This window comes from Lactuca sativa, chromosome 4 (assembly GCF_002870075.4).
Source record: "Lactuca sativa cultivar Salinas chromosome 4, Lsat_Salinas_v11, whole genome shotgun sequence".
NCBI lineage: Eukaryota > Viridiplantae > Streptophyta > Magnoliopsida > Asterales > Asteraceae > Lactuca > Lactuca sativa.
In genome coordinates, this window is record NC_056626.2 from 123,059,966 (window position 1) to 123,132,054 (window position 72,089).

A 72,089-nucleotide genomic window follows, 5' to 3' on the forward strand; every position below is an offset into this window, starting at 1 on the left:
CTTCCACAATATCCGGATATACTCCAAGCAAACTATTTACCTAAAAAAAATAAAATTTTCTTTAATTTATTAAATTAAATCTAAGGATACCACACAAAAAGTCATCTAGAAGTTTTATGGATACACAAACAACGAATGCAAATATCTAGCAATAAAGCAGGAAGCAGATACTAGAAACAAAAAAGAATAAATCTTTAAATAATGTGTATTGTGTATATAATTTTAACCTTGATTGCAATTGTGGCCGAGTAATACTCTTTGTGCAATACTCTGCAATGCACTTCAAAAATGACTGGTAATCATCTGAGTTGCTCAATCTTTCCTTCACCTTCTCACGAAGACAAAGCATTTGAGCATGTACATCTTCCAACATACAAAGGGTCAATAAGGACATGAAATCAATTGTTCAAAAGAATGCAATACCTTTATAACAACAGCCAGATGGGACTAGTAGATACCTTGATGAAAGAGTTCAGCTACAGAGTCTTCAAGAGTACGTGGGGGTTTATTTTGGGAAAAATGATGTGTCACATCACAATATTTATCATCTTGATCATGTTCTCTTTGTTTTGTGTCTTCTGATGTGTCTTTTTCTTTCTCACCATGTTCCTTAATCTCTTTATCAGGTATAGTACATGCTTTTTCATGATTTGGATCAGGCTGGTCAATGTTGACTTTGCATTCAGTGTGAGCTGTTGGGAGTGGGTTTTTCTGGGATTTTGTTGTTGTTACAGGGACACGGTAAGGGAACATATCATCAGGTAACCGGATCATTTGAACGAATAGCAATGCTAATCAAGTTAGGGCTCAGCTTGGGTGCAGACATACCTCCATCCATTGACAGTGAAGATGAACATGAAATTGGACTACAATGAATAAAGATGATGTATTGAGAAAAAGTGCAACAACCATAGAAAAGAACAATTGCAAAATATGGGGCTTAGATGCTTGATATAGTTTCACTGTAAGTTTGTTTAACTTTAAACAACAAAAGGTAAATGATAATCATTCATTAATATACTTCTGATCATCTTCATCTAAAAAATTCATTCCAAGATTAATTGGCTGCTAACTTTTCCAACCTTGAATTGAACTAGATTTGTCAAATATTCTTGAACGTCATATATGATTAGGATGCAATACCAAGTAAATCAGATTGAAAAAGAAAAATAAAAAAAACATTATGTTCTTCGGATTATAACTAAATCAGATTACTATAATATAAGCAAATTATAGCAAAAGCTAAAAAAACAAAAAACACATTATGCCCAAATCATACAGAGGCGATACCAGCAAACAAGAAATAAGAAACACTTAAACTATATCATTTTATCAAATAAAAGCTACCCTTTAACCCACCTTGTCAGTTTTGCAATCTGTTCTTCTGGAACATTGAATTTAATAAGCACCTCTCTTGCAGCATCCATGCTTAATCTACGAAGATCAGCACCAGTTAATATATTGGTTCCATAAATATAAAACAAAGTAAAGTTAATATATTGGTATTATGGGTAACAAAGTAAATTAATGAGTAAAATTTCACCTGAAAACCACAGAATAAATTTAAGATGTCTCAAAGTTGGTTGTTGCAAAGAAGAAATTGTTTCAGAAACAAAAAATAACAATTTTATATTAATACTTTTAAGAGTCACCAGCAAGAATTACCTGTCTTGATGAAAGAGTTGACAGGATAACTTTGACATGAGTATGAACTGTAACAGCTTGCTGTGTGCTTATCTCTGGAATAAAGGACTTATAAGGTTACTTACTCAAGAAGTGTTGTTGTTTCTTGCTGTGTGCTTATCTCTGTAATGACAGACTGTAGAAAACAAACAACTAAGTAAGTGCACATAACAACAACAGGAAATTAAATATATTTTATGAATTATATAATTGAATTAACAAACCTTGCAGCATGAAAAGAATATACATCCAGGGTGAAGTTCAAGACCAAGAACAGCAACTATTTCATTGATGAGGCGACCTACTCCTTGCTGAAGCACAACCTATCCATTCTCTCCAGACAAAAGAATATCCATAGCAAGGCCAAGTGTTGCCTAAAAAAGAATGACAGATCATATAATAACTATTATCTCCTAGTCTAGATCGTTTTAATTACATGCCAGCTCCTGTTAATTTTTATTCTTACATTAGAGAGAAAGGTGGGAATTGTATACATACAAAAGGATATGTGATGTACCTGAACTTGTGAAACATAAGACAAGTCTGTAGCTTCTATTCTTAGAAGAAGTCCATGCAAAGCCCATACTTGTAAGTTAGCTATTGAACTCTTAGCTAGTGAAGAGATAGAATGCACAGTGGATGGAACTAAACTTAATAATGCCATTCCTCCTGCGCTGCATACAACATGAGAATGATAAATCTTTTGCTTTCAGAAAATAAAATAAATAAATTATGAGAAAACAAGTAACTTCACTAAAAAAGATACAACATAAAAAGAAAAATACCTGCGTTGGATGCAACCAAGAGCTAGAGCAATTGATCCAACATAATGCTCTGGTGCGCCAGTTACATCATTAAGCAGTGATCGAGTCTAGTCAAAACAAATTACGGATCATGAGATTTTTAACACATTCTAAAATGAAATAAATAACAATATCAAAATTTTACCAATCTGGCAGTAAACATATCATTTCCAAGGCGAGCTAGAAGCCCTAACCCCTCTGATGATGCTCTTCGTTGTGATTCACAGGTTGGCCCTTTCCCATGCATTTCACTAATCACAACCCATAAACTGCCATACAGATTCCACCATGATTCATCCAACTTTTCAATTTGATAAGATACAGATTGCTTGTGAGTCAAAAAAAAGTTACCTAATTGAGGGCAATAGACTTCCGTAGAAGAATCAGCTTAGCTCTATATCTTCACTGTGGCATTTTGTCGAACACCTTCTGTGCAGTAACAAAATGAAAATCTTGCCATCAAAAATTCCATGTATGGTTTTAAACCAGTCAAAATCCCGAAAAGAAAGAACAAAAATCAGATAATGAAAAATAGCTTCGCAAGAAAAGTTACCTTGTCTCAGTGTAGGAACCACCGCCACCCTCCTCTGTTAAAATTAAAAAGATAAGAACATGTTCAAAGGTGAAACAATGACAATATCTAGAATAACTGAAAGTGTTGAAGAGAGAAGAGATGGTTGCTGATTATCCGACGGTGGTCACTTAGTGAAAATGGTGAGAGAAAGAAAAACCAAAGATAAGCCACGTAACAATTTCCCAAATTGAACAATTTTACCGTGTGGGAGAAAGGAGAATCCTCTGCTAGGCGTGAATATTGACTGCTAGGCATGAATATCTACTGCTGGGTGCGAGAATCCTCAATTTATGCCGACTGGTGCGGGAAAAAGGAGAAATGGTACGTGGTTCTCCAGTTAAGGGTTTTTTCATATTTACTAAGAGAAGTAGTGTGAGGACAGAGAGTGGGTTAAGAAATTGGTCGGAGACATTTTCTTGTGGAAGATCGGAGATTTGCTGATATTGCGATTTTATTGTAGGAGAAAAGAGGATTGGCGATGATATTAGGGTTTTTTGGGGTATTAGAGTGTGGGAGATTGAGATATAGAAAAGAACGATGGTAATAAGGTAGAGGATAACATGGCGGCCTTTCAAACTTTTTGGATTTTCGTTTCCCCCCAGCTGCAAAAGAAGGGAACGCGCGTTTCATTAAAAATATAAAGCGACATCTCTACACGACACCCGTCTTTAAATAAGTGCCCTCCGTGTTTTTAATTTTTTTTTGTTGGACACTAATTTTAGGGCACGCGAAAATACGTGTCCTCTATCCTTCAAATTTTGGAAAACTGACATTAACTTTTTGGGCACGCGAAAATGCGCGTCCTCTATCAGTGTGTGTCATTAATTGCGCGTCGTAAAAGGCTATTCTTCTAGTAGTGAGATCTATTGAAGTTGTCAACCATCATTTCTTTCTGTTTCATAACAGAAGTCATTAAATAATCTGTCATGCTTATCTTACTCTCAAGGTCTTCTCTTCTTTCTGTTTCATAACATAAGTCATTAGATAATTTAGACATATACTGAACCACAAAGCCATCAAGTGAAAATAAAAATAAAGATAAAATCACATAAATATCCCTAAAACAAGGAAGATAATGTCTAATTTTGAGGCTTATAAACGATGATCATAAAAGAAATAAAAAAAACAAAGTTAAGAGCATTTACTTTTTGAAATAGCCTATGAATAAGAAGAATACAATAGAACATGTATATAACTTGTTCAACAATCTTCAACTCAACCATGCTACCCCCACCCCCTTTCTGTTGATAATAAGAAAACAATAGTATTGCATTTTTCTACATTCCTTTCCTTCCCATGAAAAATTATTCTCCTCATATCATAGCTTACATATATAATCAATCCCCATTTAGACCCTTGATTTGGTATCCACATATTAAACTACAAAACTGGGGAATCTTTCCTTCCATCAAGAGACTCAATCGCAATTGATATTTCGGCTCACAAACAGATTCGACCCCAAATACCCAACGGCTCCTGCAAATATCATCAACCAAGATTCAGTAACACTTGATAGATAAATACATCAAGTCATAAGTTATAATTTTTAACTACTCACCACAGAGGATTCCTAAAACGAGACAGAACATGGTCGTGTATCCAAAGTAAAAGCTGGTTTGAGAGCATAACAAACTAAAAATGTTGTCACAATTACTCGCTCCTCTCCTAATAACAAAAAAACAAAATTTACACTTACAACATGACAATTTTCATCATTATCACCACACTTTATCAGGATTAAGGCAAGCAAGTCTTTGTTTTCTAAAATGGAAAAAAACAAGTAATAGAATTGTACTTTCATTTATCTGTGTAGTGCAACATTTTACTTCTGTTTGTTTCAATTACAGAATTGCACTTATATTTCTTTTCTAATTAAGGCCTTGTACTTTGAAATATCTACCCAGTTATAGCATTGAAGTTAGATTTCTTTTCTCTTGTTATGGACGACATTATTATGCTTTGAAAGATATATCCGATTATAGTAGCGAAAATTACTTTGAATAAAAATGATATTGCTATAATCGGATAGATTTTTAAAACAACACAATGTTGTAATAGTACGAGTGAAAGTGCTTGTAACATTTTGCTCTTATTAAGCATTATACTTTAAAAGATCTAAACAATTATAGCATTGTGCTTTAATTTTTTTTCTAATTTGAGAAATCTATCTATCCATTTGTGTAAGGGAAAAAGGTTATGTATTTAAATGACCTATAATTGGATAGAATTTCATAGTAGAATGTCATAATAGACATAAATGAAAGTTTGTTGCTATTTCTAGCATTTAACACTTTCTGAAATAAATGTATTCAAGTGTGGAAATCTGATTACAAGCTTTTTAGGGCCATTTTCAACAGTGATGATGAAGAGGGTATTCATGTATTTTGCATAGAAAAGGGATCAAGAGTGTTTCAAAAGGGGAAACCAATTTCAATTTTTGTCCCATTAAGACATCAATCCCAGTTCAAAGTGAAACGCATCATAACCTGTTATGTTATATCATGTGATGCATAAAAATAATGTACCTAATATATACTGTTGCAACAATTGCAAAAAAGATAACAAGAAGAATCAATAGTGTCAATTGAGCACCAGTTCCAACAACTGTTGACAACAAAACCAAATTGCGAGGTGTCCTGAAAACATCTCCATGCAGAAGCTTCCAACCAGATTCCTCACTTACATCTCTTTCCTGAAAACTAAACACTTCAATAGCCCGTATATAACTTCATTGAAATAACTTACCAAATTCAATATTACACATTACTAGACTCTCCAGGTCATCATCTTCCCGAGCATACTTTGCATAGTCATTTCTAAGAGTCCGCATCAGAATCGTGGAAACCAATCCAGTCAGGAAGATAACCATCATGAATCAATTGAATATGGAAAACCAATGAATCTGCAGTGACGCAAAAAGACAGTTATAGCCCCGTGAGTGGAACTTAAAACGTGAGTTATAGACTTATAGTGTTCACCTGATGCTCAAAAAAGTGGTAATCCAGGTAAACATCAAATCGGCGTGCAAATATGATGTTGGTTTCTGTCCATTTGACTGAGTAAGTCATGTCTAGAGTTTTCCCAACATCCAAGGGTTTTGGGTTCTCTTGAGTGAGGTTGACATGAATGATCTGCAATAACAAGAAATCATGATGTAAAAATATAAAAACGGTGTGACTATGAGAACCTTTTATACTGTAAAAGTTCATATATGATTAAAATTGGAGACCTGGTCTTTGTTGTATTGTAGAGTGATATTCTTATGTATGAATATCATATGCTTGTTATCACTGTTCTTATCAGAATGTAGCTCACCAACAAATCCTACAGGGCCAATAATAGTTCCACGATAACAAAATAAAAATGGCATTAAAATACTAGTTATAAAATGAAGTGAAGATACAAAAAGGGTTTGGTAGATGCATACCCCATAATGGAAGATCATCTAAATTTGTGTTCCAATGCAGCAGAGACCAAAGAAATTGAAATCGCAAAGAAAATGTGGGAGAAATAAGAATGTGGGGGAAGAAAAGTGTGATTCAAGGACAAAAGAAAGAAGAAAAGACTAGAAGGTGTACCCATGAAAAACTCAAACCAATAGTTATCGTCAATAGCTTCCTTAAAGTGCTTAACATTTGCTTCATTGAATTTAAGCTCACAAATTGTAGTCTTCTCCACATTCTCTGCCAAATGCCAAATCATATACTATATATGTCATGTGCCATTTGATTTCATAAAGCTATAATTTACAAGAAACAGTGACAACATACTTTGGAACTTGATTTCAAATTGGTTGTCATAAGAAACACCTCAACAGCTGTAATTATACATCTAATCTGCTCAAGAATAATATTATCAAAAAGCATAAATGTGTGTATGTATATATGTGTGTGTGAAAAGAATTATACCTGTGTTTTAGCAAAAATTGTTGCTTTTTGACAACCTATAACGAGTTTTTCTCATTGATCCAATCGACTAAATATAACTGCAGAAAGATAGAAAAGTTAAGAAAATTATAAATATAGAAGATGAGAAGTGAGTATAAGAATATAAGGATACTCCCCAGGGAAAAGGGTATAAATGGAAATAGTATGACTGCAAGCCAAAATCAGAAGATACTGAAATCAAAAGGAGAAGTAAATATACAAAAATAGAATTTCCAGGGACAAGGGTATAAATGGAAACAACAGTACCTGTACCACCGAGTTCTGTTGAAGAAGATTTTATTGGGGTCTTAAAATCATCGAAGCATTGTTAATGTTTTATGATAAGAGATAAGCGAAATAGAACTTACTGTGACAGGATTAATGGAGTATACACCATGATTGGCTCGATTATCTGACCTAGAACCAGAATCCCACCACCACCACTGTTTCCGATGAGAAAATGAGAGAAAGCATTTGTAGCGATCCCTTGTGAAGAAAGTTGCGCGATTACAGAGAGCCCTTGTTGACCGAATCGAAAGATTCTGTCAATGGCTCTATCGGGTTTGGTTAAATCCCCAGTTTGGGATGTGCTACATCTGGTTCATGAACTTGCCAAGTCAATTAGGGTTTTTTAAATGAAAAATGAAAGGGGTTAATGGATTGGGATGAATTCCCCGAAAACGATAGATGCTGAAGCGTTTGATGGTTTTGAATCGCTGATGATTGTATAATGTAGAAATGTATCAGAATGGGATGCACAAGTAGAAAAGTAGGGGAGAATGATGTCGTACCTGAGAAAACAAAGAAAAAGAAGGATAAAAGGGGAGAAAAAACGGATCCTACCTAAGATGCGTAAAGAGTAGAGAAGTAGGGATCGAGTATGGAGGAGGAAATCACAATTGAAACTCGTATGATTTTTCCGGTTAGGATTTTATAGAGGAGAAGATAAGAAGTTTCAAAATCAAAATTAGAGGTAAGAATAGAGGAGAAAGAGGAACCTGGATCATGTATTTGACATTCTTGATGGAATCATTGTTCTCGGCCTAGAGAATGATGGTTTTTACGGATAGGGTTTTATCATACGAACGTGAAGCATGAGCACCCGTGACATGAATGATTTGATCTCAATTGATAGAAATACAAACATTAGCATATCATAATGGGGGTTTTCTTATCGGTGTAGTGCGACAGGAAAGAATGGTTGGAGAAGATGGTCGGAGACACATAGCGGTGCGAGATCGGATGTTGGGTGGTGGTGCGATGCTGCTATGAAGAAGAAGGCCCTAGGGCTTTTCTTGGTAAATGGAAGAGAGGGGGTTGATTTTTGGGATCAAACAGGAGGGTGAAATCCCGCCTTAAAAAACGTGTGTTTCATTAAAAAATTATAAAGCGACACACTTAGACGACACACATTTTATGAAAGGCGCCCTCCGCATTTCCTTTTTTTTCTTTTTCTGACACTGATTTTAGGGCACGCACAAATGCATGCCCTCTATCCTTCAAATTTTGAGAAACTAACATTATTTTTTAGGGCACGTACAAATACGCGTCCTCTATTAGCGAGTGTCATTGTTTGCGCGTCATTAAAGGGTTGTTTTCTAGTAGTGGGCCTTCTTCATCTCCTCATCCGCGACATACTGCGGTACAAGAAGAGCCCTCTCCCTGAACTTGGCGTTTATCTCCGCCACAGTCTCAGTGGTCTGCGTCAAATCCTGAAACTCCTGTGCTAACTGTTACACCTCAATAATTGGCGAAAACTCCTCCATGAACCTGGCCGAGAAATCGCTCCAAGTCATCGCGTCCAACGTGGCATCATCCCCCAGAGCATGACCAATCTCTTCCCACCAATCCCTCGCTATGTCCTTCAAAAGACAGGAAGCGAGTCTGACCTTGTCCTCCTCACACCAGCTCGTACGGAACGTGTTGGCAACATCAGCCAACCATCTGCTGCTAGCGATGGGGTCCCTAGCCCCACGATAATCTGGTGCCCCGCAAGCCCTGAACTCTCGAAATGTCAAGGTACGCGCTCTCATCAAAGCCATCATCTCGGTACGGAAGGCTCCCAGCCTCTCATCCAAAATCTCCAATATACCCTCCTTGACTGTGCCAAAGATCACAAGAGTCTGATGTAGAATAATGCGCGTAACCTCGGCAGATATCAACTCCCTTATTCGCTCCTTGAGCTGCTCGGCCTCTGAACCCGAGCCTGATCCCTCTCCGACGCCTGATCGGCCCGCTGGTCTCTCTCGCAACGTCACCATGCTGAAAATATACCACAACCACTATCAGAATACTGATCACTGATGCGAGACCAAACACACCCCACCAGGTTCCCGGTCTTGTCTCGGCCTTTCCCGAATCGAGTACGGATCCTCTACTTTCAGTAGTACGGGCCCATACTACCTTCCACATCTATCCGAACTTTCCTCAGGAATTGCTTCGACTCCACCAGGTCCCTTATCCACTACTACTCCTCCCAGCACTATCTCATCCTAGGCTTACCCTAAGGAAACCTCTAACTCAACTCAACCAGTCCTCAGCTACTGAAGGTCTCCTTGTGATGCCAATTAGCCATTACCTGGATATCATCACATGTGACGAGCTCAGATGATCCTTCGAGTAAGAGACTCGTCCCTACAACGGTTAGACTCAAACGAGAGCTGCGCAATAAGGCCAAATCCAGCACTCTGAGATTATTCAACCCTGATCACATGTGACGTGACGTATTCACCTAATGGCTAACTCCCATCACTCAGAATCCCACAATGCACAAAGCAAGTAGCATTCAGAAAAGGGAAAATCTAACCACAACATACTCAAGCAATCATATCCACATAGCAAGAAACTGAACTAGCATGCAACACAAACTCATAGACTCACACAAACTCATAAACTCATGCATAACCTAAACAGGCTATCCTACTACTGTCTAATCAACACTATCATGCAGCTCAAAGCACATATAACAGGCACATAAGGCATCATCCTTAGATCCTTAGTCCTAATCTAGCATGCTATTCTATTAACTGATAATTATAACATAAACTTGTATGGGTATTTTGGGGTACTTACTTGAGCTCGGCTGATTGCTTGCACCACACCCTTGTCTCTTATCAAAATTCTTTTCTTTCTGAATTCTTTTCGCTTTTCAAAAACTGTTTCATTTCTAAAACTCTTTTTACAAAACTTGTCTTTTCATTTTGAAAACTTTTATTCCATTCCATTAGTTTGAGTTCAGACACACCCGAGGGTATGTCCGAATCCCTCAAACCAAGGCTCTGATACCAACTTGTAACGTCCCAAAATTCAAGACTAAAAAAATTTCTTTTAATAAAACATTGCTTTAAGCAAAGTCATCAATCCAAAACATAAACAGAGAATTAATTTCCAAAACACATGTTCGTTATCAGAGTAAACATTCCCAGGCTGTCTGATCTATGGTATGTGCCATGCGATCACCCCGAGCTCTTCCCTCCCCTACCGGAAGTACCTGAAACCAAAACTGAAAACCGTAAGCACGAAGCTTAGTGAGTTCCCCACCCTACCACATACCATGCATAACCACATACTGCACATACTGAGCCACGCCCGCTATCCTGGGCCTCGCCCCCTACCTCGGGCCTCACCCGCTACAACGGCCCCGCCGCTCCAGGCCCCGCCTAGCTTCGAGCCCCGCTCGAATACAGATCTATTTCACTTAGGCCTCGCCTACCACAGGGCCTCGCCCGCCAACAAATAATAACACATAAACATATCACAACACATAAGCTAAACACATACGAACTGATCATGTCTTAAGGCCTCGCCCATGCCCTGCTACTGATGAGTCATGGAACCCCGTCCATGCTCCTACTGATTATGAGATACGGGCCCAACCCACACTCACTCTTTTCCTAACTCGGGCCTCACCCCTGATCTGCTGCTAATGAGATGTGGACTACCATCCACACTCTGCTATTGGTGAGGTACGGGACCTCGCCCACACTCACCTCCTTACCAGGCACATACAAGCATCACACAAACAACAAGTATAAACTATCACACAAACCATTCCTTGGGCACCCGCCCACTACCACTGGACCTCGTCCTGAATATCATACTAGCATACTGTGCCTAGGGCTAACCCCCGGGTCTTCTACTCATAACTACATGGGCCGGCATTGTGGCCTTAGACCCATTCACACAAAGGGAAACTCACCTGCACTGGCTGAACTTGCTAATGATCCCACTAACCGTTGCCCGACAACTCTCTGAAATCCTGCTCCACTCGCTCCCCGAGCTACCAATATCAACGCAACATTAAGTCTAACTGACCCCCAAAAGACAACCAAGTCAACTCTGGTCAAAGTCGAAGTCCTGGTCAAAGTCAACCTTCCAGGTCAACCCTACTCGCCGAGTCACCCTACTGACTCGTCGAGTTCATATGTTCAGAGTCCTTCCATTCGCGACTCGACTCGCCGAGTCAGTCCATGACTCGCCGAGTCTACCGATTTCCGAGTCATGACCTGTCCAACTCACCGAGTCTCTACTCGTCTCACTGATTCGAGTCTCAACTCGAAGGGTTTGGGGTTTCGCGACCTGACTCGCCGAGTCCAAGACAATCTTCAACAGACTCGCCGAGTTGTTCTCCCAACTCGCCGAGTTCCTGCCCAACTCCATCTGACTCGACGAGTTGTTCATCCCACTCGTCGAGTTCCTCCAAATCTTCATGCGACTCGCCGAGTCTACTCAAAGGACTCGCCGAGTCTATTCAGATCTTCATACATGTTGAGGACTTTTGAGTCATGCATGGACTCCAAACTGTAGATCTACCTTTCCCAAGCCTATTCCTCACGTAAAGTTGCAAACTTTACGTGTAGAGAAGGAGATCTAGGCAAAATACACCATAAACTAGGGTTTAAGTCAAAGAGGCTCCATAATCAACTCAAGGACAGATACTTTATGCTTCTCAAGACCATAATATGCTTAGATCCGAAGTAGCAACTTCAGATCTGGCTTCTAACTCAAATGGATAGCTAATCATGGCTAAAAAGCCCCCAAAACTCACAACCATAATAGATCTAAAGGAGGGAAACGACTTAATACCTTCAATAACTCAGAAGATTTCCCCAATCTTCAGATCTAAGGCCAATCCTTGAAGCTTCAATGATTCCCCTTCTTCTTCTTCCTTCAAATCACTCAAAAATGGCTTGGAAGCTTGAATGAGCAACAATGGGGCTTAGGGTTCGATGTTCTGGGTGAAAGAGGCAGTAAAGGAACCCTAGGGGAGAGAATGAGACATTTAAATAGGCTCCAAGTCCTGAATTTAGGGTTTTCCTCGCACAGACCAGACTCGCCGAGTCTCCTTGGCCAGCTCGCCGAGTCGGTCGCTTACTCCTCGACCCAGATCCCGCTCGAACTCGCCGAGTTCCTCCTTGGACTCGCCGATTCGTCCCTTAAAATTAGGGTTTCCTTTCCTTTCTTGGCCTTCCTGACTTTGGGTGTTACAGCCCCCATATCCAGATCGTGGGTGGGATACCTCGACTCATGAGGCTTCAGTTGCCTCGATGCATATGCTATCACATGCCCCCTCTGCATAAGCACTGCTCCCAAATCGGATATCGATGCATCGAAGTACACCACAAAATCCTCCATCCTTTCTGGGAGTGCGAGCACCGGGGGTTCGCACAACTTCTGGCGAAGTGTCTCAAATGAGGTCTGCTGCTCCGGACCCAAGGAAAAAGCGACACCCTTCCGGGTCATCTTGGTAAGTGGCACAACGATCTTGGAGAAATCCTTAATAAATCTCTGATAATAGCCAATCAATCCCAGAAAGCTCCTAATCTCGGTGGGTGATCTCGGCACCTCCCACCTCATGACTGCCTCAATCTTGGCCGGATCGACCAATATCCCATTCTGGTTGACGAGATGTCCCAAGAACTGAACCTCTTGTAACTAGAACTCACATTTGGAGAAGTTGACATAAAGCCTCTCCGATCTCAGAACTCCAAGGATCTCTCTCAAATGCTCCTCGTTTTGTTCTCTAGACCTCGAATACACCAAAATATCATCAATGAATACGATCACCGACCGATCTAGCATCGGCTTGCACACCGTGTTCATGAGATCCATGAATGCAGCTGGTGCATTGGTAAGCCCAAAAGGCATCACCACGAACTCGTAATGCCCATAACGAGTTATGAACGTTGTCTTCTTGATATCTTCATCTCGAACCCTCATCTGATGATAACCCGACCTCAAGTCTATCTTGGAGAACCAAGACGCCCCCTGCAACTGATTGAACAGATCATCGATCCTCGACAACGGATAACGATTCTTGACCGTCAACTTGTTCAACTCCCGGTAATCAATACACATCCGGTGTGAACCATCCTTCTTCTTGACAAAAAGGATCGGCGCTCCCCAAGGTGAGCTACTCGGTCGAATAAACCCCTTCCCCAACAGCTCCTGAAGCTGCAAGGATATCTCCTGCATCTCTGGCGGCGCGAGGCGATAAGGCGCTGCTCCCGGAACCAAATCGATATGGAACTCCACTTGCCTCTCGGGAGGCACACCCAGTAGTTCCTCGGGAAAAACATCCGGAAACTCGCACACTATCGAAACCTCATCAATCGAACTTGGCCTCCCAGCGGCCACTCATGTGTCCGTCACATAGGCTACGAATCCACTGCAGCCTTGCTGCAAACTCTGCCTCGCCCTGGCAGCCGAACAAAACGCTGACCCACATCGGGTTCCCTCACTGAACACCGTAAGTACTCCCCCACTAGGGTCTCGTATCGTCACCAACTGACGCTCGCAGTCTATAACAGCTCCATATCGGCTCAACCAATCCATGCCCACTATAACACATACATCCCCCATCACAATCGGGACTAGATCTATCAGGAACTCCACACCGAAGATCTCAAGTATACATCCTCGAATCACATCCGTAGCATACACTGCTCGCTCATCAGCTATGGAAACTCGCAGAGGTCGACCCAACGCCTCTCGACGCATACTAATGTGCTGACTAAACGCCATGGAAACAAACGACCGACTCGCACCCGAGTCAAATAATACTAAAGCAGGCACAAAACTCACAAGAAAATTACCTACGCATATCATCATATAAGCACGATAACTCAACTCAAATAAAAGATAATTACAAAATACATACCAGCCACAACATTGGGCGCCACGCGGACCTCCTCTGCAGTCAACTGGAAAGCTCTCCCACGAGCCTTCGGTGCCTCGGCCTTCACTGGCCGAACCTCAGTAGGCCTAGCAGCAAGCGCAGATCCCTACGTTGATCCCTGAAGTAGCTTAGGGCACTCGGCCTTCCGATGGCCGGTCTGGTTGCAATGAAAGCAAACCGAAAATCCCTTGGGGCAATCCCTCGCGATATGCCCCTCCTTCCCGCACTTGTAGCATACTCCAGCCCTGCACGACCCCTCGTGACTCTTGCCACACTTCCCACAAGTGCAGACCTTCGCGCCTCCAGATCTCGAATCAGCGGGTCTGGCCCGCTAGGCTGCCGGCTGAGACTGAGCCGGCCGCCGATCCACCATATGTGACCCGGCCTCCTCCCTGGCCTGAGTCTCCAACTCGATCTCACTCTTCCGGGCATTTGCCTGGAGCTCAGCAAATGTCCGGTAAGTCGAGTTCGCTACGAACTCCCGAATATCTCTCCTCAGAACACTCAGATACCGGCTCATGCGAGCCTGCTCAGAAGACACCTGCTCAGGGCAAAACATCACCCTCTCATGAAACTTCCTGGTAATCACTGCAACAGAATCAGTACCCCGCTTGAGGGTCAAGAACTCCTGAATCTACCGTTCCCTCTTCACCGGGGGAACATACTCGTCTCTGAACATAACGGTGAACCTCTCCCAGGTCACCTCAGAAATATCCGCCAGAGTGAAGCTTGCCGTCACGAACTTCCACCAATCCTTCGCTCCCAAGAGGAGCTGGTTCAAAGTGAACCGTACTCTCAAGTGCTCTGGACAAGAACATGTATAGAAACATCCCTTGATGTCAGAGATCCATCTCATCGCAGCAATCAGGTCATGCGTCCCATCGAACTCTGGTGGCTTAGTGTTGCTGAACTCCCGAAACAACAACGAGTCACCTCCCTGAGGTCTGGCAGCAGCAACAGCAGCAGTAGCTGCAGCAGCCACAGCCTCAGTCACTGCTGCATATCGCTCATCAAAGGTCTCAATCAATGTGGTCTTGATGTCCCCAAACATCTCTGGAATCTCAGCCTGGATGGCAGCAACCACCTCCTCATGAATCAATCGACGGATCTCCTTGTCGCTGACACCAATGCTCTCAGGTGTGTGTCGAGTCCCAACCATGATGCCTCTGAAATACAACATATAAATATCAGAGACTCGATCGAGCATACTCACACTCGATGACGCAACCCTACTCGTCCTCCGATGTCTAAAGGATTCTTACTTGGACTGCCCATTGACCCGGTGTCTTTAGTAGTACGGGCCCTATACTACTGACCACACCGCATCAGCATTCACCCCAAGTCCTCCTCCTTGGATCCCAGATCACAAGTACTCTACTCTCGCTATGAATTGGCTACCCTCCGATAGACCTCTCATGAGCTCCTAACTGCTACCTACTCGCTCTCAGGGCAACTCAGCAGCAAAAATCTCCTAGGCTAAGGCATCACAAATCAGGCCACTCTAGTCCTAATATGAATACCTAGCCTACTCTAGCATGCATAATATAACATAGCATATCTCATAACACATAATGTAAGGGTACTTTGGGGATTCACCGTTCGGGCGCTGGCTGACCGTACACACTGCTCTGTTCTGGTTGTCTCAAAACCCCTTGCTCTTTTAGAAAATTTAGTTTTTTTTTAAATCGTTGAAAATTTCTCAAATCCTCAGTTTGAGTTCAGATATGCCCAAAGGTGCATCTGAGTCCCTCAAACCAAGGCTCTGATACCAACTTGTAACAACGTAATTTTCAAAACAAATTTTTTATTTTTCAACAACCAAAATCATATAAAATATTCTCAAAAGTATCCAACAATAATTATCAAATCATAGTATATCCCAAGATCACCAAATCAAATCCTCTCTCTAGTGTGTACAGGTCACGCCGGCGCCTTTCCACGGTCCTCGCTAGTACCTGAAACACATAACACAACAATTGTAAGCATAAATGCTTAGTGAGTTCCCCAAAATACCGCATACAACTCATACGCCACTCGAGGCTATAATACGACCCTCCGGTCGATGTGTCTCAGCGGGACCCTCCAGTCCCATGGCTCGTTGGACCCTCTGGTCCGGTCATAGCTCGTTGGACCCTCCGGCCCGGTCTGTATCGTTGGACCCTCCGGTCCGGTCTATAACATCATACAACATACATATAACACATAGCACATAATCTCATACATAACACATAAAACCCTCTGGTCAACATATAATACCACTCTAGGTAACGTATAGTGAGAAGACTCACCTCGTGTAACTCAGTAACTCGGAAATCTCAAACTCAAAGAAATAAGACCTAGCCTCCGCCTAATCATATGAAATAATCACTTGTCATCAACATAATTCCCAAGGCTAGACCATTTCCTCTAATCACTCTCAGGAGAGGTAAAAGACCATTTTACCCCTTACTTGGCTCAAATACACTAAAGTTGACCAAACCCTAAAAGTCATCAAAAGTCAACCCTCCGGGTTTCGCTGCGCGTACCCGGAGCCTTCACAGAATCGGGGTACGCGGCCCCTTACGCCGCGCGTACTGGGATTATGCCCAGCGTAATACCCAGCTTCCTCATCCAACTCATTTAGGTCTTAAACGGTTAAGACTTTCATCCAAAATTCAGATCTGACCCTTCTAACATGACTTAATCCATAAAGTTGAATCCTTTAAGCCTTTGCATGGCTTTAAAGGTCACTTTGACCTCAAAACACCTTTCCTCTTTCCATAATGAGACTATAACTCATGCATGACACAAGATCTACGTCCAAGACTGGATTTTTATGAATCCTTAACACAATATACACTAGAAAAGGTTAGATCTAAACTCATGGAGACTCTTTGCACATAAAGTCTCAAACTTTGAACCAGAAACCCTAAAAATGGCCCTAAAAGCAAAACTCGTGAAGAACAAGGAAAGCTTTGAGCTTTTATCTCAGAAGTGATCTCCAACCATTGTAGAACTCGGATCTACACTTGTTCTTCAACTTCTAGCTCCAACAATGTCTCCTTCTTCTCCTTCTTTACCTTGAAAAGGTAACTTCAAGCTCAAAAACACACTCACAAGCTAAAGCACGGATCTCAGCTCTCTAAGGACTCACTCAAGGGGGTATGGTGGCTAGGCAAAGGACTACATGTTCCTTTTATAGTGCACAAGCCCGAAATTTAGGGTTTGCATCTGGGCTCACTACGCCCAGCGTAACCCCTAGGTACGCCCAGCGTAGCCGGGCGAGTCCGTGTTCAAATTAAGCGTGCGATTACGCGCGGTGTACATCTTAGTACGCCCAACGTACTCACCAATCTCACATACAACTTTAAGGGCCAAAACTGACAATTCTCCAAAATCGAAGGATCATAAAGCTTACCTGGATTCCGGGCTGTTACAGGTTGAGCTTAGCCAGATCCACAACACCATCCACGTGTCCTAACTTCAGAAGTGTGTAGCTGATGAGGCCAAAATCATTTGCTTGGATGATATCCAAGTTGATGAGAGCCTCAATTATGTGGTGAAACCAATAACGATTTTAGACCGGAAAATGAAAGCCCTACGGAATAAGGAAGTGAGGCTAGTTAAGGTGCAATGGCAGCACCGAAGAGGCTCCGAATGGACCTGGGAGCCGGAGGATGAGATGAGGAAGCATATCTACACCTTTTTGCATCAAAAGACTTCGAGGACGAAATCTAGTTCAAGTGGGGTAGATTTGTAACGCTTGTTCCATGTATTAGTCATTTCGCAACATTTTAGGGTTTTGACTGGAACTCAACGAGTTGGGGAACTCCAACTCAACGTGTAGGGATTTATTTGGATGCAAGATTAAGGAATCAACTTGAAGATTTAGGAAGCCCTAACTTGACAAGTAGACGCTGGAAAGGAAAACCCTCATTTTTAGGGTTTGCACCCTATTTAAAGGCCTTAAGCCTCATTGTTAGCCTCCCTTATCGCCCCTTTGTCCAGAGAAAACCCTAGTTTGTGCTTGTTCCCTCATTTTATGTGTGTGTGAGCTTGGAGAGTGATTTTTTGTGCTCTTTTGGAAGGAACTTGAAGCTTGAAGAGGTTTGATTGAGTGGAAGGCAGTAGATCCGAGATTTCCTCCAGTATTGTAGCTACATTGAGGTATAAAGTCGATACCTTGATCATTCATTTGCTAGATCTCCCCATTAGAGGGTTTAGTGTCATTTTTAGCTTATCCTTGGGTCATTCTTGGATTTGAGCATGTCTTGAAGCTATAACTTCATATTTATACACCTTAGGGCCTCCATGGACTTAAAGTTGCCATCTTTATTAAGTCTTTGCCCTCCTTCATGATCTAAATCTCTTAATAAGCTATGTTTGAGTGTTTTGTCCCCCTTAATGCCATGCATGGACGTAAAGTTAGCTACTTTACGTGGTATCTTCACCCTAGGGGATCAGATTCATAATTTGGGGCTTTGGAATCGCTGGAAAAGTGGTTGAATGTGTTAAGACTGGGAAAACTCGACGAGTTGCCCTGCCAACTCGGCGAGTTGACTCGGGTTTCCTCGATCCCTGGACACTATTCGAACTCGACTAGTTGCCTTGTCAACTCGGTGAGTTGATTGGGGTTTTTCCCGGTTTTCTAAGAACTGAAGGAACTCAACGAGTCAGCAAATGCACTCGACGAGTTGGCTCAATATGGACTGTTGACCTTGACTGTTGAATTTGACTTTGACCATGGTAGACCAAGTTTGACTTTAAGGGTATATTTGGTATTTTAGGATTTTGATAAAGTTAGTCACATGGTGGTTGTAGGCAGTTGAGTTTAGAGCTGTGAGTTGGGATTTGATCATACTAGTTCTATAATACCCCATTTATTAACTAAATAAATAAACAAAGTAATGAATGAATAGTAGCCCTAAAATCAATAATAATTTTGCAAGGTGTTGGCTTCGAGGAGTTAATATTTATCAATTTTAGAATTTGGGGATTGAAAGTGTAAGTTCCGGGATTTATTTTGTAAAGATTTTTAGAAGACAGGGGGTGTTTGGTATCATTTGTACCTAACATGAAAGGATTTATGGAAGCAGGGGCTAAAGGGTAAATTATGGGTTAAGTTTGAAAGCAAACGGGAAGGGGGGGACCCTAGTCACCATTATCCAGCCACCACCCTCTCCATTTTCAACCTCCGGTCGCCATCTCCCTGCTGTTGCTTGACCAACAGGTGTCTCCTTCGCCGACGAAGATGTGGACGACGTAGCAGCTTCCGGGTGGAACCGCCAAGATCAAGGATGATGCTGCCAAACCCTAGCCGCCACCCTCGGTTAAAGACTGCCACCTTGTTCGTTTGTCACATCCACTGCCGGCTAAGAGCAAGGACCGACGGAAGGAGCATTGAGGCCGTTCGGAGAAGCCTGAAGAGATAGAGTGTCATTATTGTCATCGCAAAACCTTCCCCTCTCTGGTTTGTTGTTGCAACGCCGTTATTACCACTTTTAGCCACCTCAATGGCCGCTAAGGCTACCGCTGCCGTCACCACGCACCACCAGGCGGGTGGTTGCGTCCAGATTTCTGAGCAAGGGTTCGTGGGTGTGTGCCTGTTACAGTGAAGTGGTGTTTGGGTATTGCTTGACCGAATTCTTCAAGAAAAGCCACTACCACCACGTGTCACCGCCGGCTGCCACTAGGGTGGATATGTGTGTATTTTTATTAGTGTGTGTGTGTGTGTGTTATTTAGGGTTTTTCTTTGTAATATTGTATTCGGTGCTAGAATAATGAAAATAAACCCATAATCACCACCGTGAGGCGGTGGCTGCCGCCACCAGCCGCCGTGTTGGGTGACGGTGTGCCTTGTTTGTGTTTTGATTTGTTTGGGATGCTTGAATAAAATGGACTAGAACCATGACCACCACCGTGAGGTGGTGGCCCTGTCGTGAGCCGCCGTTGACCACCGCTATCCGAGGTGGTAGTGGTTGGGGCCCGACTAGCGAAACCCTAATGGGCCTAGTGAAACTCTAATGGGCCTAATGAAGCCCTAATGGATCTAAGGACTTAGCTTTTGGGCCTATTGGATTGAGATTGGGTTGGAAACCGTAATTAGGGTTTAGAAAACCCTAATTTTGGAATCATTGGCATGGACTTATCGGGACCCTTATTTTGGGCCATTGGAATGGAATTGTGAATTACACCCAACCACACTATATGATTTATCTAGTAGAGTGATGGACTTAATGCATTAAGTCCTTAATGGGTTAAGTAAGAAACACTTAACCCTAATCGTCATTTTATGTGAAAACCCTAATTGCACTTGGGCTTTGGTTTGGGCCTTTCTATTTGGCTTTGGTGATTGGGATATTGATGGGTCGTTCATGAACAATCATATGGACTAGAATAATTTAATGGGCTTTAGGGTAAGGCCCATGTGAGGGGTTTGGGCCCAATTTGGAAAATTAGGCCATAGATAGGCCATAATTGGACCTTTATGATTATAAGATATTGGGCCATTAGAAATTCCAAATGTTTGGACTGGACTAAATGGTTGGGCCTTAGGATAAGTAGAGGCTTGGGCCCAATTTGGAAAATTGGGCCATATTGGGCAACGCTTGCTAAAAAAGCACATCATTTTTGGTCTTATTAATAGGAATGCAATAATCTAACTTAGCCCGTCATCTATCTCTTCTCCTTCTAAATCTTCTAAGTCAATTCCAACGTCCATATAATCTTGCAAATCTTCATGAAAATCTCTTGCACGTGAATGATTGTCTTCGAGACTGAATGCTTCACCTTACTCATCATTAAGCCAATCCTGCAGATTCAAAGCAATGTGATCTATGTACACCTGAAGTACATAACATAATTTATGTTGTAGCTATTATGCTCAAGCCTTCACGAAACTCCAACTCTGGTATACAATAGTACACCTTCTCATATTTCTCCTATGTAGATCTTTCACAAAAGCCCCACATATTCTTTCTTGTCCATTCCAGCAAAATCGATCCACATCTTCAAACCAGTGTTGTATTCCATCTAAATAGTTGATTGCAGGGTACCACTTAAAAATACATTGGAAATGAAGATTTATCTTCATTTAAACAGCCATAGAAATAACCTACGAGAAAGGGTTTAAGTGAAAAAAATGGTAGAGACTTCTCACCGGCTTATAAAGAAAGAAGGGTAAGAAACACATTAGGCAAGTATTGTCAATTATGTGTCAGTTGACATTGCAACTCATTCGTGGCTCAATAAACCTGCCGGCAAGTATCACAACGAAGATCATTAATTAAAAATTCATTAACAAGTGGTTACATAAACAAATCACAATAAAGAACAACCGTAAGATCTTTCAAATTTATATATTCATAAGATATTGATATTTTAGTCAAAAGTATCTTTTATTAATTATTATAATATAATAATCAAATATGAGTTTTTTTTGTGGAAGATATGACTTATGAGGCAACGTTTCTTTCATGAAACCCGTGAGGCCGTGTGTGTATGTTGCCATATTAAAACTGGCTGCGGCCATTCCCATTATCAGTGTTGACTACGCAAAAAGCCAATTATTGACCTTTTGGTTTCACACCACTTTTTTCCGTGAATGACAAACAATGAAACAAACGAATAAGACCGTTATTGCTCTACTACCATCGGGATGATACTGTTCTATGTCTCTATATATCGCACCGTTATTTTCTTTAAATCACGTATATCTCGCACTAAAATAGGAGTAATAATTATGATGCAAAAATGACCATTTTTCAATATATATATATATATATATATATATATATATATATATATATATATATATATATATATATATATATATATATATATATATATATATATATATATATATATATATATATATATATATATATATATATATATATATATATATATATATACTTGGGGTTTAACCAAAAATACATTGAGGTTAAAAACTTTTATGACATGGATTGGAACCAAAAATACATTGAGGTTAAAAACTTTTATGATGATGGATTTGAATGGATGCATAAAATGAACATTGTTTAAAAGAAGTGGGCAAATTGACAACACAAAGAAACATTTCTTGTAAGGAATAAAGAATATCTATAATTATCAAAGTTTCGGTTACATGCTTATAGATCTCTATGCAATGAACAAGAGCCTTATATACGTACCTACATGTGGTTATAAGAGATCGTATAGCATCAAAAAAAACATAAACAACGTACTCTGTATAAGAGTATATCTATCGACTAGTTATATCACAAGTAACTGAAGCTCTCAGAAAGACCGGAGTGCAAACCCTGGCTAGCCAACCGGACGTGTTCTCTACAGCACAGAAGCCATAACAGCTCATGATCCCATACAATTTCTTCAAGTAAACTCTATGCTTCTGGGTATCTTCATTAGAACCAGAAATTGGGGTTCTACAAAGAGGGCAGTTTGGATGGTCTTTCAACCATGCTTCAACACACTGAACGTGAAACCCATGTCTGCACCTTTCAAGCATTGCCAACCTTTCTCCTGATGCCACCTCTGACAGGCACACGATGCATTCAACTGGAGAGATACCAACACCAAGCTCCTTCACCACCATGCTGGTGTTCTTGAGGTGGTCGTCGTGGGTATTTGACACCGTGTCTAACCAAGTCTTGATGGGTGACATTATGGAGTCCACGAATCCCGCTATCATAATCATCATCATCATCATCTTGACGAACAAGTTTTGGTGGAGTGTGGAGAGAAGGAGTATAGAAGGAAACCTTATTGGTTATGTGTCTGGATTCTTGGCCTAATAGGGTAATATATAGGCGCTGTTGGCTACTTGGCTGATATATATATATGGGAAAAACCTAAAGATAAGAATTAAATAGATTGGTTGTGTATCTATTTAGAAAGAAAAAGAAGGCTTTTAATAGAAATTGTGTGCTACGTCTTGTTCCAAATAAGCTTCATAAGGTAGGACAAGTTGAAGAATCATTAATTTTCCTTTAATTGTTGATGCTTATTTTCTTTCAATTTAAGCAAGTTAGTCCGTAATTACAGTCGTATACACTTTCTGACCTACCAATTAATAGTATATTTAATTTGATTTTTGAAAGTTAGTTAACAAAGATAGAATCTTGATTATTAGTGGATCAACATGTTGACAAAAGTGATCAAATTGCATCTCCGCTTTAAGCCTTTAAGGACAAATAAAGCTTGTCAATTCAAATATTAAAAAGAGTGGTCCGTTGACATATATTGTAGATTAAATCATCCATATTAAACGGGCACGATGGATTTTGCGTTTTGACATTTCTTTCATCGACGGTCCCCACATCCCTCTTCCTGTCTTCCAACTATTTATTTAGGAGGTGTTTGGCTTGGCTTTTCAGGGAGCAAAAGTCTTTTTTGGAAAAGTCAGGTTTTCCTGACTTTTCCAAAAAGTTCATTTTTCCTTGTATCTAAATCCAAAAGTAGCTTCTAAAATGCATTTGCCAAATATCTTTTGCTTTCTATCTTTTCCTAAAAAAACTTTTGGCTTCTAAAAAGCTAAGCCAAACACCCTCTTAGTGCAATGCATCTTTTTTTATCGACTATGAAATTGAAACGGACAATGGTGAACTAAATAGAATTGAGATATATTATTCTAGGAAAGATGGTCCAAATTTTGGTGATTTTAGTGGCATATGATCTCTTTTTCTTGTGCTATAAGAGTGTCAAAGAGGATCTAACTTGATCCACTGCAACTTTGATGGTGCATAATACATTCTTGTTTAAGATGCGTTGGATCTAGAAGAACAGAGTCCCCCTTTGGGTAAATGGGCACAACCCCTTGTCGATTAGTGTGGAATGAACGTATTTGAACTAGGAAAAATATGCCTTGGCCTTACCTTTACAAAAGATTGCAAAAGATATAAAATAAGTTATGCATGGAATACAAACAATCAACACAAAGAACACGAAAGTTTAAGTGGAAACCCAAAAACGAGAAAACTACAAAGGTATTAGTATAATTTCAAGATAATCGAAAAAGAAAGAAGGAATATACAAGGCTATGAAAATCGACAAAGAAAAAGGGAGAGAATTCGAGATTATTAATAAATTACAATAAGATCTTTAGATTACTTTGCATAATTAAAAAAAAAAAAAAAAAAAAAAAAAAAAAAAAAAAAAAACCCTTACAAAAAATTTAAATAATGCTCCAAAATCATAAAAACAAAGAAAATAATGGGGATCCTAGGGCGGACCGAAACACTTACCTTAGCAATCCAAACATATTACCGAGGAGATATAAACACTTGGTCTCATAAACAAATGTAAAACCCAACACCGAAGCAGATAACAAATTAAGATGTGGAAATATAATAAAATAAAAATGTCTAATAATAAGAACACATCCAAATACAATTTTTAGTAATAGGAGCTTGTTTACTTCCTATTGGTTGGGGCTTCTAGTAATCCATTTAGTGCATATAAATTCACTACCACCTCTGAGTTTCTAGCTCATCTTCCCTTAAAAATCCCTCATAGTCATTGAGACTTCCAAAAACAATTTTTATTTTCTTTTCTAACAAATCAAATATGCTAAACCCTACCAAAAAAAACTATGGATAAATATATAACAAACTCACAGGTGTCATTTACTAATAAATTATATTTTCGATGATTACACCAACAAAATCATCACTTATTATCAGCGGCAGGGCTAGATGGGGCGTTGGGATACTACAGTACCCCTCAAAAATTGTTTTATATCTATATATAAAATATGGAAAGTGATTTGTACACAACATTTTTTTGCCATACACGACAATCATGCATTATATAGTTGTACAATACAACCTTTTAAAGCACAAATTGTTGTGTATGGAGAATAATTGTTGTGTACGGATCAGCTCCCATAAAATATTATTTGTAAACATGTTTCATGTTATTGTACCCCCAGCTAAAGAGATTATACTATTTTTTTAATGTCCGATATTGAATAACTACATATAATATATTGACAATGTTTGTATCCCATATCAAAATTTGTGGTTCTGCCGTTGCTTCTTATTGAGAGAAGATGATTTTGGAAGTGTGATCTGTGAAAATGTCCTTTATCATTAGAAGATTTAAATGAAACATAAAAATTCTACATATGACAGTTACGGAATCCTAATTTCTCGGTTAGAAAATCAACAATGGCACTAATCGAAAACTAATAGAAGAGATAACTTTAACAATATTATATTTGAAACGAGATCGACATGTAGGAGTAACACTTAGATATACATATTTGATAATGATCTTGACAAGTGTTAAACATGAAGTAAAAAAGACAAAATTTAAGGCTTTTATACCTCTAAATTGTGGGATCCACCAATTTTGTAGGTGAGACTTAAAAATATGGAAATCCATCATTGAAATCACCAAAATTACACTATGAAATTTACCAAAACCATGTACTTTTGGTGATTTTGAATATGTTGCAAAGTCCTAAAATTCATACCAAAAATTTCTTTTAAAAACTCGATTAAACATTAAAAACCATTCCTTTAAAGCATATCATAATATCCAGGTTTCAAATTCATAAAGTTAACCAGAGTTAAATTATAAAATCCAATGGAAGTCTCGAAATAGCAATATAACACTTATGTTAATGTACAGTCACGTTGTGCCACTCCCTCTCACATTCGAACAACCTGAACAACATTTAACTTAACAACGTAAGCATGGGCTTAGTGAGTTCCCCCAATATACGACAAATTCTAGCATACATAGCATGCGTACAAACAAATGGCTCGCAACCTATCATTGTTCCGCCATTTTTTTAGAACGTCAGAAATTATATTAACTCAAAAAACTAGCAAGAAGTTAGAACAAAACAACAAAGACCATTACAATAAAGCTAAATTTGGGTTTTGAAGCCACAAAATCGGATGAAAATTCCCTTTAGACCTACTTGAACACCAAAAGTAGGACCGATAGATGATGTCATAAAAGATAACATCCCTTTTTGGCAGAATGTTACTAAAAATGATATTATTTTTAAACATCTAAATATCCTACCAAGAGACATAAAACAATCCTTCAAAAACATCTTTCGCCTTCATCCTCATTTTGATATTATCAAACCAAGTGGCCCAGTCATCAAAAGAGTAAAAAAGAATAAGCATCCATACCCTACCAAGCAAGAACCTTAACCATCATTGCCTTAGCCACTGAACATGTTAAAAAGAGATGGTTGATGTCTTCAACACCATAATCACAAATTGGGCAGCTAATCTTAGAAATATCTATCCCTTTCTTCGATAAAATGAATCTCATAGGTAACCTATCCGTGTACATTTTCCAACAAAAAAACATTCACTTTAATAAGCACCACCTTCACCCATCTAGTGGCCAAAGAGGAAGAAGCAAGGGAAATCAAATCAATCAAACTCATAGCTGAAGAAACTAAAACACCCGAAATGTCTAAAACCCTTAATATTCTTTCGCAACCAAAACCTTTTCCCAAGAAATCCAAGCCATCTTCTGCTCGTCCCTTTTCACACTCCGAAAGAAAACACTCTGCATGGATTCCAATTTTTGAAGAATACCAAAAGGAGCTTTGAGAAGCGACAATAAGAAGGCATAGACCCGACAACCGATTTAAGAATGGTTGGGCCACCACCAACTGAAAAAGCTTTAGTATTCCAATTATAAAGCCGAGAATTAATTATTTTAACAACTTCAGTCCAATGTTGATGACGCGAAATAGAACCACCCACCATAGCTCCTAGATCTATAAAAGGAAATTTAATAGTTGTACATATTAAAATCCATCATCTCAACTTCATTAAAAGGAACACCTACACCAAAAAGCCAGAACTTATGCACATTTTATTTCAATCGAAAAGCCAAGAAAAAACAATGCAAGATACTAACAATGTTCGAAAAGTCAGAGTCTTTCCATCCTCCAATAAAGACTCATCATTTATGTAAAAATGATGCAAGAGAGACAAAAGAATCAATAGAAAGACCCGCAAAAAGACCTTGTTCCATTGCGCAGTTAAAGGTGATGTTCAAAGATTTTGTAACCAAAATAAAAAGTAACAGAGAAAGCGGGTCTCCTTGACACAAACCTTTATAAAACCAAAATTCATCAGCAACGTAACACATGAGTCGCTAGGCATGAACCTTAACAATTGTTTCAATTAATTAAGGATTGGCCGAAAGTACAATAGGCGTACACAAGGTAAGCACAACGTACTCCCTTTGCATGCGCGTTTCGGGATAACCCTTACGTACGTTTGGCATACCCATGTGTACGTGGGGTTTACTCAAGCCAGGGAAAACCCTAATTTTTAGGGTTTGCACCCTATTTAAGCTCATTAAGTCCTTCAAGCTCATCACCTTATCATCCTCCTATACCTCTTGATCCATATATTGAAACCCTAATTCATTTCCCTAAAGTTTGAGCTTGTATGTATGTGCTTTGGGTATGTGTGGTGCTTAGAGAAGAAGAAAAAGATTTGTAAAGAAGCATTAGTTCAGGAAGAGCTGGTAGATCCAGAGGTTTCTCATCATTTCTAGCTTATTAGAGGTAAAAAAAAAAAAAAAAAAAAACTTCTACCTTGATGAATTAATGTGTTAGTTTTTAGTTTAGGGCTTACTTCATCATAAAATGGTCCTTAAGGTGTTTCGTTAGAGTTTCAGCTACTCCAGATGTGTTCAATAAGGGAATATTAGAATTGCATCTCATAACCCTAACAAAAGAAACAAGAGCATCCTTACCCCACAATTAAGAATTCACAAAACAAAAATCTTATACTATTAACATTTCACTCGCAGCCTAGTTCCGTTCCATCAACGACTATGGGTATCCATGCTCACATCCAACCGTTGTTCCATAATCAACCCATCAAACATATTGCATACGAACAAATGGCTCATAACTTATCATTTTATTTCCATTAAAAGTTGACATGCAACATAGCATCGTTATGTCATCACCCCTAAAACATGAGACAACAATTTATTTGCAGTCTAGCCCATTACGTCAATGACTTAGGGTATGCAGACTCTGGCTATCTAGACTCACAGCCTAACGTAGTTCCGTTATCAATCCCTCAAACATGATACATAATAACCACCACAATCAAGCAGTCATCATAATACCATGCCAAGTATATACTAATGTTGAGGGGCTGCCTCATGAATGTATAATTATATGTAGTCAACAATAAGATAGCCAGTCAAACATATTTTCCTACCTGAGAGAAATATATCAAAGAGTAAATTTTTGAAATCGTCCGTATGATTTGGTCAAAATTACGTGTTTTGTACCTAACATTTTTTTTGCACTCAGACTATCCCTGTGGTATTCATTTGTTGTGATTTTTGTCCCTAAAAACATGAAATGACGATATTACTGTGACAACCGTCAAAATTCGAGTTGGTTCTAGATTCGATAAACTTAGTTGAGCGTATAGGCATGACACATACTAGACTTTGTAACTAGATGCTAAGTTGTAACCTACTAAAAACATGGAAACAATTAGAAACAATGGATAGTGTACTTAGATTTCACATTGATACGTGACTTCTATAGTTACTTTAACTGTAGTGACTATCCATATTCGAGTCATTCTTTGACTCGAATATCTTTGCATGAATCATGTAGACACTTCATGCGCTTGACCTAGAAGTAGAAATTAGGTCTGAGTCTCGTAGGAACTTAAGTCAAAGTCGAAACTAAGACTAGTATACCTGATTCCTCAATTTCACTTGAATCTCGAAACCACTACATAGAAATGCCAATGAACCGATAAAAATAAATTACAAACATTATTTCTAACCTGAATAAGACTTATGAAACTCTAAAATAGTTTGAAGTCTCAAAATTTAATTAATTTTGATATCCAAAGATTTATTAAATCTCAAGACACTAATAACCCTAAAAACACAAATTTATAAACTTTAACACCTAAAAATCCATAAAATTTGGTATGGACTTCATAATATCAATTTAAAATAACTAAATTTATTAAAATGTAATCAAGGAGAAATAATACTTAAGTCCTTAATATTTAACCTTATTTTCTAAGACAAAAATCAATATTTTATGAGTAAAATCTATATTAAGATGCATATTTTATAAAAAAAATTTGATATTTTTATAAAGAATTTGAAATTTATAAAAATGGAAGAGAGGAAAACACTCTCTCCTCCTTCATAAAAATTAAATTTAATGGCTACCCTCAAGGTGGCAACGACGGTCGGAGCAGCAGCAGCAACTCTTCAGCCGCTAGGAGCGGCAGCGGCAACGATGCTCATGGCTGCGGTGTAGCACTGTAGTAATGGAGAGAAATGATGAAGTGAACGACAGCAGTAGCAGTAGCGACAGAAAAGAAGAAGAAGACTCCTGCTCGTGGTCCTCGTCGGTAACTAGAGCGACGGCGCTGGATGGCGGCATGGACGTTGGCGGTTGCTGGACAGGATGATGGCGAAGGGCGACCGGCTGAGAATGGAAGTTGCCCGGAGCTTCAACAGATCGGAAAGAGGGAATTTGGGTGGTCGCTTGGTGGACGCTAGCTGGTTGGAAAACAAGCTAAATGGGTGGTGGCAGCGACTGGTGGTTAGGGGATATAAGGTAGTGGTTGTTGGGTGACATTAGGGTTAGGGTTTAGTTGCACCCGTTCAACGAGGGGGGGGGGGGGGGGGGGAAGGTGATCGGGGTTAAATCCCGTGACTCCTTTCAAACTAATAAACAAAATTGGTACAACCGGTCCCTCCCATTCATAATATTTTCAACTTAAGTCCAGAATTTATCCTTTAGCCACTGCCTCCAAAAATCCTTTCATAATAAATCCAAAAATTACCAATCATACCCTGACTTCTGAAATCCTTTTTCAAATTAAATCCATAAAGAGATTTTCTAATATGTGCCCTAAGGGCACATACAAGAAGAAGTATTAATTTTGAAAAATACTACCATAATTAAATTCAAAATACATTTATTATGGAGATTATTAATGTTTTTCACATTTAATTATGGTAATATTCCTTATAATTAATATATTTTACATTTAATTATTTTAATATTTTTTTATTAATTAATGATTCTTATATGTGCATTAGGGCACATATTAGAAAATCTCATCCATAATTTACCAAACAACCCTCAACCCATAAAATTCTTTACAAACTAGTCCGGCAATTACAATCTCAACCCCCAAAGCTCAAATTATATCATTTAACCCCCGCAACCAACGCCTTGCTAAATTATTCCGAATTTAGGGCTACTATTCAGTTATTAATTTTATATATTTATTTATTTAATAAACGGAATGTTACAGATTTAATAATATTAACAAAAAAACATTGAAACACAAAGAGAGAGCAAGGCATGGAGTTGAATAAGCTTTGTAGTTTGATGTAAATATAAGAGTTCATAGCAAGGGATGTAAATTCATTAAGCTCAAAACTCCAATTTAGAAATTACATACTTGTGAGTGTGGTGTTATTCATGTTGTTTTTGGAATTATTTACCCATGTAACCGTCATGGCAGTATAATCGTGCTTTAATTGCCCTTCATTTTAGAAACCATATTGTTGTCAAAGAGAAGGACAATAAAAAATCGAAAATTGCCACCAGAAGATTAAGAAAATAGAAGGTAGATAGAAAATACATATCGTTGGAGAATAGATTGGAAAACAAAATGTCAATGATCGGAAAACAGAAAACGTAAAAGGTAAAGTGCAAGGCATAACTAGGGTTTACGAGAAAGTAGATAACCTTACCTGCCAAACTCACCATTAAAATTTCAAAGACGGTGAAATACGTAAGCATAAGAAAGCTAAAAAAGTATATATGAGTTCGTCACTTTGGTTGTAACATCCGAAAATACGACCCAAAATTTTTTTTGTTTTAATAATAATAAAATCATATACTGATCGTCATATCATGAAACCATACGTCAAATATCTCAACTCATAATAAAATGTCGTGAAACAATTGTGTCAAATCAAACTATGAATCAAAACAAACTCCCAGGATAAAGACTGAAGTTGTGGTGTGTGCGATGTCATCATCCCGAGCTCTTCCCTTTACTGGCGGAAGTACCTGAAACCAAAATTGAAATTGTAAGCACGAAGCTTAGTGAGCTCCCCCAAACTACCACACACCAAACAATATCATATAACGCATACTGGGCCTTGCCCACTGCATCGGACCGAAGTCCGGAAACTGCATCGGACCGAAGTCCGGAACTAACCAGGGCCTTGCCCTCTGCATCGGACCGATGTCCGGAACTAACTGCATCGGACCGAAGTCTGGAACTGACTGGGACCCTATCCCTTGCATCGGACCGGAGTCCGGAACTAACTGCATCGGAACGAAGTCCGGAAACTATCTGAGCATAACATAGCATAGCATAAACATATCAACTAGCATGAACACATAAACTGCATACTGCATCGGGCCGTAGCCCGGAACATATAACACATAAATCCTGCCTGAGCCACGAAGGCATCAAACATACTAACTACTGCATCGAACCGAAGTCCGGAAACTACTGCTAGCTAAACGGGTCGGCATTGTGGCCTTAGACCCGTTCCTACTGGAAGGAAACTCACCTTGTGATGCTGACTGCTAAACTCCTGAATGAGAAATCCCTGACTGCTGCTCCGGCTGCTTCCCAGTTATCATGGGAAATAAAATACTAAATCAGAAAAGGGATCCCTCTATGGGTAAAATGACCATTTTACCCCTACTATGGTGTGGTACACAACATGGCCCAAATCCTTAATTCCTTCTAAGTCCATCTATGGCCCCACTAAAAGCCCACCAATGGCCCAATTTGCTATATTGGGCCTAGAACCCTTTTATTGGGCCTTACTCAAGCCCAATACTAAATCCTTGGTCCTTAGCAACTGAATTCTAATGGGCCATAAAGGCCCAAGGACCCTAAGCCTGAAACCCAGCCCACACCGAGGCCCAACACTCGAAGCCCAAACTGGCAGCGTACGCGGGGCGTACACCAAGGTACGATGAGCGTACCGGCTGCTGGCTTGTACGCGGTGCGTACATCCTTGTACGCCCAGCGTACAACTCTGTTAAGCCAACATCTCATTAAGTGCTTAATAATCCGATCCAGAAGCTACAAATCCAGATCCTAAGCTTATTCCATGACTTAAGTCATGAAGTTGCTTACTTAATAGCTTACAAGTCTCATAAAGGCTTAAACTTCCACAAATAACATTCTACTTCCATAAAACTAACTAGATCTCATGCATGGTTCCATATAAGCCACAAAGATCAAAACTTTACTGCTATGGGGACTCTTGAGCTTCAAGGATAGCAATCCCATGCTCCAAAAATGAAGTTGCAATATAAAGGTCCTTCCTTTGGACCTAAAAGGTCCAAACTTCCAAAAACTCCTAGATCTAAACTTACAAGAGGAAATTTGGAAGCTTTATACCTCTTTTGAATGCCAAATGAAGGAATGATCCCAGATCTATGAGCTCAAGGTGCTCATGTTCTTCTTCTTCCACTTCTCTTCTTCTCCTTCTTCACAAAAATAAGCTCAAAGATCAAACACACACAAGTAATGAGCAAAAGGGGACGAACTAGGGTTTCTCTGGAGTGAATGATAAGTGAGGAGGCCAAATGGGAGGCTATAATGTGGTTTAAATACGCCTCAACCCCTAAAATTAGGGTTTGTCACCTGGTCGCGTACGCTGGGCGTACCATAAGGTACGTTGCGCATACGCTCAGCCTCCCCGCGCTTCATTTAATCAGTACGCCCAGCGTACAAGGGGGTTACGCCCCGCGTATGGCTTATGGGTTGCTTACACTTCGGCCCAAAAAGTGGTCCACTCACAATAACAATTCAATTATAGCCCAATAAATAAACTGAAGAATTAAATAAATTTTATACCTCGGAAACGATTGTTACATTGGTATTGAACTTAGAGAACACTTGAAAACCAAAAATTGAAGTTGGGGCATGGAGTTCGGGTTACTTCAACGTAGATGCTAAAATCAAACAACACCATCAGAATGAGGTTGTATCGTTCAAATGAGTTTTCTTCGTCTTCCTTGTCATGAAGCGTCCTCATGGGAGATTGAGGTTGTATTGTTGCTATTTTGGAGCACTCTGTCGGTGGGAAGTAATCAGTTGTGCCAATTATCCAGCTAAACTGGATGTTGAGTGGTGCGATATAAGTGGTTGAAGGGGAAAGAGATGGTGGCTGAAAGTAATTAGGGTTTATCAGAGGAATTGAGGAGGTTTGTTTAGAGAGAATAAGGAATAAAGGGTAGAATCGGAGAAGAAGAATTGAGAGATATGAGGTGGTGGAAATAAACAAGCTGATTGGATACCGGGGCGGTGGAAGGAACAACGCTGAGGGATGACCACAGTACATTAATCCATGTAAAGTAACTTCATGAACAGTACCCTGGTCAGATACTGTTCCTAAGCATTGTTCAGTTTTAATATATATATATATATATATATATATATATATATATATATATATATATATATATATATATATATATATATATATATATATATTTATTTATATATATAATCCAATAAAAAAGAAATTAATAATCCAATAAAATAATATTTGTTAATAAATAAATATTAAATATTAAAAATAATATTTATTAATATATAATAATACAATAAAAAATTAATCTAATGAAAAAATTAATGTATAATAATTGATTAAATTAAAAATTAAAAATTAAAAAATTAAAAACTAAAACAAAAAAAAACAAAAAAAGAGACCTAAATGATCCTACTAATGTAAAATTCTCAATTTTAAAAAATTAAATGTCAAGTTATTAGAGTTAATGTTTTGGGACAAAAAAACTCACAAAATTAGAGCATTATGCACGACCAAATATTTTTATATCAAAATCACATAATTTTAACAAAATATAGATCATATTTGTAATTTTGTCGTATATTAATCACTTAGTTGCACGTCTAACACCACCATAAACTTACACCTTGATACATAACGGTAACGGTAAGTAACGACGGCCGTGGAAGTATATCGACACCAGCAGTATGTGGAAGAAAACAAAAAAAGACAGCAAAAATTAATGTTCAGAACTCTAACGTTAGTAGTAAAATTAACCGACAGAAAGAGCTAATTTAACGTGCAAATATACACCGTCCAAACTCCAACGACTTTAAAACACGAACTTAGAACTAAATTCTAACATCTTTCTATAATAAAGTAATAAACACATAATTATAGTACAAAACAACAGCAAAACCTTGGCATTTTCCAAAACAAAATACATGAATTCTAAACTGTTTGTTTCTAGTTTTGTCATCCTTCATATATGTATGCCTACAACGTCTCTCCCATTCATATTCAAGAAAACATGAAATACCATCAACTCATTTTCTTGAAATTTTTCGTTTCATTTCTTGTGGTCTTTTCAGTAGCAACTGAAGGTCATACGCCATCACCAAAAGATGTTTAATTTGTATTTTTATTTTTGTTGTTCTTGGCATTTGAACTAATGACTGATTGTTGGGTTTTGTATTTTGATCTTGTAGATGGGCTGACTTATGATTATTCAGGCTACATCGAGGTATGTTTTAAACCGAATGTTTTGGGATTCGTTTTAAAGTGCTTTAATCATCTCTTTTTCATCTTGGTTAGTGCAAAAACGAGCCTGAAGATCCACTTTACAATGGCGGAATAATTGTTAATCAAAATCAGTCAGTTTCTTCAACATTCCTGTTACCAAATCTCTCCGGCAACACAATCTACTCATTCTCCAGTTGAGTTGCCTATTAATAGTGCATAAAGATATGGGCTAAATGCATGAAACAATATACTTCTACTTTTTTCTATAACTTACTTTCAAATTTTCTTTTATTAACACATTATCGTTGAAAAGTCTACTTATTAATTATAACATTGTAATTTTAATTGTTTTCTTGCTAACACCTTATACTTTGAAAAGTCTTACCAACATTTGTATATAAGTAAATCTAAAAAACTTAATAGTTTTCACTCGTTTTTATCCAATAGGTTGGGTGAAGCTAAATGGCTCTAATGCAACAGCGATCAAGGCTAGCCTATCATTAGACAACGACACTAACATTTGTATAGGAAATGTCATTGCCAAAAGCGATTGTTGGTCATTTATAAAAGGCGGATTTGTACTCGATTCAGCCTCAAGCTATGCCATGGTGTATTTTTTGGTAAACCTATATCGCAATAGTGTACCTTAATTTGTGTACAATTGTATAGTTAACATAAATGTTAAAAAAAAAAAATCATAAATAAAGAAATTTCTATCCATTTACAGATTTTATGGTTCCGCTATATGTACGTATTTTAATGTTTCTTGTAGGATTCACATGGGAACAAACACAACGTGACACTTGCAAGCGCTTCTTTGCAACCTTTCACGCCTCAACAATGGCAAAACAATCAAGCAAACTCGATTGACAAAGTATAAAAACAATGCTACAAAACTCCAAATGTTTATTCAAATTTATTTCGGACATATAATAATCTAAAATTATACACATTCTATTTTAGGAAAGAAAGCGTGCAGTGACTATTCATGTATCCGACGTAAATGGCGAAAGTATCCAAGGAGCTCAAGTCATAGTCGAGCAAATTTCTAGAGATTTCCCTTTCGGTTCAGCCATATCCAAGACAATCATAGGAAACATACCCTATCAGGTAAAAAAAAAGGTTGCATGCAAGAAATAGTATAGAAACAATATTATTATTTTTCTATTATTGCATTGTATTTTGGAAAATCTAATAAGTTACATCAATGTTTTCCAAACATTTTTTTCACTAATCGTTGGGTAAAAGTTTTTAGTACAATTTCTTGATAAAAAATGTTTAAATAATTTTAAATTACAATGTGTTAACAAGAAAAAAGACATAAAATACGATGATGTAATAGTAAAACTCAAATTTTTTGTTTTGCGATGTCAACAATCGTTCGTAGAAATGGTTCCTAGAAAGATTCAATGCAGCAGTCTTTGAGAACGAGCTAAAATGGTGTGAAACTGAACCCGAACAAGGAATCATCAACTACACCATACCTGATCAAATGTTAGACTTCATCAGAGCTAACGAGATAACAGTTAGAGGGCATAACATATTTTGGGAAGACCCGATCTACATCCCCTCATGGGTCCAAAACCTAACCGGCGACGCCTTAAATTCAGCCATCAAATCACGGATACAAAGCTTAATGAGCCACTACAAGAATCAGTTCATCCATTGGGATGTTTCTAATGAGATGTTACATTTTGATTTCTATGAGCAACGATTAGGGCAGAATGTGTCATTGGAAATGTTTAAGTTAGCTCATGAAACGGACCCTTTGGCTTTGTTGTTTATGAATGATTTCAATGTGGTGGAGACGTGTGGTGATTTGAACTCGAGCGCCGCCGCGTATGCCGCTAGGATGAGGGAGGTGGAGGAAGGCGGTGTTATGATGGATGGCGTTGGGTTGGAAGGTCATTTTGTAACCCCGAATCTGCCGTTGATTAGAGGTGTTTTGGATCAGCTTGCTAGTTTGGGACTTCCGATTTGGCTTACAGAAGTTGATATCAGCAACACCCTTGATCAAGAAACTCAGGTGATTATTCTTTTCATAAAAAGCTATTTTCATTGTTGCTAACAAATTATTATTCTTTATAGATTGAGCTATCATAATAGTAAGATAAAAGAATAATTATTAAGTTACAAAATCAACAAAATTGTGAAAGTAGGTTGTTTTTTTTTTTGTAGTAATTTACCTTTTTCATATGGGGTAACAAAAAATTTTGATATTTTTTCAAACGGTAAAACGTCATGGTTATGTATTACCTAATACCTACCAACTATATTATCACAATATTTTAATATAATTATCATTATCTCATATTTTTATATATTTAAAATAGTTTTTTTTATCAAGTACCAGTTAACTTCCAAACGTAATTGTTACTATTAATTAGCTTATACTATCATATATTTATATTCGTTATATCAATTTTGTTTTAATTAATTAAATATATAGGGGAAGTATTTGGAGATAGTGTTGAGAGAAGTGTACTCTCACCCATCAGTGAGTGGGATAATGCTATGGACAGCAATGGATCCAAATGGTTGCTACCAAATGTGTCTAACAGATTCCAATTTTCATAATCTTCCTGCTGGTGATGTTGTGGATAAATTGTTGTTGAAAGAGTGGTCAACAGGTGTGGTCAATGGTCAAAGTGATTTTGATGGGACTTTTAGCTTTGATGGGTTTTTGGGTGAGTATATGGTCAATGTTGACTTCCAAAATAGGACTTCTAACTCAACATTTTACATATCCAAAGGTGATGACACCACCCATTTTAGTATTCATTTGTAGTTTAATTTATTATTATTTTTTTAAACCGTTACAATGTATTATACATTTGTGATTTGTATATAATCCAAATTTTCCTATTTTTCGGATCATAAATTTGTTGTTGAATATGTTTATATAGACCAATGGGGCATAAAAGTTTGTGATTGGAGCTTCAAAACCCAAGTTTTTAACTAAAGTTATAACCAGAATCAAAAAGGTTATGACAACTAAAGTTCATCCAAGTTTTTAAAATTTATGTATTTTCCACATCAATCTTTAAGATGTTTCCTTATAAATCGTCCCACCAGATTTTAAAGTGACACTTTTGTGTTAAACATGAACTATTTTGTTGCAAAAAACATGAAAGTCCAACAAATTTATTTTATTTAAATCCTTAATAAGGGTACCAAGAAATTTATTATAACATCAACATCCTAATGAAATATAAAAGAAGTATATCATATTCTAAGGCCATCTGCCCATCTCTCAATCTTATACTATAAATTACATAACTAGTAAAGTATCCCGTGCGTTGCACGGGTCAGATTTTTTTTGCATTTCTTTACCTATAGTAACAATGTTGTTACATTTCTATAAACATAAATGCAACATCCTTACAATACTTTTCTCGTAATAACAATATACTTACATTTCTTTACATAAAAATAGAAGCTATGCTATAAAGCTATGACAATGGTTGTAAATTGATGCTATAGGCATCGATGGATTTATACTAATGATCTGAAACAACAAACAAAAGTCACCGATAAAGTTCATTCACCATTTTTTTGATTTAGCCACTCAATGAACTTAGGATCTATAACTGTGATTTCTCCAGTGCCATCTTTCCTGAAACGCCACATAAATCAATGCCTCAAGCGATTTTGTACGCTTTAGATCGCATTGAATATTCTTATCTTTTGGTTGAAAAAGCATAATTTAACTAATGGATTGGTCAGATACAATGAGAATGACCTTCATACCCAATAAAATATAATGTTGTACTTCCAAAAAAAATTTATCAAAATGTAATACTTTCTAATCTTCGCCCAACCATAACAATGAAAAATGACTTATAGATAGATGATGTTGCTATTATTTGATAGATTTTTCTAAATATGGAAGTACAACGCTATCTTTGGGTGGTTTTTAGAAAATGGAATTGCAATGATATAATTACCTATTTTTTTTAAAAAAAATGAGAGTGAAATTTTGCACTAAGAGATTTTCAAAAAAAATAAAAAATAAATTGTGATACAGTTAGTAGATTTTAAAAAAACAATGTAAGTGCAATGATATATTTGGGGTTTTCTTCAAAAAGATGAAAGTGCAATTGCCTCTATTTTTCACCTAATGCTCTGGCATTTTTGTTGTAGTCAGTTGCTCACCCACCATTTTTGTTGCACCAAACCAATGTTAGAAGCCGATTTGTGAGCATATCAGCATAAAGATCAAACTGGATCATATATGAAAAGTTGAAAACTTAACAACAAAAATGAAATAAGAATGTGAGAACGTAAGAGAATGGATTACCTAACTGCCAACCATGCGTCATTTCCTAAGATCAGGGGTTGCCATATCTTTGATCCATCTAATGTTTTCCTCGTCCAAAGGCTCCACCGCAGCAAGTTATTACCCACTTAATTACGATTCAAGCCAATACATGAAAAAAAAAGCTAAAACTCTGACATCTATAAATCGTATACCAAATAATTCTTATTAAATGAAATGAAAAGGAGATGAAATCATATCTGGTTGTCTAAAATTAAAAGCAGAATAGTTTAATTGCAATCATGTATAATACAATTCCCTATTTTTATTTATAAATTAAAATAATCGACCAAATATCTTTTTTGACTAAAAATACAATAACATCAGAAGGTAAATAAGCAGATATTTTGGTTCAAGCAGATATTTTGTCAAACAATTATTATGCATTTTCCTTTGCCACGTTATCTTTTTTTATGAGGCCAACAACTCCATCCTCCACGACTCTCGAAACATAGTTGCTATGTGTTCTTAAATCACAAACATATTCCAATTTGTCATAATTATGATTTTTTTATTAAACAATACAATTAATACTTGTTTTATGTAACCACCAGATTTTATGTGCTCTTTGATTTCTTATCGGCTAAAGCCAAATTCATAGCTAAAAATGCAAAAGCAAATTCATCTAGTGATGTTATTATCATAAGTTTCAATTGTAAGCAAATTGAGATTATATGCTAAGAGACTATGCTAAATAAAGGTGCATACTTTAAGCTTCAAGGATGAGAAAGAAAACAATTGGCCTCATCAATTTTCTGTTTTCAATTCCATGTTTCTTTGTTACTCTAAAAAAAGGAAAATAAAACTCTAAAATAGATAAAAATCAAATTACCTGTTGTTAGAGATACAAACGTGAGCAATCATACATCTTTGTTTGGTTCCAAAGCATAAACCGACCTGTAAGTTAAAAGTCTCCAACTATAAACAAAGTTATAAATACATCAGTAGGAGAACAAATAATCCAACTAATAACAGATACCAAATCCATAAATAACTTCTCCTATTATGTTATAATTTATATAGGGTTTGTCAGGATATAACTTATAGTTTCTTATAGATATATAGTAGAGGGTATTTTTGTAATTTATTCACAAAAGAATACGCTTTGAAAAACCTGGCATCTCTCCAAATGCTATGAAAATGAAAGTTGGGAATGACTAATATTGCATTAAGAAAGACAGCCACACAGGAACTGCATTGCAAATGTAGAAGAGAAAGCATAAAACAAAAATATGCATTTAGTATTTAATTTTATTATTTATCATGTTAAAATAAGAAATTTAATGTAATGGGATTGAGAGCATTTAGATTGCAGATGTTCTTTGTTGATTCAAGCCACCATTTGCCTCCATGTACCTGCACTCACTTGATTGCACCTGCAGTCGCTTAATATTAGCAAGATTAGTAGGTGCTCTAAGAAAAAATAAAAACTGTTTAATTTGGAAGTTTTGGTCCAAAAAAATGGCAGATTATATTTTGGGAAAACCCTTGTTAGGTAATGAAGGTTAACGGAACAACTAAAATCATCTCCAACCATAAGTTTACTTTTAGTAACTCCATTTATAGTGCAAATTTGATTTAAATTTTTATTTATAATGAATGAAAATTTTATAATTTCAAGATTCTTTCTTTATTATTACCTTTGATTCTAATCTCTTTCTCTCCTCTTTAGCTTTTTGTTTTGTGATTTCTTTCATCTTCTCCACCTGCAAACAGACTCACCCTAAAGAAATTATGAAAAATTTGGATCTTAAACTGAAGATAATAAGATATTGATTTTTTTTTTATCATTTTATTCTTTATAAACCTTGAAAACTTATCCATGTAAGTTCCACTTGTTTCTTCTAAGTGCTAGTTTCCATATTTCATAGCCATAAGCATCTCCAATTCCTTCTCCCTGTAAAGGTAAGACTGTCATTAAGTCTAATTTAGACAACTTATGGCAAATTTGATATATAAATATTATACTACTAACCTTAATAGTATCAGTCAAAAGCTAGCTCCAAAAAGTAACGTTTGGCAAAGGTGTACCTGGGATTAAAAAACAAAAACCAATGTTTCATTCTTTGATTTCTTTGTTTGATCAAATCTCATAAACCAATAGATGATCAGTATCAGTTACAGATCACATAAAAAATATGAGAATTCAGTAACTTCAGTTGTTATTGCTGACGGTCTGAAAGCTATTTAAACAGAGAGAAATCAAAACCAATCAAATAAAAAAATACAAATAGACCCATCAGAAGAGAAGTAGATTACCTGGGCTTGACATGCAGCGAATCCTCTTGAAAGAGAGGGGTGCCTTCGGGAACGTGGACACAGGTGGTGCATGGAAACGAAAAACAGACGGTGAAATTAATCGGTAAACCCTCACCTGACGACAAGGCAGAAGGATAAACCCCAAGAAGTCGGAAACGAACAAAAGAAAACGAAGTGATGGTGGCGGCAGAGAGACGATTCAATCAGTAGATGATGGTGTGTGGGTGGGGCGATAAAAAAAAAATGAAACATTGGTTTATGAGATTTGATCAAAGAAAGAAACCGGTGTTGCATAGCGATAGTGGCGAGTGAGCTTCTATAGGGAAAATCGGTGGCGGAGAGCGACGGTGGGTTGGTCTACGGTAAATCTAAATAACTTATCTCATCTGAGGAATCCGTGAGGCACTCTAATATTGGGCTGAAGCACGATTATCACCTGCTCGGAGAAGAAACAGCAAGAAGATGGATGTGAGCTACAAAAAATCTGTAATGAATATCAATTACCTCTGATATGGGGGAAATTAGGGCTCATGAATTAGGATGATGGCAACGACGATGGAGGCAGTGGCGTTGGTGGCGTCCTCTTCTCCACCTTTGTAAGCAGGCGTCGGGGTGGGGCGATCGTCTGCCTCGTCTCTGCCGATGGGACGTCGACCGCGAATCGTTGCTGATCGGTTGAGGTGGTAGTGTAAAAGAGGCGGTGTGGAAGAGGGGAATAAGGGATGGGAAAGAAGTTGGAAGCGTGGGAAGATGACTTTAGAGAGAGATAGATGTTTCTGGGGAGAAGCGAAGCATCCACATAAGGGTCAATGGGGCGGTGGGTTGTTGAGGTGGTAACACGTAGTGTCCCAGCAAGCAAAGAAACAACCGAGAAGAAATTGCACGTGTAATCCACTATAATAAAGAAATATTAAAAAAAAACCCAGCACACAACCATTGTTTAGAGGATAGTAACCGGAAGCCAGGGATTAATGAGAAATGGGTGGAAGGTTCAAAGTAGAAGGGCTGCAATTGACAAAAAATGGGTTGTTTACTGTTGAAATCTTTCACAACTTGAATCCGTTCCATAACAACCGTCAGCCACGTTGACAAGAATGGGAAAATTTTACAAAATAACCCCTACAAATCAAACACATCTGCCAGATGTTCAAACTTAAGGGACTAATTCTGCCAAATATATGGGCAGTTTACTGAAATCAAACGCATCTTATGTGCAAACTTAAGGGACCAATTCTGCCAAATATATGGGCAGTTTACTGTTCTTTTTTTTCACAATCTTAATATATATATATATATATATATTAATGACACCATTTTTTATTATTTCACAATTATATTAAAGCATTGTGATAATACTTTATATTAATTAAATGTCAGTGGTAACTATTATATATATATATATATATATATATATATATATATATATATATATATATTAATAAAAGAATAGTTTTTAATATCTTTTTGTCACGTGTCAGTATAATATAACACCTCATTAATATTATGTCACGTGTCAGATAGATATATTAGGTAAATCACAATCACAATTAATAACTTTAAGGTTTTAAATAATAATGGATTTTAATTTTTTATAGAAACATTTACTTTTTATAATTATATGTTAAATTTGAAGTTATAATAACTTCAAAAATTTGGTATCTCTTAATTAATAATTTTTTATAACTTATTTCTTTAAAATAATTGATTAATAATTATAAAATTTTACTATAAAAAAGTAATTAATTTTGAAACCATCGTTTCCATGAGTTATAAACTTATATATACATATATATATATATATATATATATATATATATATATATATATATATATATATATATATATATATATATATATATATATATATATATATATATAGGGAAGGGTTATTTGGAAAACAAAAAAACCATAAACATCATGAAAATGCATAAAAAAATACTTAGATATTACAAAACTTTTTTTTTAGTTTTTTTATAAAAAAATCACAGGTTTTTTAATAAATTCGCTCAAAAACAAATCAATTTTAAAAAAAAAAAATCAAAACCAAATAACATGGGATAACACATACTATTTTCTATTTCTTTTTTTTTTTTTTTTTTGATGTTTTTAATTTCTATTATTCTAATTTGTTTTATTTTTTATTTACTTCATATATTTCTAATTCGTTTTATTTTTTTAATATATATCATATATTTATAAAAAACATATAAATTAATAAAACATAATTTCATTAACTAGAAAATTAAAAATAACATACAAACTTAAAAAAAAACAAAAAACAAACAAAAAACAAACCAAAAAAAAACATTGAAAAAAAACACACGATAGTCATAATAATTTTAAAAAAAAACATCGACAAACTATTCTTCGCCCAAGTATTTTTTTCTCTATATGTGCCTTCATCCTCCATATCACTTTAACTCGTCTCGGTAGTAAATTTGTTCGTTTGTCGTAAGAATTGTCAAATCCTTCGATATGCGATCTTCTTGGGCTTCTTGACGAAGAAAATCCAAATGCTCTCATTGCAATTCGTATCTTTTATTTGCGATTTACGTGTGGGCGTCGAATTTTTTTTCATTTCCTCGTGCTCTCGAAGCCGACTTTCATTCTTCTTCGCATGTCGTTGAGCACGTTTCGCTTTGTCGCGCCCCATAGGTTTTCGTGGCGGAGAGATTTCCTCGATGTCGTCAAACTCGTCCGGGATCTCATTGGTGTCTACGTTGAGGTCGATGTTCGTGTGTCCGTCGGAAACGTCAACCGAACCCGAACCACGAGACCTTTTGGATTGTTGTTTCGATGATGATGGCGTTTTCATCCATTTTGGATCTTTCCTCACTAACTCTCATACTTTTTCATACTCAAATACGTGCCCCATTTGCACGTGATATTCCTCCCTCGCGGCTCTAAACACATCGAAATCATTGGCATCACTTTGACGTTGCGAAGAAAGTTTCTTGTATATGGAATTGAATTTGGTGCAATTCCGGCTAATTTGAGTCCATTTGCCACTAAGCATATCATTATTGCGATATGTGTCACCCTTGTTCAAAATTGTGTGGAATTTGACGATTACGGCATCCCAAAAAGCAACTCTCTTCATATCGTTCCCCATAGTTGGTTGTTTTGAAGTACCGCACCAAGCCGTCGTCAACGCATGCTCTTCCTCCGGTGTCCACCATGTTGGAGGTGCTTCCGTTTCGTCCGTCCCGACAACGACCTCTTTCCCTTTCTTTTTTGATCTCCCTTTTTTTCCTGATGTTCTCTGACTACCACCAGCTTGCGTCTCGACAACGGGGTCTTGCGTGGGTGTGGGTTGTGTGACTGTTTGGCGCATGAGACCAAATGTGGTAAAAATGTTTTGTTGAATGTTTGCATTTTGTTGCATAAATGGCGAGGTAGGGAACTGTAGTGGGGGTGAGGCGGGATTGAAAAAATTGTCGGAATATGGAACTTGTGGTGAGTTTTGGGAGGTTAGAAGGTTCATGTATCCATCATATCCCGCAAAACCTAATGAAGTGGATGTGTTCGTCTTCGGAGGAGGGGTATTCGGGTTTTGATCCATAATGGTTTTTTTTTAATGATAATAAAAGAAATAGAGATAGATATAGAGAAATAGAAGTGTAAAATGATATATATATATATATATATATATATATATATATATATATATATATATATATATATATATATATATAAAATGAAGTAGTATATTTTTTTTTACATTTCACCGTTTTTAAACGGTAATATTACCGTTTTTCAACGGACAAAGAAAATGCGACGGTCGAAAATATGGCATTACCATCCGTTACCATCGTAACGCGTCTTGGCGTATCGCCCAATAACGGGACCTTGGGGCGGTGTTTTCCGCGTTATGACGCCGTTATGAACAACCCACGTCAAATAACGCCCTTATGGCGTTGCCCACACCCGGCTGTCTAAAGGGGTTTTTTAGTTTTTCTTATTTTTATAACCAAATTTTGGTACAATCTCTCAGCTTAAATTTTTGTTTTCCTAATATGAAGATACCTTACAAAAGTGGTTTGTAAAAAATTATACCATATAAAAATCCCAAAAACATTTTCTTAATAATAAAATCATAATTTTCTAATATATATATATATATATATATATATATATATATATATATATATATATATATATATATATATATATATAATTTCGCAAGAATGCATTGTAAATTTCATATCGCTAAAAAAAGTTTTTTAACATTTTTTTTTTTTTTTTTTGTGAATAGTGGAATGCAGTCTGTGGCCCATTTGGCCATTTCGTAATGCTTTAGACTTTCGGTTCACAAGGATTTCTTAGCTAATTATCGTCGAATATAACATTTCGTATGCCCACTACATTTCACAATGGGCCCTCTACAAAATGTTGTTACAATACAGTAACTTGGTTTATTACAAAACATTTAGCAAATTGATTAATTTTTTATTAATATTTCGCTAAATAATTACGAAACCAATAGACCCAAGACAAACTTGGGACTAACCTTGAACTGTCGGGTTGCTAAAAATAGGGACCAACTCCGAACCATCTGTTTGTACAGCTTTAGGACTCATCGGTCGGTGTTATATTTGTCTTGGATTGGTAAAGTGTGGATTTTAAAAATAAATAAATATATAAATAAATAAAAATAAAACTGTTTTGAAAGCAGTTTTTTGTCTGCGTCTCATATAAGCTAGCAAAGGTTTGGATAAAAAGACATTTACATGTTATTTAATTTTTAAAATGTTTTTATTGGTTGAATTTGTATTATTTTTCAAAAAATAAATTATAAATAGTTTATTATAGATTGACTTTTAATAAAAATAAAAATGTTCATAGGTGTTTAAAGGGTGTCAATTTAGCAACATCATATAACAAATTAGTTGAATCTCCTTGGTATGTATAGAACGATACTAGCCTTATGAAGTCTTTAAGCTTTTCGAAGAGATGGAGAGGGTGTTTGGGATTCCTTTTTAATCATCTTTTTTACTTTTAATTTTTTCAAAAAGTTAAAAATTACTAAAAGTTGTTTGGTAAATTGAAAAGTTTTTGAAAATCAACTTTTAGTTAAGAATGAAAAGTTGGCTAGAGAAAATATAGAAATTCCTATTTTTTGTGACTTTTAGCTTTTAACATTTAAAAGTTATAAAAGACAAGCCAACTGCATTTTAAACACCATCTTTTAAAAAAAGTTCTTTCGCAAAAAATCTTCTTATAAAAAAGACTTTTATATTTAAAAAACAATATCAAACACACCCTTAATATATTTTTTAGAGTTAGACGTTCAATAAGTCTTTGAGCTCCTGGAGGAAACATTATGAGATGAGATTTGGTCTCTGGGCCATGGTATTATGATATTATCCAACAAAAAGAAACTCATCGAATCACTTTTCGACTCAATGTTCAAAAAGATTTTTAATAAACATCAGTATTTAGGGGATGTTTGAATTAGCTTATTAGTTTATTGCTTATTAGCTTATTTGTGGTGGGAATAAGCAATAAGCATGGGGAGAAATGCTTATTAAAATTAGCTTATTTAGCTTAATAAGCTAAATTTTATCCAAACACTCAAAGTTAGCTTATTGTGGGAATAAGCAATAAGCACCTCTTCTTTTTCCTATCTAAACACCCCCTTAAAATGAATAAATTTTGTTTTTGACGTTCCAATAAAAAGTAAGATAAGATTTCTTTTAATTTTTGGAATATTTTCACTGTGTTATGTTTTAAACTTTTAATTACAATTTATAAAATATTAACTAATAAAGTCATAAATAGACACCTATAAATGCACTTATACAAGCGGGGGAGGGATGAACTTCGATTGCCCTTGGCTATGGTATCTTGCAATCCAATATAACTTATATGGAGTTTTGCAATTGGTCACATACCAGTTTGTTTTATTTTGGCCTACAAGATAATGAGGCAGTAATAAAAACCAAGTGATCTGGAAATAGTTTGGATACAAAACTCATGTAACATGCTTTGATATTTTCATTCAATACAATTCCTCGAATGCCAATCAAACATATAAATAGCCGAAAACAACTAAATATGATTAAATCGAAGTCAGTAGATCGTTTCACAAAAAATCCATTTTAGCATAAATAAGTTGATACAATCTAAAAAGACATAAAAAGGACACATAACAATCTTTTTTTACAATTAATTATCTTTCTAAGTCTTTTTTTACCCTTATAACAGTTTCCAAATAAATGATTTTGAAAAGTTCTCGCTTATGAAAACGACACTTGTGACTATTAGAAAAAATATTTCAATTCTTCATCACCATTGAAAACCTACTAAGACGCACACAGTTTGACATTTCAACATTTAAGCTTTACAAAACCCAAACATAAAAAAACTATCACTTAATTGTAAATTTCACATCAATAAATTTTAAATTAACTGAGCTTTTAACATAAAATAAGATTGAAATCTTTGCTAAATGAAATTGTTTTCATCGTAATCCTATTAATATTAAATTCATTTAATATATATACTCCAAGACAAAAAGACAATTTGAATAATGTTTGATAAAAATAAAATTATCATTTTCATCCTTTAGGCCATATGATTGTAAAAAAATTATTATTTTGAAGATTCTTTGTGACATTTCAACGAACATTTGGTGTGTCTGCTTAATTAAACAATAAAATTGTAATAAAAGATCCATGTCGCCTTTTCAGAGGTGGGTTTTGAAATTTCTATCAACAAAAAAGTTAGTTTAAATAAAACTAACTCGAGTAAATTAGCTCAATACAGTAAGCAAACATATGATTGAAAAAACATAACATATATGATAAATAGATATAAATAATAGATTGACTAACAATCTACATATAATTAGGGTTTAGAAGTTTACCTTACTTGTTATGTAGTAATAACAAGAACACCTTGAAGATCTTTGACTCTTGAAAGTTTAGTGTCTCAAATGTTGCACCTTTAATGGCTTACAAACACCATTAGCAAGAGGATGAAAGGAGGTAATACTTTAGAATTTCAGCTAGGGTTTACCAAATGGCTTACAAACACCATTAGCGAAAGAGGAGGTAATACTTTAGAATTTCAGCTAGGGTTTACCAAATGCAAGCATTGGCCGAAAATCATAGGTAGTGGGGTTCTTTATATAGTTGTGGGCTGCTAGAGTTTTCTGGATGAAACCCTAATTTCCTGCTTAATGTTTAAGTAGCACATGGACTCCTCATCTAGAGACCTTGGACGAAACCTATAGGGCCTCCTTATAGTTTTCGTTCACTCCCATCTAAGGACTCCAATAGCCCAGTTTCACAACTATCAATGATTTGCAAAACAACTCATGTTTCTTTAATCTGTTCCTTTAATCCCAAAATTAATTTCAAATTAATTTCTGATTAAATACTAATTAAATAACATGATTTTCTAATTAATATATTATTTTTATAATACATTAATAAACCAATTTATTATTCCAAATAATAAATTCAACCCCTCTCTCCAAAAGTCATTATGTCAAGTTGTTATAGTGAAGGTAATCCAAAAGAATCATGTTACTATCAAATCAAGTACATACCAATTATAGTTATGGGTTTAGACACCTAATCTAACAATCTCCCACTTGGATAAGTTTAATAACTATGATTGCACATATGACCTCAAAATTTGACCAGCAATTGTAGCTTTCAAAAGCCGTTGTCGAACTCTGACCTAATCAGTTACGTGTCCTTAGATAAGGGATTAAATATTCATTCATTCTACAAGATATCGTATGGAAATGAGACATTGATTATAATCAATCTCTCTGTCCAAAGTTTGTTTCCCGATTTCTGATTTATGACGACTGATATCAGACTACTAATTGAACACATCAATTCAGTCCAGGCTTGTCGAACACTACGGGAACAGGTATGATTCCGAATGAGAAAATTGAACTGTTAATTAATCTAAAATAAATCGGGGATTTGTTTAAATTGAATCAAACGGCAATTGAACTAATAATAAGAGTAAAAGGACATGGTTTTAAATAGTATTAAGAAGTATTACTTCGATTGCACATTTTCTCCTATGGTTGATCATCGAAAGCCTGCAATAGATTTATGTTGTTTATTATTGATTTCTATATTAATTAGTTATCTTGATGTGATGAACTGACACTAATAATTATAAATAGTAGCTATTATAACGATCATGCAATAAACTAACTCTATGATCAATTATATATTTGAATTATGAAAGATTTTATCTAGCAACCACTTTCAATGGTCATGAAAGCAAACTACTTGCTTACAAAGATTATATAAAATAGTCTTGCTCGTTTTAATCTTTAATTACTATTATTTTACCCTATGATTTGATCAATTGATTGTCCTAACAATTTATTACCATAAATTAGTTATGATTCAAGTTCATACAATCAGAATGATACTCTAAATTATATAAACTAGGCAAAGATAACAGTAATTAAAACTTGAACACATAAGGATTTTCGATTAAACAAACATAATAAATAATAAACTAATTAATATGATATTATCAATGAAACCATAGAATCAAAAGGGTTCATTTACATCTAAGCAAAGTAAAAGGTTGTTAGCCCATAATCATAGCTAGAACTATAAAAAAAAAATAAGAGAATTAGAGAATACATAATGCAAAACGAATGATTAATCTAGAAATTTCGTGCTTTGATCTTCTAATGCTTGCTCCAACGTATTCTTCGGCTTCTAATAAGGCCCTGACTTCAGAAAAATTGTAACTTGATTTATCTCTTCAAGTTGGCATGCTCAGGAATAAAAGGAGAATATCTATTTATAGTTACCGAAAAACATAGAATTCGTGTTGCATAAGGTGTATGTCATGTCGCACATTATCATGTATCATTATCTGAATCAAACTCTTAGGCTTGGTCACATCACGTTTCTTCTCTGCAAAATTAGATTTTTAAGCATTATCAGTATTTTTTATCTTCAAATATATCAATTAGGCTCATAAATATCAAGATAATTGCTCAAAATATATGACTAATTATGGCTACATCAACTCTTATTTACTAGTTATGTGTGTTTTTTTGCTGTTTTCTTTTTCTCAAAAATTAAAAAAAATCAGATAAAATGAAGAACGAAACCGAAGATGGCATTGCCATCTACGGTGGTACATGTCTCTAATTCACAAATTATGCATTACAGACTCGTACAACCGCAGATGAAAATGCCGTCTTCGGTTATGTTCGTCATATTATCCGATTTTTCTGATTTATGTGTTATCCCTAACATGTACTAGTTGCTTGTAAGATTTTAAGCTACAATATTATAGTCAAACTTATATTAAATTTAAGACAAACATAGAAAAAGCCTGCTGACAAAACCATAGCTGAGATGAGAGGAAACCGTGGATGGTCAAATGTCATCTACAATTTCAGGATCTTAGAAATGATTTTTTATAGAGTTTGCCAAAATCGAAGGGTCATGAGAACTCGGCGCAGCAAACAAAACCAAAGGCATCTTTGTCCGGATTTAACGAAACCGAAGCAGAGTACACGAAACCGTAGATGAGCCTCCCTCATCTAAAAGTTTGTGTGGCTATTTTACGAAAATCCTAGTGTTTAGTTATTTTGTTAAAAATCATTAAGAACTTGCTAAATTTATAATTTCTAAAAAAAAATCATAGACATTTATAAAGGTTAGTCGATTCAGTGTGGACTAAAAAGTCTAAAAATACACAATGAGACATGATAATACGGACGTTCTTTCATCTTTGCAAAAATTTTCATCAAGTCAAGGTTTACCACAACTTTTTGTTGTGGTCCCGATTAAAAAAAGATCATCATAATATATTATCTTAATATGTGATATTTTGATGAATAACTCCTAAATTAATATCCCAAGAACAAATATCAACATTAAATAATATCTAACAGACACGAAGAATCAAAACCTAAAAAACTGTTTTTACATATTACAACTTTTCCAGAAAATAAGACACTTTAATAGACAAAATCACCCCTAAAGTCCACCTCTTTCACGCCCTTCAATACAAGGTCAATATTGTCCACTTACATTATGCCACTCTGGAGTGCGTCAGATTTGCTCTGGAAAAGGAGCTGCCAAAAGAAAAATTCCCCATGTTTTCCTAGAGCTAAAAAAGCAATAAAACCATGAAAAATGCCATTACATCAACTTGTACATTATGCAATGAAACTTGCACCATCTGGACAAAAGCCTAACCCAAGAAAAAACATAGCAGAACAATAAAGCAAAGACTCGCACCAAAAGGCTGAACCCTTATTGAACCACTACCCATGGCTAAACCAGCTAACCATGATCCATTAGCCTCAAGAGCTTCGGACCCTGACCCTGACCCGGATCCTGACCCAGACAAAGACTCAGACCCACCCGTTGAACCGTATCCGCTTCCAGATTCTACACCTGACCCGGAAAACGAATCTTCACCACCGCCGCCTGGGGTGGCGTTGGTGTTAGTGTTGGTATCGGTATTACCATCGGTGGTGGTGGTTGCCGGAGAAGTGTCACGTGAAGATTTTTGACTGCAAAAATGTAAATACACTAATTAATTTAAAAAATAATAATCATACTAGTAGTGCATAGGATGCTTTGTATAGCTTAGAAATGTAATAATTGTAGCATAAATAATAAATGTAAAAATATTAATAAAATAAAATAATACCGTTGTACATAAAGCATTCGTAGTGTTTTGATGTCGGCCAAATGTGCAATTTGTTAATACGTAAAGTACAACAGAGAAGCTAACCTTGGCATGGAAGGACAAAACGTCACCGTATAATCTGCCCCAGTGCAAGTGAAGGTGCTGGTGGGATCATCATAAGCGTAGCTATACGATCTAGGGCAAGCAGACTTAAACATCTCGGAATACACCGACGGTTTACAGGTGGCGGGTGTATTATACGCGCCGCTGCAACAGTACTCCTGGCTACCAAACGCTTCACACGCGCTCTTACATCCTTGACCTGACTCCACCCGCAGCTCACTCGGGCACTGCTGGTTTAGGTCATTGACGCACCCGGTGGTTGCACAGAGACCTGAGCCGCCGGAAGCTTCGACTATCATTGCTATGTTGTAGCCGTCTACTAAGCTGACATCGTAAAAGTCTGCCCCGCCTGAGCCGAGTGTGAACTCCGCTAGTGTTGCCGGCGGAGCTGCTCCTGCTCCGTTGCATTCCACCTGACCAGAACCGCAGTCGGCGGTTTGGCATGTACCGGAGCCGGATCTGTCGAATTTGCAGTTGGTTCTACCCCAGAAGCGGCCGGACCAGCCGGTCGGAGCTTGGAATGTACGAGAGCTTTCTTCTGGGAGCTCAAAACCGGTGGTGTCGAGAGCTGGACTTCCGGCATTAGCGAGTATACCTGGCCATACTGTGTAATCACATTTGTTGACAAATGTGAATGTAGCTCCGAAAACACCTACATAGTGTGTGAGAAAAAGATCAAATGAGTGATAAAATGGAAGAAACCCCAGATGTAATTTATAATCATGGAAAGCTTTGAAGAAATATTACCTTTGGAGAGAAATGATAAAGCAAGAAAGAAGGTTATAAGGTGAGTAGCAGAGGAAGAAGAGAGCAGATCCATGTGAGTAATTGAATATTTATGTTGTTGGAGTTTAGTTTTTGTGTTCTTCTGAGGTTGTATAAAGGTAGGGGTTGTACTGTTGCGGCGGTGGTTGTGGGTGGTGGATGGTGGCGGAAAAGAAGGAATGTTTCGTGAGGGAGGGGAAGGAGGAAACCACCCACAAACGGTCTGAAACAGATGTTTCTTTTTTCTCTTTGGTGAGGAATAAATGGGAATAACTCAATTAAGGCACCATTTAAAACTTACGTTTTGTTCATTATTAGCCCATACTAGTTAGTTTATTTTTATATTTAAAATAAATTATAATATATTTTCCCCCCTATAGTAACTTTTTTTACTTGGTTCGTGAAAAAAAGTATTTTAGTTCTTATTAGGAAATTTTATAGGTATCTTTAGGGCTATGCATGGGTCGGTTTTGGACCCAACCCATAAATGGTATGTTTCTAGTTTTCATAATCCAGTATGATCGGTTTCTGGTCGGTTCGGTTTTTTGGACTCTGATGACGGTTTGGGCGGTTTTTCGGTTTCTTGAGTTCAACCCATACACTCACGAGTTATGGGTTTAATCCCATGGGTTTTGGGTTTTAACCAATTAAATGAAGCAACAAGTTAAATACTTCGAAAAAACATCAAATTGAAGTTAAATACAACAAAAAAACATGAGTCTTACAACAAATACTCTATTATAAGTTACAACCAAAGCCCGGAATAATCTATTATCAAATATGGGTCGGTTTCTCGGATTGGATGGATTGGTTTCTTGGGCCGGTTTGTCAGTTTTAAGTATGGGTCGTTTCTCGAGTTGGATAGGTCGGTTTCTTGGTAAAAACCGAAACCGAACCCGATTTTTCAGTTTTTAAAAAATTTAAACCATAACCATCGGTTTTGCTTCGGTTTCGGTTTTGTCGGTTTCTTGGTTTGGGTTTGCGCACCCCTAGGTATCCCCTTAAATTGTTTTGTATATTCTATGTGAATGTAATAGCTTGTACCTCGTACATATAGTAGCACTCTTTTTATTTTACTAATTTATATCATCTTTATTTTGTGAGACTAACATATTTATAAGACAAAACTACATGAATGATCAATGTGATTTATCAAATGTCATAATTTTAGTTTTTGCTTTTTTTTACGAACATGGTCATTGTGAGTTCTAAAATTTGCATGGTTGGTCCTTGAGACACATGAAGTGACATTTATGCCCTTTTGAATTTCTTTTATATTTTCTTTATTCTCTTTAATTGATTTAAATGTAATAAAAATAAATAAGTAAATAAACCCCAACCTCACCCAGATTAAACCCAAATTCTCACGGCCTCCATTGTCATTCTTCAAAACTTAATCCAATTAATTTCAAGAAGGAAAAGTCAAAATCGTTGACTTCCTCTGTTGGGTTTTTATTCAAAAATTAGTATAAAAAACATACGATTTAGCAATAGGAAACTTTGATTTTGAACAACATAAAACAAATTATAACCAATCATAAATCTTCTTGCAAAGTTTGGAAAGAAAACAAGCACCAAAGAAGAAAAAAAGAACATAACAGCCTTCATAGTCTTTGAATCCTCAAAAGGAGGCTTGGAAGTTGATGGAGAATGTGGAAACCTTTGAGACACCAATATGAAACCAACTTGATGTAGATGCTAGTCCATAAACTCTTATACTCTTAAGTTTGAAGTTCATAACAAAAGCATGAACTTCAAGAGAGTTAAAATGCAAGTGTTCTTAACAAAACTAAAAATAGTAGAAAGGGAAGACCCAATTTTGGATTTCATGAAGTGTAGTAAGAAGCTAGTTTCTCCAAGCACTTAACCCTTTTTTGACTAGTCATTAACCCATAGGTCTTAACACTTTAAGTGTAACACCTTAAATTTCAAACCAAATCTTTCATTTTTAAATTACCTAAAATATTGTTCATAAACCAAACCATCAGAAAATCACAAGTATCAAATACAAATCATTACTACAAATATCAAAGTGCCACCTAATGCCCAATAACAAATCTCCCAGCGAGTGTGTACAATCAAACCTTTGCTTTCCCGTGATCCTCATAAGTACCTGAAACACATATAATCAACAACTGTAAGCACGAAGCATAGTGTGTTCCCCAAAATACCACACACAATATAACACAAATAAATAGCTAAAGGTTATCAGCAACCCTGGAGACTACCTGAAGTCTCAGTGGGCAAACCGCACGCCCAATGGGTTATCAACAACACTGGAGACTACCCCGAAGTCTTAACACATACATAGTAATAGCACTTAGACCCAGATGGTTATCGCATGTAAATATATACAACTATTCTACCACACATGTAAGAATAAGTGAGGAGACTCACCTAATACTGATGACTGGTAAATCTCACTCCCGAACTGTCAGAACTAGACTCCGCCTAATAAACATAACAAGTATCCCTAGTCATTTAAGGTCATAACCCAACTCACAGTCCAAATCCCACGACTATGCCCCTGAAGGGAAAAATACCATTTTTCCCTTCCATGGTCCAAAACCCTAAATCTTTTAACCAAAAGTCAAAAGTCAGCAAAAGTCAACAATTCAACCTTCTCGTCCGTAATCGGGGCGTACCCTTCCTACGCGGGGCGTACATCTCGAAACAGCATAGATGGGGACAAGCATGGTTATGTGGGGCATAGCTAGGAGTAGTTTTTACCCATCTAAATAAATCTAGAAAGAACATCAGCAAGGTATGGACTTTATACTTTCAAAAGATGCACAAAGTGAGGTAGTTTTTGGATCCACAAGCTTGCATGAATTACCACCTTCTTCAATGACCTTCTTCCTTAACAAGAATGCGCAAAATTACCAAAAAGGCTCCAGGATCTTCACTCTCAAGGATAGGGTTCGATATTAGGGTTTAAAGGGAATGGAGGCTGATTATGGGAGGTCCAAGGGTGAGTTAATGTGTATAAATATGGGTGAAACCCTAAATTTTAGGGTTTAGCATCCACCCGCGTATGCCTAGTGTACGTCCTCGTACGCCCCATATACGCTGCCTCCGTCCCGACTCCATTAAGGACTTACGCCCAGCATACATGGTTAGTACGCCCCGCGTAAGTCAAAAATCCTCAATACTCAAAATAATAAATAAATATATTGTACCTTGGGATTCAGGATGTGACAATTCTCTTCCACTAGAATCTGACTTTGCCCTCAAAGTCAACCTCAGAAAATAGATCAGTGTAGTGCTCGTACATCTCAATCTCGGGCTCCCAAGTCCACTCCGATCCTTTCCGGCGTTGCCACTGAACTTTGACCAAGTTCACTACCTTATTCCTCAAGGTCTTCACTCTCCTATCCAGAATCGTCACTAGCCTCTCAATGTAATTCAGGAGATCATCAGCCCGAATGTCCTCCAAAGGAACCAAAACCGTCTCATCGGTTATACACTTCCTCAACTGGGAAACATGGAAGGTATCATGAATCTAATTCAACTCCTCAGGTAGCTCCAACCGGTAAGCCACCTTTCCCACCCCAGGCCAACACTTTGAAAGGGCCAATAAACCTGGCAGTCCAACTTACCTCGCTTCCTAAAGCAGATAACACCCTTCTAGGGTGATACATTCAGAAGCACCAAATCTCCAACCTGAAATTCTAGCTCAAAGTGTTGTTGATCCGCATAACTCTTCTGGCAACTATGGGTTGTCAGCAATCTCTTTCTGGCTTGTTGGATGAGATCGATCATCTTGAGCACTATCTCAGTGCTCCCCATGAATCTCTGGCCGACCTCGCCCCATCAAATAGGAGTCTGACACCTCCTCCCATAAAGAAGCTCAAAGGGTGGCATACCAATGTTAGCATGACGGTTGTTTTCATAAGAAAACTCGACCAATGGAATATTAGAGTCCCAACTCCCACCTAAATCAATGATGCAGGCGAGCAACATATCTTCAAGCGTCTGAATAGTCTGCTCGCTCTGCCCATCGGTCTGCGGATGATAGGCGGTACTAAAATGCAATTGGGTGCCCAAATCTTCATGAAACCTATTCCAAAACCTGGAAGTAAAAATGAATGTCCCAATCTGACATAATAGAAGCCGGCACCCCATGCCGAGCCACGACCTCCCGAACATAAATCTCAGCTAGCTTCTCTGTAGAAGAGCCCTCACTTATGGCTAAGAAGTAAGCACTTTTCGTCAAACGATCAACTATCACCCAGATAACATCAACTCCCCTCGAAGTCTTCGGCGATTTTGTGATAAAATCCATAGTGATATGCTCCTACTTCCACAGTGGAACCTCCAAAGGCTGCAGTTTGTCGTGAGGGCGTTGGTGTTCGGCCTTGACCTTCCGGTAGGTCAAGCATATTTCTACAAACCAGGACACATCCCAATTCATACATGGCCACCAATAACTATGCTTCATGTCAAGATACATCTTCGTATCCCCCAGATGAATGGAGAACCTTGACTTGTGGGTCTCCTTCATCAATACCCATCGAGGCCCACCTGCATACAACACTCAAACCCACCCATGAAGAGTCAAAAGCCCCTACTGTTAATATCAAATGTTGAAATCTGACCGACCACCCTCTCACTATTCCGGTTCTCCTCCTTTATGGCCTCCGACTGTGCTTCCTTGATCGCTTCTAGGACTAGGGTCAAACACATCACTTAAGTCGGGACACTGATTGTTCTCCGACTCAAGGTGTTGGCCACAACGTTGGCCTTGCCTGTATTATATAGAATCTCACAGCCATAATCTTTCACTACATCCAACAACCTCCACTGCCTCATATTCAGGTTAGGCTAGTCCATAAGATATCTCAGGTTGTTATGGTCCATGTAGATGGTATCGAACTCCATAAAGATAATGACGCCAAATCTTGAGAGCAAAAACCACTGCCCCTAATTCCAGATCATAGGTGGGATACTTCGCTTCATGAGGCTTCAGCTGCCTCGAAGCGTATGCAATCACATGCCCTCTATGCATCAACACAACACCCAACCCCGAATTGGATGCATCATAGTAGACTACGAAATCCTCTACTCCCTCGGTGAGGGTTTGCATTGGTGCCTCACAAAGTCTCTGGCGAAGAATATCGAATGATACCTACTACTCAGGCCCCCAAATGAACACAACTTCCTACCTTATCAACTTAGTAAGAGGAACTGCAATCTTGGAGAATTCTCAAATGAATCTCCAATAATATCCCGCCAAACCGAGGAAGCTCTAAATCTTGGATGCATACTTCGGCACTTCCTACCCCATCACCGCCTCGATATTGACTTGGTCGACCAAGATACCGTTCTGATTGACGAGGTGTCCCAGAAACTAAACATCACGTAACCAGAAATCACACTTGGAGAGCTTGGCATATAGCCTCTCCATCCTTAAAAATTTAAGAATCTTGCATAAATTCTCATCATGCTGCTCTCTGGTCTTCGAATAGACCAGAATGTCATTGATGAAGATGGTCATTGATCGATCCAACATGGGCCTATACACCCGGTTTATGAGATCTATGAACACCGCCAGTGCATTGATGGGTCCAAAAGGCATCACCACGAACTTGTAATACCCATAACGAGTTCAGAATGTCCTCTTCTGAATATCCTCTTGTCACACCCTCATATGATGGTAGCCAGACCTCAGATCAATCTTGGAAAACCAAAATGCCCCCTGCAACTAATCAAAGAAATCATTAATCCTCGACAATGGATAGCAGTTCTTCACCGTCAACTTGTTCAACTCCTGGTAATCAATGCACATCCAGTGTGAACGATCCTTCTTCTTGACAAACAGGATTGGTGCTCCCCATGGAGAACCACTCGGTCGGATAAACCTTTTTCCTAACATCTCCTGAAGCTGAGAGGATAACTCCTACATCTCAGGAGGTTCAAGACGATACGATTCCTTGGCAATTGGTGTCGTACCAGGGATTAGATCGATGTTGAAATCTACTTGCCTCTTAGGAGGCACACCAAGTAATTCCTCTGGGAAAACATCAAGGAAATCACGCACAAAAGGAACATCAGAAATGGAAGCCGATCTCTTCTCATCAACCCGTGTATCCACTACAGATGCCATATAACCCATACACCCATGTTGTAAACTCTGCCTTGCCCTGGCGGTAGAACAAAAAGTTGATCCTGACCTAGTACCCTTGCCATAGATGGTCAGCACTCCCCCCACTAGGATCTCGAACCATCACCAACTGTTGCTCACAGTATATCAGATCCCTAAATCGGCTCAACCAATCCATACCCACGATAACACATACATCGCCCATGTAGTAGGGATAAGATCTATCGGATATCCAACACTAAAAATCACTAGCACACAACCCCGATAGATGTTAGTAGCGAAGACTGGATGATCATCCAATACAGAGACTCTCAATGGCATGCTCAAATCCACCCACAGAATACTAAAACCATGAAAAAAAAGATGATGACACAAAAAATCGACTCGCACCTGAGCCTCGGCCTTCCCCTACCGGCCATCAGTAATACGCAGGATCGCGAGGACCAGAGTCTGAACTGCCCTAGATGCAAGTTAAGCACACTCGACCCACAAATGACTCGTCTGGTTGCAGTTGAAGCAGACCCGAAATCCAGTGGGGAAATCCTTCGTCATATGCCCCTCCTTGCCACACATGTAGCAAATGGTCCCCGACCGAAAGGGTCCCTTATGCCCATTGTTGCACTTGTTACAAGTGTAGCCCTTCTGGCCTCCAACTCTCAAGTCAGCGGGCTTTGGCCGCTTAATCGCCGGATGCAACTACACTGGTCTCATATCTCTTAACTGAGTCTCCCTCTTCTCTCTTTCACCTGGGTCTCCAACTCAATCTCTCTGCTCATGGCATTGGTCTGCAGCTCAACCAATTTCCGATACGAGGTGTTTACCCTGAACTCACAGATATCCTTCCTCAGAATACTGAGGTACCTACTGAAACATGCATGCTCAGTCGACACATGCTCAGGGAAAAATAGGGCCCTCTCATGAAACACCCTGGTGATCTCAGTCATCGTCTTTGTTTTCTGCTTGAGAGAAAGGAACTCTTGGGCTACCCCCCCCCCCCTCTCTCTCTTTCTCAACCACTGGTACAAACTCATCTCTGAACATCTTAGTAAATCTATCCCATGTCACTATAGAATGCTCTACAAGAGTGTAATCAACTGTCACAAATTTCAATAATTCCTTTGCTCCCATGCAAGAAGATTCCTCATGAAATGAACCCTAAGATTCTCCGGATAGGAGCAAGTGTAAAAACAACCATCAACATTAGAAATCCATCACATCGCAACAATCAAATCCTGCGTCCCATCAAAATTTGGTGGTTTCATGTTGTTGAACTCCTGTTACCGCAACAAAGCCCCCCCCCCTTGCGGTCTCGCAGCAGTAAGGGTTACGGTGGGTGTGGCAACCGCAGCCTCAGTGACGACGACATAATGCTCGTCGAAAGTATTAATCAACATGGTCTTAATAGACCAAAACATATCTGGTATAGCCCCTCTGATTTCAACAGCCACCTCGGCAACAACAATCCTACGAATCTTGTCATCACTAGCACTCGGCCTCTCGGGGTCGCTGGAGCCTGAACCTTAAGTAACCACTATACTGAAACACACAAGAAAACCATCATAACCAGGATAAAGCACATACACAACATCTGTACACTCCTATAGGTTCCTTAGTTCCGTAAGATTCCTTCTTGAGCAACGTACGGATCAGGTACTTTCAGTACTACGACCCCAATACAACTTTCTATACCAACCTGTATTTGTCTCACGTCGTCATCTTAAGACCCTAAGTCACAAGGACTCTATTTCTCAAGATCAGTTATTCACTCGCCATGATTTTTCCTCAAAACCACTACTAAGCATCTAGGTACTCAATATATATATAACTCCCCAGCACTGCTCCGCCTTACAAGATCTATGATATCCTCACAATTTTCTTTTCGCATGCCAATCATACATAATATGAGACTCGATAGACATTCGAATAAATGATTCTACCACAAATCCACAATCAAACAAGGAATAGGAAGAAATGCAAAATCAGGCATTCTAATTTTATAAAATCCTAAATATGTACAATTATACAACATACACCAAGCAGATAGCAATGACATATTCAATATTATCAGGGAAAACTCCTAGGCTAAAGGCATCACAAATCAGGAAACACTATCACATCTTGCATGTAGGATCCTTAGCCTATCACTAGCATGTAGTTCTATCAGTTCATAATATATCAACTCTACACTACTCATGTAACATCCTGACGATGAGGTATTTCCAAATTTAACCCTTAATTATGAAAGCTAGCAAAATGGCTCATAGTGGAATTTTTGTAATTTCAGACTGAAGGTTAGTACGTTGGGTGTACATGCACGGGTCTAGTACACTAAACGTACGTGCGAAGGTTGCAAACCCTAAATTTTATGTTTTAGACCATATTTAATAATCTTTATGGCCTCCAGCCTCATCTCTCATCAGCCTCCAACACCTCCATTCGATTTTTGCAAACCCTAGCCACTTGTTTGAGCATTCTTGACCCTTGTGTGTGCCATTGGTGATATTGAAGGAGAAAAAAGATAATAGAACCACCTTGGAATCTTGAAGGAGCCTTGGATCTAGGATCTTCACCTCTCTAGCAACCTCCAAGAGGTATAATGTTTCAAACGTGGCTTATATTTCATTAGATGTTGCTAAGTCCTTGATTCATGAGCATTTTGTCCCAAGTCTTGACCTTTTTGGAGTATGGCATGCTCTAGTCCATTCTAGTTATCCTTTCTGATGTTTTAAGGGGTTTAGAAGCATGAAAACAGGGTCTTGGCTCTTAATCCTTTTCCATGCATGTGTTTGATTGTCTTAATGGGTTAAAAGGGTGGGGATTTTAGTATTTGTCACTTATTGGCCATGCAAGACCATAGAGTTGGAAACTTTATGGTCAATGATGATATTTAGGATTAAGATCTGCAATTTGGTTGTGATAGCTTATGTAATAAGCTCTTAACTCATTAAGTGGAGAATCAATGCATATGTTGGGCATACCAATTGGTATGTTGCACGTACATAGTTTAAGCCCCGACTCCTCGAACAGTGAGTATGCACCGCATATGAGGTTTGATTTGACTCGGTTGGGTTGACTCGACTGAATTTGTTGATTTTTACCAACTTTGACCATGGGTATTTTGGGGAAATTGTTATTAATCTAGAATAGGAAATGTTTTGATTATTAGGAGTCGAGTAGAGCCGCTTGTCGGAGCAAAGATTCATTCAGACTGTATTCGGATTGAGATGTGAGTTTTCCTAACTGTACTTATGGGTCGAAGGCACCAAGGCCGACCCATTGGATTATATATCTTGTTTTGTTGAATGTTGTTATGTGGTACTGGTTGTATGATTAGACCGGTAGATGTATAAGACTACGTGTGTTTGTTGTTATTGAGTGATAATGTTATGTATAGATATGTTATGATTTACTAGGTAGAGGCGGACTAGCTGAGACTGAAGTCCAAGATACCTAGGGTGGTCCGGATAGACTGAAGGCATGTGAGGTGGTCCAGTCATGCCGAAGGCCCCGAGAGCGGTCTAGATAGGATGAAGGCCCGGCGACGCGGTCGAGTCATGATGTAGGCTTTGTATGCATGATGTTGTTTGTTATGTGGTGTTATTTTAGGAGAACTCATTAAGCGTTGACTTACATTTTTAGTTTTGTTTCAGGTACTTCTAAGGACCGTGACAAGAAGAAGGCGTGACCATACACATCCTTGGTTTCATGTTGTTGGATCTTGGGAGACTCTGATTTTAAATAATGTTTTTGGGAACAATGGTTATGTAAACACTTTTAGAGTAAATGAAATATTTTTGAAAAGTTTAAATTTGTTAAGATTTTTGTGATATTACAAGGTAGTATCAGAGCCATGGTTTGAGTGAACTGGAGGAGCATTTGTGTGAATCCAGACTCAAACTAAGGAATTGCAAAAGTTTTAAAATTGTTTTCAAAAATTGTTTTCAAAGGTGACCAATGAAGGATGTGATATGTACAATCAGCCGGAGCCAGAAAGTATACCATAAGTTACCACACTGTTATTTGATATGATGTGTATGGTAGAACAACATGCTAGTGATAGGCTAGGGATCTTCAAGAATCACATGATAGAATTGCATGATATATAATGCCTGATAGATAGCCTATGGTTATTTTTTTAGATGGAATTGACATCATTACTATGTACATAACTAAGATTTTATAGCCAGAGAATGTTTGGTTTTCCCTTATTTCCTATTCTTGTTTGATGAAGAGCTTAGGGTAGATCAAGTATCTGACTGTCTATAGGATACAGTGTTATGTATGATTAGCATATGCGAGTGCTACAGGGTTGGTGGAAGTTTCATGGGCGAGTATTTGCGTGAACATCCAATTAGAGGAGAAATGTTTAACCACTCTTGAGAGGGAGAGTATAAGATGTACGTGTACCCTAGTTGTTGTATATGTTTGAGAGGTTGTGATGATCGTTAAGACAAATACAGGTAGGTATGGAAGCTAGAATGGCCTCGTACTACTGAAAGCACAGGACCCATACACGTCAAAAAGAAGTCACAAACCCCAAGCATTCATATGTCTAGAATGATTGTGATTATATGTATTGTGGGATTATGATATGCTCTGGTTTATTTTCAGTATGGTGATCACGCGGGGAACAGGTTCTCGATCTGGACCGAGCGACCAGGATGGGTCGAGGATGACTGATAACTAGATTCGAGAGGTCATCGCCACTGAGGTAGCTGCTGTTATCTGGAGATCTATGCCGAATATGTTTGGGTCTATCAAGACTGCTATGATTGAGCTCTTTGATGATCGATATGTTGCTATTTCTGAGGTTGTCACTGCTATAGCTATCTTAGTTGTTGTTATTGTTATTGTTGTTGCGGGGATTAGTGGGGGGAGAGCCTTCCAGTACTGGGACTTTGATGATATGAAGCCCTCGGATTTTGATGGAGTTCAGGACCTGATCGTGGCGATGAGGTGGCTATCTGATGTGGAGGGTTGTTTCTATTAGGTTTTGTGTACTATAACACTCCTATGGTGCACATACAACCCTAATAGCTTTGGATCTAAGTTTTCTGTAGTTATACATGCAACAAAAATTATCCAAAGCATTAAACCTATATAACATACAAATGTGATACATGAATCATAAAACGAGTTAGAAGAATACCTCTTATTTGTAACTTGTAGTTATTGGCCTTTCAAGAGCTTAGCACCTCAAGTGTGATGCCTCAAACAAGTCACAAACAACATGAATAAATGGAGAATAATGATAAAGGTTATGGAGCACACAAAATCGTCCATCTCTTAGAATAAACCACCCTTGGTCCGAATTTTGGCTTTAGTGGGTTACATATATAGTGTAGAATTCCAAGAGTTATACATAACCCTAATTCTTACACTTAGGCTTATGATCCATAACTTATTTGGAATAATAATTGATGGACTTTCACATAAGCTTATCCCATTACAAATTAATCATGGATCATTAGCCCAAACCATATGTCTCACTGATTTACATTATCAGCCCCCGTTAATTTAATTAGTCTCTTTTGATCACTAAATTAATTCCAAATTAATTCTTGATCAATACTAATTAAATAATATGATTTCTCAATTAATATATTATACTTATAATATATTAATAAATCACAAATAACCTCTTTCTCAAATATCCATCTAATCAAATTGTTCTGGTGAAGGCAACCCGAAATGGACCATGCTACTCTCGGGTCAAGTACATACCAATTATAGTTATAGGCTTAGACACCTAATCCAATAGTCTCCCACTTGGATAAGTCTAATAACTAAATATGCAGGTACGACTTCAAAACCCGACTAGCAATCGTAGCTGTCAAAAACCGTTGTCGAACTCTGACCTAGTTAATGACGCGTCCATTAGATAAGGGATTATATATTCCTCCATTCTACAAGATATCGTATGAACCGAGACATGGATTATAATCATTCTATCTTTTCATGTGTTGTTTCCCGATTTCCGATTTATGACGACCAAATAATTGAACAAATCAAATCAGTCCAGGCTTTGCCAAGCATTTAGGGTTGTCATCACTAAATCATCGAGGGGGCCACATATATCGCCTTTATCTCTCTTGGGGTAAAAGGAACGGATAAAATTCGACTCATATGCTTGCTCTATTTACTCATCAAATCACACACAACAATATATTTTATAACACCAAGTTACTGGTGCGTTTTCATATCATCAATGTGCAACCGAATCGTAAACTGCAACTCATATCTCTCCGTTTCAGGAATATAAGATATTATCATCTCACAATCACTCGTGATAAAATCCATGAAGTGATTCAGATGAGCATGGGTTTAATCTAATACTCAAATCTTATTATAGGAGTAATCACGAATATTGCAGCAAACTTGTGCTATGTCTAACACTTAGACAATCTACAGACGGATTCATGAAAATCTTGCCTCAATACCTACTTCCAAAGTATGATCGACTGTGGATGGTTTGAATACTCTTATTATTCAGGAAGTCAAAGCATGCGAAGTGAAACACAAGAATAATCTAATCCAATATGGTCTGAAAACTTTTGAATATAAATAAAACACCTTTTATTTAATCACCATATTGATTAGACATTATTCATTGTATAATGTTTCGATTAATCAATTTAATACTTGAATTAAAACAATAGCTATCCCATGTTCCAAGCATGCACACTATGTTTACCTATGATCCTTACTTTATGAAACAGACCAGTTGAAAATACTTCAATGATGCTCATTTCACAATTCCAAATCCATATCGTAATGGTGAGAATACCAAGTCTTGACCACTTAGTGTAATCTGTTAGATTCTAAGGTTATATGCAGTGATCCTTTTGTAATGACTATGTACAAAAGTCACAGAGACTTTGCCAATTACAAAAATTTCCATTGGAGATTGTTACAAGACAATTCCATAGATACGAAGTCTCATATTCAAAGGACATTCCTTTGAACATCCTTCTTAGTAAACCTCAGATTATCCTTGACTGTGGTTTAATGACTCTAGTAGAATCCTATCTATTCATTCTTAATAGAATCCTATCTATTCAGAATTATATTAACATGGTCCATTCATTATTATACTTCCAACTATCCACAAGCAACCAATCCTTGGTAAAACTCAGATTGTCTTTGACAGTGGTTTAATGACTCTAGTTATATCTGATTCTAGTCCTTTTTCCCTCTTAATGCCCTAGGCATTTGAAAAATTAGAACACGTAAATATTATAACATATGAAATCAATCCTATATCCGAAGCATATGGGACATGATTCATAATGTCTTACATAAAAACATGATACTTGACCAACCTTTTGCTATAATATTTCCATATATAGAATTTCCAATGTTGAAATATTTCAAAATGGTATTCATATATCCATTGTAACATCCCCTTCTGGCACGTATCACAATATTGTCCGCTTTGGGCCACTCGGCACGAGGACTTCCCAGGGGGTCACCCATCCTGGTACTACTCCCGCCCGAGCACGCTTAACTGCAGAGTTCTTATGGGATCTGCTGCCCTCACGGCTTTAAAACGCGTTGTGACAAGGAAGGTATCCACACCCCTTTATAAGGAAATGTTTCGTTCTCCTTCCAAGCCGATGTGGGATCAGATCTAACCCACTTTCACCCCCCATTATAGGGTTCGACGTCCCCGTCGAACACATCGACCCGTGCCCTAGCTCTGATACCATTTGTAACATCCCCCTCTGGCACGTATCACAATATTGTCCGCTTTGGGCCACTCGGCACGAGGACTTCCCAGGGGGTCACCCATCCTGGTACTACTCCCGCCCGAGCACGCTTAACTGCAGAGTTCTTATGGGATCTGCTGCCCTCACGGCTTTAAAACGCGTTGTGACAAGGAAGGTATCCACACCCCTTTATAAGGAAATGTTTCGTTCTCCTTCCAAGCCGATGTGGGATCAGATCTAACCCACTTAAGTGGGTTAGATCTGATCCCACATCGGCTTGGAAGGAGAACGAAACATTTCCTTATAAAGGGGTGTGGATACCTTCCTTGTCACAACGCGTTTTAAAGCCGTGAGGGCAGCAGATCCCATAAGAACTCTGCAGTTAAGCGTGCTCGGGCGGGAGTAGTACCAGAATGGGTGACCCCCTGGGAAGTCCTCGTGCCGAGTGGCCCAAAGCGGACAATATTGTGATACGTGCCAGAGGGGGATGTTACAAATGGTATCAGAGCTAGGGCACGGGTCGATGTGTTCGACGGGGACGTCGAACCCTATAATGGGGGGTGAAAGTGGGTTAGATCTGATCCCACATCGGCTTGGAAGGAGAACGAAACATTTCCTTATAAAGGGGTGTGGATACCTTCCTTGTCACAACGCGTTTTAAAGCCGTGAGGGCAGCAGATCCCATAAGAACTCTGCAGTTAAGCGTGCTCGGGCGGGAGTAGTACCAGGATGGGTGACCCCCTGGGAAGTCCTCGTGCCGAGTGGCCCAAAGCGGACAATATTGTGATACGTGCCAGAGGGGGATGTTACATCCATGACTAAGTTTGATTAACACTTCAATCTAAACTTTTAGATTTGAAATAAAGTATAAGTATCCTCTCCTTTATTATAGCAAAACAACTTTTCAAAATTTTGCAACTTTGCAAATTTGTAACCTTTGTTTCCTATAACTAGTATTGCTAACTTGTAACACTTCACATAATAATCATGCTCCACTGTCATGATAATTATATTCTTACCAACATAACACTTATGCTCCCACTAGCTTTGACATGTGCTCAGAAATTAATTGGACTTCTAGAAATCAATACTTATTGAATTTCTATCCAAAGTTCATATTTCTGATACGAGATGCTTCGATAAGCCATTTTCTAAGCTCATACACCTTTTATTAGAAAGCTCATATGTGTGTCTAAACTATTCAGAACTTACAACAATAAGTTTTGAATGTTCAAACTGTTTGCCATTTCTCACAATTCGAACTATGAAGAGGGATGTCGTTATTATAATCGAATTTAAGAATGCAATTAACACAGCTGCTATCTCCTTAAAATCTACTTAGTGAAAGTTTTTCCTCACTATCATTTTCATGAATTGGAGAGAAACCTTATGACACTTAGATTTTATGGTGTATGGGTTCCTATCCATGTGAATCTGTCATTTCCAACCATTATCATAAGACAAGATCCATGACAAATTCAAACTCATATGGACTGAACTTGTTTAGTCTTAATTTCTTGCCACTTGGTAGCACAAAGGCCTACCATGTCTTCCAAGTTGTTAAGTAGCTCACCCTTATGGGTTACTGTCGTATGCAATCAATTGAGATGTCATAGAACTCACATGCATGGTCAAATTTAACTGGAATGAGCACAGAAACAAGAATGTGTCAACACGATAGGCTACAAACCTCAAGTCGTGTGCTAGTGATAAACGATAGGTTTATTCTTGATTAGTTCTTGAAGCTTTTCAAGGTCTTTAAGACTCCCACTGGCCTCTTGACATATAAAATTGTCTTGTCAAGAACCATTCATTACCAAACAAATATTCAAGAGTTAGAGCGGATTCTTATCAAGAATGACACTTCATATAATTTGTCTTAGTTGGTCTTTGTCTTATGACTCTTATCTAAAACATCACAACTACCAATTATAAATATGCATGAGTAAGAAAACTTTTCTACTCCACATTTCATGATGTGTTATGAGCCTACTTAGGACATGTCACTCAAGACACAATCTTGGAGTATGACTCTAAGACTTGATCTTGGAATGAAGTATGACTCATCTTCTTGACTAAACCATTTCAACAAGTCACGATTCCTCTTCTTAGCCATACAAGTGTACTAAGGTGTCATAAGAGGATCAATTATGATATGGTTTTCATAATCATTAAGATGATCATAAAACACGATATTAAAATACTCTCCTTTCCTTTCAAGTTGGAGAAACTTTTATCTTTCTGCCTAATTGATTCTTCTTATTCGTTCTGCTATACATTGAAACTTTTTCAATGATTCAGAATTATACTTAATCTTGTAAGCATAATCATATTCACTAAGCTTTTAGTAAATCATGACGAATAGTCTTATCGTTCTATGTGGTGGACTTGATCAGTGCACAAAAATGTATACTAGATCCCCTAGTCCTTCACTTGACTCACATATGCACGTGAACAAGGAATTAGTCTTAATTTCCCAAAGATGAAGGTTCTCATTCATCATACAATACAAGTTGCATGATTCCAAGTTTCTGTCCAACTGAAACTTTGGTGATGAGAATCTTTCCTTATTTGGTAAATTTAGACACTACCACAAACGAAAAAAATCAAATCCATATTGCTAAAAAATAGAAACAAACAAACATCAATTTTCACAAATGCCATTGTAAGGATATATATAATAAGATAAAATCAAAAATTTTCTTTATATTTACACAATGCAGAAAACCTTTCTTTACAATGCAAGTACATATGAAAACTATGTTTCTTAATATTCCTAAGAAATCTGTCAAAACTCCTAAGCAGCATCTCAAAAATCTGATCATTGAACCATGCGATTGAAATCCATCTCTTCGCAATCAGACTCGACTTGCTCTTTCTTTAAGCTTCCTTTCTCTTCTTCGATCCTTCAAGACATCATAATGTAATCTTATCATATCATGTATTAAGAATCTTGAAATAGGAACTTAATAGAGTTAGATAGTGGACTTACCTGAAGCAGAGTCATACATTTTGACTTTACCATCCTTGCGATCTTTCAGGTAAATACAACAGCTTTGCATCCAATGCCCTTTCTCTTAGCAGTAGAAGAATACCTCTTATTTGTAGCTTGTAGTTGTTTGGCCTTTCAAGAGCTTAACACCTCAAGTGTGATGCCTCAAACAAGTCACAAATACCATGAACAAATGGAGAATAATGAGAGAGGTTATGGAGCACACAAAATCGTCCATCTCTTAGAATAAACCACCCTTGGTCCGATTTTTTACTTTAGTGGGTTACATATATAGTGTAGATTTCCAAGAGTTATACGTAACCCTAATTCTTTCACTTAGGCTTATGATCCATAACTTATTTGGACTAATAATTTATGGACTTTCACATAATCTTAGCCCATTACAAATTAATCATGGATCATTAGCCCAAACCATATGTCTCACTGATTTACATAATTAGTCCCCGTTAATTTAATTAGTCTCTTTCGATCAGTAAATTAATTCTTGATCAATACTAATTAAATAATATGATTTCTCAATTAATATATTATACTTATAATATATTAATAAATCACAAATAACCTCTTTCTCAAATATCCATCCTATCAAATTGTTCTGGTGAAGGCAACCTGAAATGGACCATGTTATTCTCGAGTTAAGTACATACCAATTGAAGTTATGGGCATAGACACCTAATCCAATAGTTTATTCACGTGTTCTTGCCCTGCTGACCAGAAGGTCAAGTGCGCCATGAACCTTCTTCGTTCAGGTGCAAAGGATTGGTGGAGATTGGTTACTGACTCATACACTCATGAGCAGAGGGTTGCTGCTACCTAGAGCTATTTGCTGAGATGCTTTGCTTGAGATATGTCCCTTTGGTAGAAAGGGAAAGGTTGGCTTAGGAGTATTTGGATTTGAGGCAGGTGACAGAGACAGTGACTGATATCACCAAGATGTATACGGATAAGGCTCTTTTCTGCCCATTATTAGTTGCTTCTGAGCAAATAACTTGGTACTTAAGTATGCTCAAGACAAATATCTGCCAGTTTGTGTCCACTCAGCGATATGGTTCACTCATTGAGTTACACGAGGACGCGAGGAGTCGGGAGATTAAGATGGAGCTCTATTTGAGGGAGATGAGGCAGGCCCCGGTGTAGTCGCAGCCTGCGACAAAGCGGCTCAAGCCCGCTAATTCAGGGTCTGGAGGACAGAGAGGTCACATTTATGGGAAGTGCGACAAGGTTCATGAGGGTTATTTTCGATCATCTATTGGATGCCACAACTATGGTAAGAATGGGCACTTTACGCGGGATTGTCTCCAGCGGCCCCAGTACCGAGTGCCAGGATTTTTTGCCATTGTGATCAGGTTTTCCATGTGAAGGTCAACTGTTCGTTGCTAGCCGTCAAGTCGGTGTAGGCTCCAACGCCAACCACTTTGAGTATCACTGATGGACGCCTGGGTAGGGTGGCGCCCCTAAGGGCTCGAGGTTGTGCTTTCCAGCTTAGCGCCGAGGAGGCCATGACAGCTCTAGACGTCATTACTGGTATGTTTCTATTTATATTCTATCGAGTTATTTTATGATATGCTTATGTTTATGATTCTGTTAGGTACCTTCTTAGTGAACTCTTTGCCTGCTCTTGTGCTTTTTGACTCGGGTGCGAGTCGATCTTTTGTATCCCAGACGTTTAACAGGGGATTTGATATGCTTATTAGGGAGTTAGAGTGTCCGTTACAGATTTCTATTGCCAACGAGCATGGGGTTTCTACATCCAGAGTGTATCATGGTTGTGTTTTGGAGATTTTCGGGGTGCCTTATCCGATTAATCTGATTCCTATCCCCATGGGGGATGTATGTGTGGTAGTAGGGATGGATTGGCTGAGCAGGTTTGGTGCTATGATAGACTACGAGGTTCATCGAGTGGTAGTTCGAACCCCAAGTGGTTGAGAAGTGGTCATCTATGGAGAGGAGACCAGGATTGGTTTAGGTTTTTGTTTGGAGGCTAGGGCTCAACAGTATATTTAATATGGTTGTATGGGATATCTTGCCTATGTGGTTGATATATGGGTTGGTAAGTAGGCATTGGTTTTCAGATGTGCCAACTTGTTAGGGGTTTTACTGATGTGTTTCTAGAGGAGTTACCTGGTGTGCCTCCCAAGAGGCAGATTGAGTTCAGGAGTGATTTAGTTCCATGTGCGGCTCTGATTTCCATACCGACTGTCACTACCCAATATGTATGAGTTCTCATCTCAGCTTCAGGATCTGTTAGGCAAGCAGTTCATCAGACCGAGCAGTTCGACATGGGGGAGCACCGATATTTTTCGTCAAGAAGAAGGATGGTTCGCACCGAATGTGCATTGATTATTGGGAGCAGTTTTCCTTCCATGGACTAATGAACTCTTTGATTAGTTTCATGGTGTATCTTGGTTCTCCAAGATCGATTTGAGGTCAGGGTATCATCAAGTGAGG

At 37.7% G+C, this 72,089-nt stretch overlaps 3 protein-coding genes and 2 long non-coding RNA genes across 22 annotated transcripts; 1 reads left to right on the forward strand and 4 right to left on the reverse strand.

Annotated features, from left to right (window-relative positions):
- Positions 1-6,185: 6,185 nt before the first annotated feature.
- On the reverse strand, positions 6,186-6,743 carry LOC111877883 (uncharacterized). The gene is made up of 3 exons (XR_008232173.1): positions 6,639-6,743; positions 6,488-6,505; positions 6,186-6,384 (listed from the first exon to the last, which is right to left on the reverse strand). It is a non-coding gene; the product is annotated as an uncharacterized LOC111877883 (long non-coding RNA).
- Positions 6,744-22,218: 15,475 nt separating this feature from the next.
- On the reverse strand, positions 22,219-23,041 carry LOC111877886 (RING-H2 finger protein ATL79). Its single transcript, XM_023874390.3, has one exon. It carries the CDS (start codon positions 22,847-22,849, stop codon positions 22,385-22,387), a length of 465 nt encoding a protein of 154 aa, XP_023730158.1. The 5' UTR covers positions 22,850-23,041; the 3' UTR covers positions 22,219-22,384.
- Positions 23,042-34,495: 11,454 nt separating this feature from the next.
- Positions 34,496-37,495, forward strand: LOC111877888 (endo-1,4-beta-xylanase 4). Its single transcript, XM_023874391.2, has 8 exons — positions 34,496-34,568; positions 34,674-34,708; positions 34,780-34,900; positions 35,155-35,327; positions 35,480-35,581; positions 35,671-35,817; positions 36,095-36,733; positions 37,157-37,495. The coding sequence occupies exons 1-8, from the start codon at positions 34,496-34,498 to the stop codon at positions 37,493-37,495; spliced, it is 1,629 nt and encodes a 542-aa protein (XP_023730159.2).
- A 440-nt stretch (positions 37,496-37,935) lies between these two features.
- On the reverse strand, positions 37,936-42,186 carry LOC111877945 (uncharacterized). Of its 18 annotated transcripts, XR_008231695.1 has the most exons (9): positions 41,285-42,186; positions 41,001-41,056; positions 40,833-40,922; positions 40,666-40,731; positions 40,382-40,401; positions 40,140-40,217; positions 39,858-39,943; positions 39,008-39,113; positions 37,936-38,930 (listed from the first exon to the last, which is right to left on the reverse strand). It is a non-coding gene; the product is annotated as an uncharacterized LOC111877945 (long non-coding RNA). The 18 variants fall into 18 exon arrangements; XR_008231690.1 differs by having other exon boundaries at positions 39,858-40,401; positions 41,285-41,399; positions 41,568-42,186; XR_008231689.1 differs by having other exon boundaries at positions 39,858-40,217.
- Positions 42,187-51,116: 8,930 nt separating this feature from the next.
- On the reverse strand, positions 51,117-53,089 carry LOC111877906 (thaumatin-like protein 1). Its single transcript, XM_023874410.3, has 3 exons — positions 52,799-53,089; positions 52,034-52,703; positions 51,117-51,809 (listed from the first exon to the last, which is right to left on the reverse strand). Exons 1-3 carry the CDS (start codon positions 52,869-52,871, stop codon positions 51,485-51,487), a joined length of 1,068 nt encoding a protein of 355 aa, XP_023730178.1. The 5' UTR covers positions 52,872-53,089; the 3' UTR covers positions 51,117-51,484.
- Between the last annotated feature and the right edge of the window lie 19,000 nt (positions 53,090-72,089).

Excerpts from the sequence above, each read along its gene's own strand:
- LOC111877906 (XM_023874410.3), bottom strand. The coding sequence starts at position 52,871 with ATGGATCTGCTCTCTTCTTCCTCTGCTACTCACCTTATAACCTTCTTT. Across the intron at positions 52,704-52,798 it reads TTTATCATTTCTCTCCAAAG|GTGTTTTCGGAGCTACATTC; the intron begins GTAATATTTCTT and ends CACACTATGTAG. Across the intron at positions 51,810-52,033 it reads TTTTGTCCTTCCATGCCAAG|TCAAAAATCTTCACGTGACA; the intron begins GTTAGCTTCTCT and ends ACATTTTTGCAG.
- LOC111877886 (XM_023874390.3), bottom strand. The coding sequence starts at position 22,849 with ATGATGATGATGATGATTATGATAGCGGGATTCGTGGACTCCATAATG.
- LOC111877888 (XM_023874391.2), top strand. The coding sequence starts at position 34,496 with ATGAAATACCATCAACTCATTTTCTTGAAATTTTTCGTTTCATTTCTT. Across the intron at positions 34,901-35,154 it reads CACAATCTACTCATTCTCCA|GTTGGGTGAAGCTAAATGGC; the intron begins GTTGAGTTGCCT and ends TTTATCCAATAG. Across the intron at positions 35,328-35,479 it reads ATGCCATGGTGTATTTTTTG|GATTCACATGGGAACAAACA; the intron begins GTAAACCTATAT and ends TGTTTCTTGTAG.